At 40.2% G+C, this 70,274-nt stretch overlaps 1 protein-coding gene across 2 annotated transcripts; it reads left to right on the forward strand.

Moving 5' to 3' along the window:
* The first annotated feature begins 623 nt into the window (after positions 1-623).
* PHF6 (PHD finger protein 6) lies at positions 624-47,745 on the forward strand. 2 transcript variants are annotated; one of them, XM_049644839.1, is made up of 11 exons: positions 624-783; positions 4,737-4,920; positions 5,145-5,246; positions 19,209-19,342; positions 19,610-19,653; positions 32,441-32,610; positions 32,788-32,931; positions 34,291-34,395; positions 36,961-37,094; positions 44,097-44,226; positions 44,553-47,745. In XM_049644839.1, the coding sequence occupies exons 2-10, from the start codon at positions 4,783-4,785 to the stop codon at positions 44,224-44,226; spliced, it is 1,101 nt and encodes a 366-aa protein (XP_049500796.1). In that variant the 5' UTR covers positions 624-783; positions 4,737-4,782; the 3' UTR covers positions 44,553-47,745. The 2 variants fall into 2 exon arrangements, with proteins under 2 accessions (XP_049500796.1, XP_049500797.1); XM_049644840.1 differs by having other exon boundaries at positions 625-783; positions 32,444-32,610; positions 44,097-47,745.
* The last annotated feature ends 22,529 nt before the right edge of the window (positions 47,746-70,274 follow it).

The raw sequence follows: 70,274 nt of genomic DNA on the forward strand, positions 1-70,274 counted from the left end.
CTTCTTCACAATAAACCCGTGAGATAGTATTTTTAATCCCCATCTTAAAGACAAAACAAAAACAAAAACAAAAACAAAAAAACAACTCTCAGATACAGAGACGAAAATGCTTTGCCCAAGGATTGAAATCCAGGCCGACCTACTCCACTACGAGCTTCTCAGTCTTTCGTGGCAGTAAAATGAGAGAACGGAGGACCTCAAAGGGATGTCACGAGAGTACAATGAAATAATGGATGTGAAAAGGCCTCGGTGAACAAGTGCAAGGGATCAGGCCTACCCACTTGAATCCCTGTTGAAAACTGGTTACCCAGGGCTCCCGCCCAACGGTTTCTAGTCCCAACCCTGCCCCTTCTCCCCCCGACCCACGGCGATATCTTCGAATGTCTTTCTCTATCTGCTCGGAGCCTGCCCCCAAACACTTGGCTGAGCGGCGGACCGGAGAATAGAAGGTACGCGCGCGAGCAGGAGGCGGAGCTTGCCGCCCCGATCCGTACTGGGGGCGGCCTCGGCACATGCGCCGTGGTTCTGCGGCTTCAGTTGCCCCGGCCGTGCAGCCAACCGGGGCTCGCGGCGCGCTGGAGACGTATTAACGCTGTGTTGAGTCGTTGCGTGCGAGGGGGGCGACGTAAGGGCGCTCCGCGAGCCCGTCTCTCCTCGAATGAAAGGAAACAACCTCCGGCGACAGAGCCCCGCTCCCAGGCGCTGCCGGAGAACCGACACCGACTTCTTTCTCTTTCCCCTCATTGGCGCTTCTCCCCTGCCGTTCGCCTCTGGGCCCCGCCGGTGAGTCCCCACGGTAGCTCGGGGGCCCCCCATTCTCTGCCCGGCGGGAGAAGACAAGGAGGATGGCGGTGGCCAGGCCGCCGCCCCTGCCCGTTGTTAAGGGGGACTCTCGGTGGTCTCGCTTTATTGTCAAGGACCCCAGAAGCGCCGCTCGTTGAAGGCGCTTGGCAGAGAGGTGGCTGAGAAAAGTGCTTCGGAGGAGCTAAGGGAGCGGTTAGGCTCCAGCGTAGACTTCGGGGGAAGGGGCGCAGCATTTAGGGAGGAAAAAATACTGGGAATTTTTAGTCTTTGCCATCGCTTAGGACATATTTGGGAAGGAGGGAGACTCCCAGTTTGGGAAGCGTAAGAGGAGGAATGGTCAGGATGGCAAGAGGGTTGGCTTTGCGGAATGAGGAAAAACTCTGGGGTGGGGGGAATGAGGGGTGAAACTGAGATCTGAAACGAAGACTATTTGAGAGCGAACTCCTGGGGAAGGACGGTTAAAGAAAGTGGTGGGATATCTTCCTGGATTCGGGAGGACTGGAAAAGGACGATTAGGGGACCCTGACTTGACGACCGAAAGGACCTGCTAAAGTGTTTTAGAGGAAGATAGTTTTGCGAGTTTATCTAGCGCTTGATTAGAGGGAGGTCTCGGAGTCTAGTGTGTATTGAGGAATAAATAACGGAGAGAGGATCCGGTACGTTATGTGTACCATCCTTTTATTATATGGACGAACAGCACGGCATTCTTTTGAAATTTGTTCGTTTCGATATTCTGCGTGGAAGTTGAAAAATCCTTTCTTTTTGAAAACCCCTTTTCTTTTCATCGGCTTACTACGTAATATCGGGTCTTATTCAGACAGTTCAAATTCTTTCTTACCCTTGGGTTTGAAACAACTGGAAAATTCCTTCAGTTTCCTTTTGAATAACCGCAAAAAGCAGTGCGAAGCATGTAATAATATCGTGCAACCAAATTCAGGTGCCCTTCCGGTTCATCTCGATCGTTTATTTCTCTTCACTGTAACTTTCCTGACCGAAATACTGCTTGTTTGGGGATCACGTTTATGTATTTTCAACTGTATGTTTCAGCTTGATTGCGTGTGGGATTGTTTGATCTTCCGGAACGGCAGTTTTTGTTTTGTTTTGTTTTGTTTTGTTTTTCTGTGGAAATGGTCTTTCAGATACGAGACGTTGAATGAGCTCTCGACTTGGTTCTTGAATGCTCTCCTTGATGTTTCAGGTTATTTCCACCTTGGTGCTTTACAGCATCTTGTAAAATCAGGAACGAATTGATTGCCTCAGCCTAACTAATCGAGCTTTTATATTTTTTCAGACATTTCAATTATGTTTCTCACGCTGTTATCTTTGCCTCTTTTTTTCTGCTTTATAACATGATCCATAATGTTATGTTTCTTTTAAGGAAAAGGTTTCATTGTTGGGCAAAAGCATCAAAGTTTGATCTCTGCGTGCCCTGAAAAACCTTTTACGCTGAAATTAAAATGCCACATAGCTGCGTGGATCGTTATGAACCCCTTAATATTGGTCCTTGGAATGCCCTTATTCTCCTTAACGAGAGACCACAAGTGAGACAGCATTAGATAAAAATCTGTATTTTTATGATAAAGACATTTTTGTGAGGAGTCATTGTTTCCATGATGTTCCCCACTTCATGTTTCACAAGGAGGCTGTAAAAAATTAGCAAGATATGCACAGATACATTATTTTAATTTTAGTGGAAAAATCCATTTAGTCATTGCACATTGGGGAAAGTTTTTAATTGGTTTGGTGCACTTTGTTGTGTTTTCTGTTCACTTTACCAATTTAAACTGATGAAAACACTAGAATATTTTTGAATGCAAAATAAAGCGTACCTTTTTTCTCTCTTAGATTTTTGGGTATTTGATATCTTAGAAAAGGGAATTCTCAAAATTAGGATGACAAATTTACCTGTTTATAAATTCAAAACAGGCAGAATTCTGTACGGATACAATTTGAGGGACACCATTTTCAGAATCAATTTCAAGAGTAAAAAGTGCTTTTTTACTCTAGGACTTTTTAGAACCTTACAACCCGGTTTTATAGCCTATGCTAGGGTTGTGCAGAAATTACACATTAAAGATGACTGTACAGATTAGATTCATAATGTGCTATCCTTTGAACTGGCCAAGGATGACCGGGGAGAAATGCTGAACATGTTACAGTGGTTTCAGAGTGTCTACTATTCATTGCATAGTCGTAAAGAAAGCTAATTTAGAACTCAAATAGCAGATTTTGGTGCTGTTTGAATTTTGCTGTTTTGCATGGTTAATTCTAAAGATTTTGGCAGCTATATTCTTGATAAAGCAACTGAACACATATTTGCCTGTACAAATGCAAACACACTTCCCCTTTTGTTTCTTTTGTTTCTCTGTTATGTCCTTTTTTTTCTTTAATCCTAAAAGTATTTGCTGCCTGTTTTCAATCAGTTTCATGGTTTATAGGCAGTGCTGTGAATACAGTACTGTTGTAAAGTATCCGATGGCGTTTGGAAGACTAAGGTATTTAAAATTGTAGATAGCATTAAGGGTTTGTTAAACCCATCAACACACAGACTGCCAAGGCCTTTGAAGTTTTGTTTAAAAAACAAAACAAAACAACCCTAGGTATAAATTGATAAAAAGACCTGTTTCTTTGTGGCTTCACGTTAAATTTTGATTAAGTATCTGCAGTTTTATATTATAAAGCACTGAGTGGTTTGCAGCTAACACCTTCCTGGCACCAGCTGCTACTGTTCTTGCTGGTGAATGAAGTGCTTCTCACAAAGCTACAATGTGGTGTCAGTGAGTCCATTTTTCAACATAGTATTATGAAAATACTCAAGTATATAGAACAATGGGAAGAATTTTAGTAAATTTTAAGATGAACATTGCAGATTTTATTTATTGTGACTTCTGTTGTGGCAGCCTGGATCCTGGACCACTTAGTTCGGTTGCTTTGGGAAAACTACACAAATCACATAACTGATTTTACACTTGTTTAGGTTCTTCTTAAGAATCCATGTTGAGATTGATGATCTAAATCTGAAACCTTCTATCTTAGAGCTTTTCTTCCCTTTCTTTGTGTTTGACTTTACTACCTAAAATTATAATTTGACTAGATTTAAGGGTCACACAGAAAAATTATCCTTCCTTTATACAATATTGCTAATTTAATGTGAACGTTACTGCATTTAGAACACCACTCTCTGTTTGTAACTTTAACCTGCAGACTTTTGGAATAAGCCTCAGAGTCAGATAATATAGTTGTTTTTTATAAATAATCGGTTCCTAAAGTATGGTTTTTATAAATAGACTTATAAGCTTAATTTTTTCTTTACTCTAAAGAGGGATACAATAGCAAAAATTTATTAAAGATGTATACGTGATTTTTTTCTAAACTTGAAAATAATTCACATTTTAAAAATAAGTGTTCCAGAGTCACGGTTAAGTGCATTCATTTCTCCTTTGTTGGTTTATGAATATGTGAACTTGAACAAGTTGTGCAATTCTAGAATTCTGTTCACTCTGGATATTGTGTAGTTCTCTTACAAGTTTCTGCTCTGTTCTCAGATATATAATTCTTGGTCTCCTTGAAGGGGAATCTAGCTATACATGAAAAATATTTTTCATTAATATTGTGAGCAGATGACTGTTTTAGTGTCACACATTGCACATTTTTAATTTATCCACACAGAAATCGTTTTAGTTATTTCACATATCCTCTAATTTGGGAGCCGTTTGATTTTTCCGAATTATTTCAGTAACTTATCTTTATGCATACATTTGGTTTTTTCATTATGGAGGCATTTCAGGTTTTAATGTTCATTTGTCTATTCTAAATACCCGCTTAAAAATGCATATATTAAAACTTAGGTTAAATATTAAACAACTACATGACTGTGTAAATGGATATTAAAGCGCAATTAACCATTTTGTTGCCCTTCTCATTCTCTGTAGCATTTCTTGAGGCTTAAAGTGGCATTCTAAAAGCAATTTAAAAATCATGTCAAGCTCAGTTGAACAGAAAAAAGGGCCCACAAGACAGCGCAAATGTGGCTTTTGTAAGTCAAATAGAGACAAGGAATGCGGACAGTTACTAATATCTGCAAACCAGAAGGTGGCAGCGCACCATAAGTGCATGGTAAGTAGAGGCCGGCAGCCGAGAGACCCGAAACCGGGAGGACCCGACAGTGACTGACTGTTCCCGAACAGGATGAAAGTCAGTTAAATTTTTAAGATCTGGTTTCTCACTAATGCTATGCCATTTGTACTAGAAAAGTTCCTTTTAAAGTTAACATCTTGTTGACTGTTTCACTGTAATGTCTTTAAATATGAATCTTAATTGTTTTTAAATGTAATTTATAGCTCTTTTCATCTGCTTTGGTATCATCACACTCTGATAACGAAAGTCTCGGTGGATTTTCTATTGAAGATGTCCAAAAGGAAATTAAAAGAGGCACGAAGCTGGTAAGTTGGTATTTCTGCCTCTTGAGAATAAAACTGACTTTAAGTTCATTAAAGAGGAAATTGCTTATTTTAGAGTGTATTGCATTATTATTAACAGTATAATTTTAAATTGCAGTCTTCCCCCCCCCCCCCCCCCCCACCCCCGAACCAGAATTCCAAGGCTGGGTTTAACCTATTTATCACTTGACAAAAAAGGAGGGAATCAATATTTATATTGTTCCGATTTTTTTTTCTTTTCAAAAAGAATTAAAATCTTCTTGGAGGCTGTGTTGACTTAGAAAACAAGCAGTTTGCTTAATTTGAATAGATCACGTGTTAAAGCATTCATTCAAGGGAATTTTCATAACTCAGATGTGTTTTCCTCTTCCGTCATCAAGTAATTGTGGTGATCATAAATGAAGGTGACAGTACCCTTTCGGCAAAACAATGTTACCACTTGCTGCATTTTATTGTCGTTCAGCCATGTAACAGCATTTATGACTTTGTGTAACTTTTGATGAATTTTTCTGTTTTTTCTGAAGGTATGTATGCTACAGTAACTTCCTGTAGTTGTCTTCACTACTGGTAACCAGATTGACAAGATACTATATTGCTGTTTTGGAAAAGTAATATTGTCTCCCCTCGGGACTTAGAAAAGTGCTCTCTGTACTTATGATGCAGTAGGGTTTACATTGAAACAATTTTCCCTCTTTGGCTATTATATTTCTCCTTTGAGCCCTTTATTGAAATTACATCTGTAAATGTACCTTCGGTAGCTTCACTCTCAAGTGTGCCGTTATTTTATTTTTTTAATGTTTATTTATTTTTGAGAGAGAAAGAACATGCACCTGAGTACACATGCGGGCACAGGAGAGGGGCAGAGAGAGAGGGAGACAGAGGCTCTGTGCTGACAGCAGCGAGCCCGACGTGGCGCTCAAACTCACGAACTGTGAGATCAGGACCTGAGCCGAAAGTCAGACGCTTAACCGACTGAGCCACCCAGGCACCCCTCAGATGTTTCATTATTTTAAAGATGGGTTTGGCAGAACATATATGTATGTTCTTGGGCACTGGATAATCTCCTATTTCGCAAAGAATAGGATGAGCAGAGGTAGGAACTGTCATTTTGATGATCAGGAATAATCCATTTTTTGTAAGTTGTCAGTCTTGTAGTATTAGGGAAAAAAGCAATATGAAGAAATTGAAGGATTTGAGACTTGCTTTAGGATAAATAATCTCAAACCCTAGAATCATTATTGGCGCAGGTGGGAATTCAGAGGTCAGTTTTTGTGGTAGTGAGGCCTTAACTGTGAAAGCATTTGTATTCCCCCATCCCCAAAACTGCTGTAGTAATAGAATGCTTCGTGGTTTTTTTTTAATATATTTTTTAAATGTTTATTCACTTTTCGAGAGACAGAGACAGAGCGTGAGCAGGGCAGGAGCAGAGAGAAAGGGAGACGCAAAATCCGAAGCAGGCTCCGGGCTCTGAACTGTCAGCACAGAGCCCGATGCGGGGCTTGAACTCACGAACTGTGAGATCATGACCTGAACCGAAGTCGGATGCTTAACTCACTGAGCCACCCAGGCGCCCCTCGTGTTTTTTTTTTTATCGTGATTTTTATTTGCTGGTTTTAGATTTCTTCATGTTTTTTTTTTTTTTTTTAACGTTTATTTATTTTTGAGACAGAGAGAGACAGAGCATGAACAGGGGAGGGGCAGAGAGAGAGGGAGACACAGAATCTGAAGCAGGCTCCAGGCTCTGTGCTGTCAGCACAGAGCCCGACGCGGGGCTCGAACTCACGGACCGTGAGATCATGACCTGAGCCGAAGTCGGACGCTTAACCGACCAAGCCACCCAGGCGCCACAGATTTCTTCATGTTTTTATGGCTTGCTGATTTTTGAGAACCAGAGCAGTATGTTTTTATTTCCTAGTCCTTAAAAACAAATTCAGATGCACAGAAAGAATACTATTTACTTGCAAGTGGTTGTGCTGTAAACCTTATTACCCCATTATTTATTCCTTGGCATTATGAATATGTCTGGAAAATGCTCTACATCCTGACTCGTGAGCATTTTGCTCCCTTGACGTGGCTGCTCTAGTCAGAACGGGAGCAGTTTTGGTCTCAGTGTTACTGATTATTAACAAATGCAGTGCCTCGTTTTACATGAAGCAGTATGGCTAAATCCAGTGGAGATTTCATTTATTTGGACGTGTTTGTGAAGAGAGCATCTGAACTTTGTACACGTTTCACTAATATAAATTATTTTGATTACTTTTTAATGGTATAGTATAGGGAGTTAATTTTTTCTCAAGTGTAGTGCGTTGTAAAGAACGGCATTTGTCCCTTGAACTAGGGATGGAAGAGCATCGGAGGTTAAGACCACAAACTATGGTAACAGACTTGGATTTGAATCGCAGCCCTGTCGCTGGCTGGCTGGGTGACCCTGGACAAGTTATTTACTTGTGTACACCACGTTTTCCTCACCTGCCAAAAGGAGACAGTGGCAGTGCTTGTCTCCCAGGGATACTGTGAGAATTCAAAGAGAGACTATCTGGGACTTAGCGTGGTGCCTGGCACGTGGCTAGGACTTGGTAAATGGTAGCCACCCTGGTAGCTAGTGTTTACAAATAATAATAACCCGCTCATGTCATTGTAGGCTAATGAAAAGCATGCTGGGCTGGGAAGTCATGAGGCTTGTTTTTTTAATAACTCTGTCACTGACACATTATGTAACTTTAGACAGGTCGTTAACTTATTTGTCTTTTTGCCAGTGGTAAACAGATAATGCTGCATCACTGCTTACTAGACGGTGATGTTACATGACTAAAAAGTTCTATAAAAGATCGAAAGAGTTGCCTTAGGAAAGGTGTTTCAAAAACTATTTTGAGGCCCTGGGCATCTATTAGTGAGGAATAGGGGCAAAAGGAAAGAATTTGAGCCTATAGTTGTGTTCCTTTTCCTCCTCCCAAATGTCAGAATTTAAATACGTTACATGGGGGATAGGACTCGAGTGGCATTCGTATGTTTAACTTTGATCTGTGCAGGGAAGGTAGGTCGTGAATACCCACTGAAAATAGGTGCTTCCAAGTGAGGTTCCAGCCTGTACCTGGTGTTGGCTTAACAGGTGCTCCCTGGCACCAAAGAGAAGTTTCGAGAGAAGAGGCTGGGACCTGCGATGAAAGTGTATAGGTGACCAAATGGGGTCAGAGTCTGAGAGAATGGGAGGTCACAGAGCAGGAGTTACAGGAATGTGGTTTTTATGTTCTTGCTGCCATAGGCAGTTTTCCAAGGTTTTCATGTCAGTCACAAAGATGAGGGGAGGAGAGCTATTCTGTATAAACAAATTCATCTCTTTTTCATCACCTTTGAGCGCCCAGATGGACCAGGAATGGCCAGAGTACTAAGAATTTTATCATTTGAGTCTCTGTTTTTGCAGTTGAGACAGATACATATTTTTCCAGAATGGTTTCCCAGTTCCTATTGAAGCCATATGAAGACACCACATCTGTACCATCTACTCTTACCCTCCAGCCATCTAGCACAGAAATGCATTCTTCCAAGTAAAATTATGAATCATCATGACTGTTTTCATTCTCTTTGAGGAGATACTTGAGTATATTTGAAGAACATACTCTTTCTGGAGGAAGATAGGTGGTGAAATCCTTAAGAGTTCTACGTTGGATAGTTAACTGTTACAATTGGTAACTGTGTCAGATATATCACTCTAAGGACAGGAGTTCAGAAGGCCCTTTAGTTCCTCTTCCCTCACCCCCATGCAAGATTGCCTACAAGCCATCCAACATAAGATTTTTCTCCGCTGTTTTTTTTAATGTTTTATTTATTATTTAGAGAGCACAAGTGGGGGGAGGGACAGAGAGAGAAGGGGACAGAGGATCCAAATTAGGCTCCGTGCTGACAGCAGCGAGCTTGATGTGGGGCTCAAACTCACGAACTATGAGATCGTGACCTGAGCCGGACCCTCATCTGACCGAGCCACCCGGGCACCCCTTGTCTCTGCTATTAAATATATCAAGAAGTTGTGATTCTACCCAAGCGACGTGAATCATGACCGTCATTATATTACACTCTTCAGAATTGAGGAATCCATCCTTCTTTGTAATTTAATTATCTCACTTAATTTAAAACCATTTATTTTAGGTCTCTCTCCTTCCATTAAAGGAAGTATTTGGGTTTTGTCTTTACTAAAAATGGACAGTCTTTCATATAGTTGATGACTATCCTCAGGTCACTCCTGAACTTTCCCCTTTACAAACTAAATTTTACTCCCATGTCTAAAGAAATCCTCTGAACGTTTTTCCTGCTTTTTCCAGTAGTAGAAATAGATAACATTTATTGAACACTTAAGATGTGGGCAAAGTACCTTAAATACATGATTCTTTTTAATCCTGACAGTCATAATGTGAGATAGGAGGTTAAATCTCACTTTATGGATGAGGAAACTGAGGCTCAGTGCAGGAATCTGACTAAGGTCCTGTAGCTAGTAAGCGGCAGAGCTGGTGCTTGACTTTAGGGCCAGGCGACTCCAGAGCCGGAACTCTTCATCACCCTAGGTTATACTAGACTGCCTTTTACGCTACTCAATCCCAAATCATATTTTAAGAAATGTAATTATTAGGGCTTAGGAGTTTTCTAATAAATATGGAAATACTTCTGAATTTAGGACATAATCTAACTCCTGTTAATATATTCTCTTCATAGCATTGTTAGTTTGGGGGACAAAAATCTTACATACATACTAGGTGAGAATATTCTGATTCTGTTACCCTCAAGATATCTTTTGTGGCCTCTGAAAATGAAAAGACCAATTTTAGGTGGTCTTTACTTTGTTATTTCCTCAGTACCAGTGGAATGTTTGGCGCCCTAGAGAAATGGGGTATCTGATTTTGAGTTTATGATCTAGATATCGGGCATGCCATGAATCTGCATATATGACAATTTATACATCTTTTTATTGTGTGTGGGAGGAGCCTTGCCTATTCAGGTAAGTAAGACTGCTGCCTAGAGATGGTAAGGTTTAAAAGAGGGAACGGGGGGATGAGTCCAGGAAAGAGGTTAACTACCAGAACAGGTCATTGAGACCGGCAGTAATGGTTCAGTTGAGTAAGGTGGGATAGTTGCTGGGTCTTTAAACCTTAGACAGGAATTTCAACTTGGATAGTAAGGGGATGGGGATGGGGAAAGCAGGATTTTTCAGGAGAAAAGGGATATACAGTGGTCACTACGGAGAATGAAACCTAATAACGGCAGCATTTTTGTCTGCTATACATAGATGTTCTGCAAGGGCATCTTAAAATGCATCCTGTCTAAAGCATTATTCATCATCTCCCTGCACTGAACCTTGATTCTCTTTCTAAATCCTTTACCTTCAAGTCTTCCTTCTTCCACATCTGTCACATTGACTCTCCTTCTGGGATGTCTCTGCTTCCTTTTCTTTCTTAATGCTCCCCTGCATCCAGTCTTCCTCTTCCCATCCTTCCAACATAACTGCTGGTAATCACTTGATCTCTGCTTCCCTGCCTCCGAACCTTTACTGGTGCCTTACTGTGTATGAAATAATACCCAGAGGCCTCAGCCTGCCCCTCAGAAGTCATAATCCACCTTTCCCATTCTTGATCTCCTTCTCTCTCCTCTTGGTTTCCCATACATCCTGTTTGTCCCCAATGTTGTGCAGGCACTGACATTATCCTAGCTGTCAGTTCTGTTTTTGAGTTCAGCTCAACCTTACCTCTGCCACTGAGTTTAACATGCTGTGCACTGTAATTGTTACACCTGTGCAAGTTTCTTCCCTGCTATATCGTGAACTCTGGGAGGGTAGAGACGATTCTCTTTGCCTAGCGCAGGATTCAGTGGGGACAGTGCATGGAAGGCACTTAGCAGGGTACTTGATGTCTCATTTGTGCTCAATGGCATTTTAATAAATGGGCACTCATTCATTGTTGAATTGGAAGGAGAGAAGAGCTTCAATTGGATAATAGTGTGAAACCTTAATGGCTAAGTATAAATTGGCTAGGGAGGTAATGGTGTAGCATAAAATTCCTCTTTTTTGGTTAATCAAAATTTTAGTGTTGTTTGCAGCTCTAGCAGTTGGAAAAGGAAGGAGCGAAATCTAAAGGGAAGACTCAGGTTGGTTACTTGTTCAGGATGGTAGAGCGCTACGTATTCATCACACCGGAGGGTTTTCGTGTTTCTTCAACATTCCCTGGCCTGGTATGGTGTTATTTTTGTTGTTTCCTTAGGCATTGTATTTGTCAAGTCCTCCGTCTGGAGTCTAGAATTCATCTGTCTGTCCATTTATCAGTTACTTAATTTAGTGCCTACTTTGTACCAAAGCAGGATGCTTAGACACTTTGGGTACAACCATGAATGCGTCTAGTTTAGCCTTAGGAGTATGTAAATAATGCCACAAGAGAGGTGGGATACGGGACCATCATGAATTCTATTTGAGAAGTCAGAAGGCTTCACAGAGAGCGACATTTGAAATGTGTTCCACTGGGAAAGTGATGCTGTAGAAGTCAAAGGGGGAAGAGTTTCAAGGAGGAGGAAGTGGTCAAAAGTATTAGGTAAGTATTAAATGGCAGTGCTATTTAGAGTCAGTGGCTCGTTTAGCATTCGGTAAGGGCAAAATGGGGTGCCCACAGAGCACAGAATGCTACTGCTGCTTGCTTGCTTGCTGCATACAAAGAAGCAGAAGATGCCAGGTGATTAGTGGTGCTACGAAATCCTTAGAGCAGTGGTCCTTAGCCAACTTTTACATCAGAAGAGGAGTGGGCAGGGCATTACAGGCATGTATCTTTTGAAAAAGATTCCTAGATGATTTTGGATGAACACTCCTGGCTGTGGACCAGTGCCTTAGAAGATGGGTTGACCAACTTTGATTATAGGACCAGGTAATAAATATTTAAGGATTTGCCAGCCTTATTGTCTCCATGGTAGTCACAGACAACACACAAAGAAATGAGCATGTCTATGTTCCAATAAAACTTTATTTACTAAAATGGCTGGTGGGCTGGGTCAGGCTTGCAGGACCCCTGCCTTAGGGTATTTTTGTGGAAAAACAGGTAAATTCTTCCTGAGTCACTGGCCTCGTGGTCATCTGTGTAACTGAGTGTACGTGCATCACGAGTATATTCATCTTAATGTGTACTTTTTTAAAAAGCTCAGGTGATGGCATGCAGATTAATGTGTGTAGGTATTTTACCTGTCATTTGTATTGAAATGAATTTTGCTTTACTTTGGAGATGATTAAGGAGAAAGAATGTAAGGTAAAAGAGAAACTTCAAGTCCACTGCTGGAGAAAATCAGCTCTTTGACTATTACTGAATAAATTATTTTTCTCTTTTGCCTTCACATACTACTTCTTTGCAATTGAGAATAATGTAAATTTATGTCATTACGTAACTACCTCTTATCTATTTGTGCTAATGGAGGAGCACCCAAACCAGTAATGTAAAATAATCTATGTTTGGTTTTGGGGGATGTGTTGGTACTCACTTGAGTACGGATATGTGTTTGACATTTCCCACTGAGTGAGTATATATAGTGGGCAACACGGCAGTTTAAAGTACCCTCAGCCTGAACTACAGAGCTGAGCTCAGAAAAACTATCTGAATGTTTCAGATGAAAAAAAAAAACAACCTTCAAAAGCTACAGTGAGAATTTATATTCCTCATCAGTGATGACTCACAAAGTCTGATAGAGTTGGAGTTTGTGATATTCAGACCAAGGTCAGGAGACCAGGTTAAGTAAGAACTTGATAGGCTTAATTAGTTCATGGCCCTCCAATTTCAAAAAGCTTTCTGAACTCATTTATTCAGTAACTGCTTAGATTTAGTCTGTTACTCTAATGAAAACAAGTACTTTTCAATGGCTCTGTTTTTTAGAAGCACTTGGAATTTTAAAGTCCTAACCTATCAGTTTTGTCCTTTTTTAATAACTTTGATGGTTTTCAGATTTCTTTTTTGCTTTCCAGCTTTCCATTTAGACCTAATTATTACATAAAGTTGATTATTAATAATATTCTATTGTTAACTTTGTGTTTTTGTGAGACCCTCTTCAAAATGCTGAACTGTTTTTTGTTTTTTTTTTTTTTAACTGTAGCTGTAGTATAAACCAGATACAGTTATGTGTTCATGTTTCACCCGACCACACAGTGGTATTCTTCTTAGGAATTTTTAACAGGTAAATTGGATAGCTGTCATTTAAACAGATAAGTCAGAGGTCACTCTTGTTTTCTAACAGTGTTGGATATGTAAGGTATTACTGTAAATAAAGCCGTGAACCTGGAGTTTAGGAGCATGTTTTAGGCAGCTCTGAAAACTTACCCTAACTGCCTTGTCCCGCATTCATTTTTATTGAAGGCAGTGTTATCCGTTATTAAAAACAACACAAAAAACCAGACACCAGTGTAAGGTGAACTGCCCTCACTTTATTTTTGTCTCCTGTCTCTTGTGCAGATATCCCTGGTACCCTGTCCCCAACTCCAGTGCTTTTTATGTTTCCCTTGCCTGCAGACTCAAGAATATGGCCTCATTTTGGAACCTCTTTTGCATTCTCATACCTTTGTAGCCCTTTTCTTAGAGCAGGTGTCTTGAGAGTAGTTAACTACTTGGCTGTGAGGATTTATATCTCTACGGTGGTGGTCGGTGATAGATACTGGTAGATACACAGCAGTTAAACTGGGCAAAGCGAAGTCTTAGCAAGTGAGCCCTTTGTCACTTGGTTCCATATGGCTCTGTCTAGCCATCAGATTCCAGCTTTCCTTTCTGCCTGTCCTAGAAGTTGGCAGTCTTATTTTAGTTTTACTTTGTGTCTCTCTGTGGTCTTCGTTGAGTTTTCCCTGAGCTTCGCCCATAGCTCCCGAGAAAGCAGTATTTCGCCTTTTATTCCTTAGGATTTCTTCCTTTTACAAACTGAATTTCAGCGCTTGCCTGGTTTAATTGACTGAGGAGCAGGTACATCCCAGCTTCTGGCTCCCGCAGGACTTTAGCTAAGTCATAGCCCTTTCGGTTCCCTTTATCGGCACTCGTGTGATTTAGTTCCTCTTTAGTCTAGGTCAGCTCGTTGAGACTAAGCTTGTGGGGTACAGCTTAACCTTAACATAGTAGAGCTTCACTGATAGTAGAAGAGTGGTTACCACAGGCAGGACGGTGGGGAGGTGTTGGTTAACGAGTAAGAAGTTGCAATTGGGAGGGTGAAGAAGTCTAGAAGCCTGGTGTACGGCATGATGACTAGAGTTAATGCTACGTCGTATACTGGAAATTTGTTTGAGAGTAGATTTCGGGTGCTTTCACCACACACACATGCACACACACACACAAAATGGTAAGCGTATGAATACGTGGCTATGCTAATCAGCTCAACTGTAGTAACCACTAATATTAAAATATCATGCCATGCATTCTAAATATGCATAACTTGTATTTTAAAAATTTAGGAGCTAGTGTAGCTTCTAACCACACTGTAAAGATGATGTGCAAATATCTGTAATAGGATAGGGCCTTTTTTTCCAGTCTCCCCATGTCAGAAGAGGTGTTTGAGTTTTGAGGCGTACTAGGTGTACTAGGGAGCAAACTGAAGAGGGGAGTAGAAGTAAAAGAAAAATGATTCTTACCAAATTTTCACCTCTACATAAAGAACTTGAAATCAGGGTATGAACAGGATAAGGTGACAGTTAACATTTATACTTCTTTGGGGGCCGAAAATGAGCCCTCAACTGAATATTTGATACGTGGGACAGACAGACATTTTTGCAGGGGGAAGGGGTCCACAGTTGACCATGTTCCTGTCAGATTCTCTTTCATTTTCCCACGTTGGAAAGAGTCACAGGTAGTACAAACTTGATGTTCAATGGCAGCTGGCATTCTGCTAAGAGCCCAGGAGGGACTGACAAGTTTGAGGGCAAATGTTTTATGTCAAGAGGAATACAGGATAACATTACCCGGGTCTGGCCAACTGGTGCCAGCTGTGTTGGGGTCCCATTTTCCTATTACTCCACTTTTTCCAGAGAGGTCATCATCTTTTGTCTTCTTTTGCATAGCTTTTCTTAAGGAAAGTGTACCAGCCATCTATCTAGTTTCCCATCTTCTTTCATTTTGTCTTTTTATCTCTTTTTGATTCTCCACCTTGTATCTAACAGGGCGAATCTTTTCCTCCCAAATATTCTTGCCTCTGTTCATTCTGTGCCCCTTCAACTACAATGTTCTCCTCAATTTTACCTCTCCAAATTCGAGATCAGACTGTTTAAATTTTTAGGCATGCTTGAAGATTATTATGTTAAATCTGCAGGTATTAGAACCATGAGTGAGAAAAAAAATACACCAGAAGATATTAAAATCTTCAGTAACAGAGTAAGCTTAAAGTCAATACATTTATCGAACACTACTTTGTAAAGCAGTGTTTATCTTCCCAAAAACTCAGTCTAGAAACAATTGATGGATAAAATCTATACATTTATAAATATAACTAGCCAGACAAAGAAGTCAAATGGTAAGAGCCAAAATGAATGCTATATCTTAAGTCCCATAGGAGTTCAGGGCAGAAAGGATTATTTAGGGGCTGGGGTGTAGTAGTCTGCTACACTTCAAGGTAACAGTTACGTTTCTGTTTTGTGCTCATAGGTACACAAACACATTTGAATTTTATATTTAGTCTTATGGATAATTTTTGCTATTTTGTTAGCACCTTGCCAAAACTTCATATACAAGCGGGTATTTCTGCTTTTATATGAATGCTGCTTAAAATAGATCCAGTAAATTCTAATTGAGAAAAATTCCTACTCCTAACCTTGAAAAGAATTTTCCACTCTTTGAAACCATTTTTATTGGTATATCTTTTTTCTTCCTTGAGAGGAAATAACAAAAGTGAGAATAAGCATTTCCTCACTTAAAAATTTTATCTGTCCTAAATTGCTGTAGTTAACTGGTTATACTTTGGGTGGATTTAAATTGAGAACAAGTTAAGACAAATTTTGATATATTTTGGACATTTGGTTTCCTTCTTATTCTCAATAAACTGAGAGATGGATATTAAAAGCATTTGCTGGAGTATTCCCAATACTGTTGATTTTTTAGTTTATTTTAATTTTTTTTTTTTAATGTTTATTTTAGAGAGAGAGAGCACAAATGCGGAAGAGGCAGAAAGAGAGGGAGACACAGAGTCTGAAGCAGGCCCCAGGCTTCGAGCTATCAGCACAGAACCTGATCTGGGGCTTGAACTCACGAATCGTGAGATCATGACCTGAGCCGAAGTTGGATGCTTAACTGACTGAGTCACACAGGCGCCTGTATTTATTTTTAAGTTTGTTTGTTTATTTTGAGAGAGACAGAGGCAGCGTGAGTAGGGGAGGGGCAGAGACAGGGAGAGAGAGAATCCCAAGCAGGCTGTGCACTGCCAGCTGCGGAGCCCAACGTTGTGCTCGAACCCACGAACCATGAAATCATGACCTGAGCCAAAACCAAGAGTCAGATGCTTAACCGACTGAGCCACCCATGCGCCCCATTTTATCTCTTTATTTTGAGAGAGTGAGAGAGAGGGACAAGATCTTAAGCAGGCTCCATGCTCAGTGTGGAATCTGAGGCGGGCCTCAATCCCATGACCCTGGGATCATGACCTGAGCCAAAATCAAGAGTCAGGTGTCCAACCAACTGAGCCACCCAGGTGCCCCTAAAATAATTTTTTGTGTATGAAAGTATTTTTGTCCATTGTAGAAAAATCAGAAAATATGGGAAAGTATAAACAAAACCATCCAGCCAGTGACACAGAATCTGAAGCAGGCTCTAGGCTCCGAGCGGTCAGCACAGAGCCTGATGTGGGGCTCGAACTCACAGACTGCGAGATCATGACCTGAGCTGAAGTCAGACGCTCAAGTGACTGAGCCACCCAGGTGCCCCTGAATCTCATTTTTTTAAGACTAGAGTAATAGAAGTAAAATTAGTGGATCAGGAAATAAGAACTTTTTAAAAGCTCTTTGATAAATAAGGCAAGCTGCTGTCCAGAGTATAGTGATTTCTAGCAGGATATGAGCACACCCATCTCACTATTTTTGCCAGTGTTGAGCCAAGTACAGCATTTTTAACAACACCTCCCCTCCTTTCACTTTTACTTGCTAATTGAATTCAATAATGTTTTTCAAAATGTGCCTGTAAACCCATTTTTGATGAAATTTCAAGATGAACTACTTACAGTAGAGTTCTAATGAGATGGGGTATGTTTGACTTGTTAAGAAAAACTGGTTGTAAAGTAGTACGTGTGGAATTATGTAGAGAAATACTGCCATGCAAACACTGTAACGCACCATCGGGGCACCTCTACTTGGTAAGCATGAGTGATTTTTAAATTTCCTTTGTGCCCTTGTCTTTTCCAAAATTTCTCTAATTGTGTTTTTTGATGAAAGATACAATTTGCTAAAATAATAAAACTTCATAATTAAGCTGCACTACAAATGCTGCACTTCCTCAAGAATTTATAAGCCACCCCAAAGTATTTAACAGCTTTTCCTGCTTGATAACTTGGCACAGTATTTCTTTTTAACAGTAATACTCTGAAGTTTCTGTATTTAAGGAAATGGAGTATTTCTCTAGTATTAGTAATGGGCACTGGCCCTCCTGCTTTCTGGGGTGTACCTGCCTTGAGAACGTTTCTACTTCTGACTTAGTAGGAGTATTTCTTAAATGATAGCTTGATTGAGAGGTTGACGCTCTGACTTGCTTAAAGAAGTATAAGGAATTTTATTGGAATTTATATTAGCCTCCCCGTATACCAAAAATGCTTAGGGGCCAAGTGATCCCAAAGTTAGGATGGTAAGTGTTCTTTATGTTAAAATCAATAGAGGAGTGAGAACAGTTCCAAATCTAGAAACCAGCAGTTTTTAAGATTTACCTTCTAGTGAATTTGTTTTGGCATGGCATTTGTAGCTTCGGAGATAGCCTCATTGAAAGTCCACTCAGTCCAGTATACTGTGATACGTTAATCAAAACCACTAGCAATCATTGTTATGTACTTTAAAAAAAAAATTCTTTTTTAATGTTTATTTCTGAGACAGAGAGAAACTGAGCATGAGTGGGGGAGGGGCAGAGAGAGAGAGAGAGGGAACCGCAGAATCTGAAGCAGGCTCCAGGCTCTCAGCTGGCAGCACAGAGCCCGACACGGGGCCTGAACTCGCAAACCGTGAGATCATGACCTGAGCTGAAGTCTGTCGCTCAACCAACTGAGCCACCTCGGTGCCCCAATTCTTATGTACTTTTTTAAAAAAGAGCTTTTTCCTAAATTGAGAGCACGAGCTAGTTCAACAGTAGGAATTATCCAATAAAGTTAGAAGGTAAATACATTAAAATCTGTTTAAGAATATGTTCTTTTATCTATTTGCCTGAATTCATAATGCAGGAGGTAAGTAACAGATTAAATTAAAATAGATGAGCATGTTTTCAGAATCAACATCACAAATTATTTTTAGAGCTTGAGATATTTAAAAATCTACTTTAATTCTTTTATCCTTCTTCCCTCACTTGAAATTGATTTTACCAAGTTCCCCAATAGTATGTGAGGTTTTTCTCCCCAGAGATTCTCATTAAGTGGAGATGTGAAGGACAAATTGTTTTTGGTAGGAGACATTTTCTGCAGTTACTCATTTCCAGGAAAATCTGGATTGTGGAAAGGGCTAAGTTATACACAGCTTACATTCCTGCTATGCAACATTTCAAGTTTTCTCTTGGCCACAGTGAAACAATAGACATTAATAATATTCCATTAATTTTGTCAATGTTTAACATGGGGGAAAATACCCCTGGTAGAATTTTATTCAAATTATTTCTAGGCGAGAACACAAGAAAAATGGCATTATTAGTTACAAAACTTCAATAACCAGTTTGTTTTCCTTGACAGAGATTGATATGCCTCTAACCTGACATCACGGCCTTAGGAGAATCGCACGCTAGTAATAATTATTTTATTGTTTTGCTGTAGATGTGTTCTTTGTGCCATTGTCCTGGAGCCACAATTGGTTGTGATGTGAAAACCTGTCACAGGACGTACCACTACCACTGTGCATTGCATGATAAAGCTCAAATACGAGAGAAACCTTCACAAGGAATTTACATGTAATTATTTAACTTCTTTAAGCGTTTTTTTCACAGTCCTACTTTAGGCTTTTGTAAAAGTTTTTCCCGTTTCAAAGCATTTCATCATCATTGTAAAGGGTGTTTTTGGTAAGGAATTTAATGGTTAGAGAAATGGCATAGGACTTTTAATAAGATTTGTGGAATCCAGCTTATGAATGGGGTGAAGTGTACTGCTCATTTTCTTAATTTGAAAAACGAATTTCGTTTGTTTACTTCATAATTTTTGATGTCTTCATTTTTTTGTAGGGTGTATTGCCGAAAACACAAGAAAACCGCACATAACTCTGAAGGTAAGTCATTCAGCCCCTTTTCAGTATCAGGAAGAAATTTGAGTGAATTCTGTACGGACTTTTGCCATAAGATGTATCTCAGTATTGAATACATTTCAAAGAATTAAGAAAAGTGTTAGGACAAACTAATATACATAGTGGAAATGATCTGAAGTTTTAAGGAAAATTTTACCCCTAAATTTAGTTCTTGTAAAGAGTACGTTGAGAATGTATTTATCTTTAGGAAACACATGACGGTGGGGGTTTGGGATTTCTGTGATCATGAAAGTGGTAGTAGATTGCAAAGGTCATAATTGGGATCTGTGCTACTGTCAGATACGCAAAGTGTGAACGAAGGACACTGGTACTACATTTTGTGATCACCAGGCTTTCTGTTAGATTTTCATGTTGTAGTACTGTTTTAAAAATACAGACATGTGCATAAGAAGTAATTAACTTTAAAATATATTAACTTTTGAAATTATAGTTTATTTCTCCTTAAATTTAGATAAAACAAGGTCAGGGATGTTTATATATAGTTAGCCAAGTTGTACCTGGTCTTTAAAAGGTATGGAAAAGTTCTTAAATTGAATTCTTATTTCGTACCTTTACAAACAGATGGTTTTGATACTGTCACTAGCAATATAAAAAGGCTTAGATTTAATCTGAGATTGTTCTGTCCTTCTATTTAGATTAGAGATCTTTAGTTTTTGTTAGCCTCCGAGAATGCGTTGCTTAGCAGTAGAATGGTTTCAGCCTGTTGATTTAGGAAGTGGTTTCTTTTATAAAGACTTACCTAGTTATCAGTGTTAGCATATTAAAGTTTGTGGCCCTTTTTGATATCTTAGATCTTGGCTGTATCCTACCCTTTGGGACTCCAGATTGGTTCCATTACTTTAGGATAGTGCTGGTTATATAATCTTCAGCAAAAACTTGTCTTTAAGGTAAACAGATTCCATAGCTGTTAACAACAGAACATTTCGGAGGTGATCAAGTACAACTGAAAAAAACCTTTATGTTTTCCTTGGTTTTTTCCTCATTTAGTTCTAGAATTCAGTTCAAAAACCTTTTGTTCAAAGGTTAAGAGGAAACTTTCCCACCTTTCATTGCTTCAGATTTTAACAGTGTGTTTTTTAAAATTTTTATTGTTTATTTTTGAGAGAGAGAGAGAGAGAGACAGGAGAGAGTGGGGGAGGGGCAGAAAGAGAGGGAGACACGGAATCTGACGCAGGCTCCAGGCTCTGAGCTGCCAGCACAGAGCCTGACGCGGGGCTCAAACTCACAGGCTGCAAGATCATGACCTGAGCCACAGTCGGATGCTTAACCTACTGAGCCACCCAGGTGCCCTGGATTCTCTTTAAAATTGTAGTGACCATATATTTATGGTAAACCAAGGATTAAGAGCTGGGATCTGATGAAGATGAGTATATGAACACCCTGGGGCAGAATACTTGAGGGTGGCAACAGTGATTAATGTAGGCAGCTCCCCTTTTATTCGGTAGATTTCTGAAGCTGATAGTACCATCTAGTGGTAGAGAAAAGTCACTGCAGACTGTAAAGTAAATTTTGGCCACCTTTTTGCTTTGAGAAATTTATTGAGAAAGATCTAAATTACTGCTTTTCAAGATGACTTTTTTCATGTAACTGGAAGGATTCCTAAATTCCTAAATTATTCAAATTTGTAATACAATTGTCTTGAATTTGGGGTTCGTTGTATATTTTTGTAGCACTTTGGGGCCCCTTGTATTATTGATATATACGTAGTGTGTATATACTCATATTGTAGAACTTGAAATATAATTTTACAATTTGTCACTTTTATCTAGCTTGTATTTGACATTGAGTGCTTTGTCAGAAACAGAACTTCCAATTACTTCATTGTTCTAATGGGAAACATATGTTCTACTTTATGATTGTAACTTATGATTGGGGTTTATAGGATTGTATTTCAGGGACTATCTTTGAGAATTATACCGCAGTAGTTTGTATAGCAAAGAGGAATTGATTACCTGTGGCAGTGTCTTGATTATTTGCCATCGGTGGCTCAATAACCTAGTTTGCTAATACTTAAAATGATAAATACGCCATAATTCAGTCTGTTCATGTTAGTTTGATCTAATATGAACTGTTTTGAAATATTAAATTCAAAAATCTCTTTAACGTCTCCATAGTTTTGCCTTTTCCAGAATGTCATATAGTTGGAATCACATAGTATGTAGCCTTTTCAGTTTGGCTTCTTTCACTTATTGGCCTTTTTTTTTTTTTTTTTGGAGGCGGCAGGGGTGGGGGTGGGGTGGGGGGTGGAGGTGGGGGGGTGGATTAGTTGATAAATACATGCTTATGAGAAAGATCTGTTAGGCAAAAGGAGATTGAAGCTCCAGGAAGGAGGGAGACTCAGTGCACAACCAGAATTGCCCTGTGATGGGAGGACACTTCCATTGTAATAGAGAAGGAAGAAGATAGGTAGTTCCTCTCTCGTCTGTTTGCTCTGTGAGGGACAACGTAGGGGAGGCAGGAGGGCTGGAAGTTGAAGGAGAGAGGAGAAAGCTTGCAGGAATAGTTGTGAAGATGGGAAAGGAAGTTTGGAGAAATGTAAGGGCTCCAGACCAGGTAAAGGGTTCAGTTAAGGTTGCTAACCATTTATGTAGTGATACCCTCAGTTTGTGTGACTTCTGGCAATTCAGGATTCTGTGTGTAGCACAGAGAAAGTGGCTAGTTAGAAATCTAAGTTAGATAGGGAAGTGAAGGCAGGAAAATAAGAAACAGGAAGGAAGTAATAGATGGGAGGGGCGTGATTGAAGATAAGTGAGAAGGAAAGTGCTTGGGAAAGCGGTCATTTTGTGGTCCCAAAGTATGTGTGATTTATAGTGAGTTCAGAGGTTAGAACCCTTCTTAGGTGATTATAAAGGTGTCCGGGTGTGATTATAGGGATTGGGTAGTTGATGGAGGACATCACTGAAGGTCAGGGAACTTGCTTGGATTGTCCCATGGGCCTTTGAAATCACCCAGGATGCAGCAGGGGCTGGAAAGAGGAAAGTGCAGTAAGCTATGTGCTAAGGAGAATCTGATGCATGGGGTGGAATGATTGGGAGCTGGTAATTGTTAGCAACAAGGAGGGGAGGAAAGTAGCATAATCAGTGTACCAGCAAAATTGGCATCATCTGGGAGTTGGTTAGAAACGCCTAATCTCGAGCCCCACCCCTGACCTACTAAATAAGAATCGCCACTTTAACTAGATCCCAGGTGACTTGTTTGCACATGAAAGTTTGAGAAGCAGTGGTTTTAGCTGGATGACGTGGACCTCAGGTGCAGGGCTTTTTACAAGTGGCTATAGAACAAATGGTTCAGCAAGGCTGTCTAGTAGGACTTATTGTGACAATGAAGTGTTCTATATTTGCACCGTCTATTATGATAGCCACCAGCCACATGTGGTCGTTGAGCACTTAAAATGGTATAGTGCCCTTCTACTCTTTTTTTTTAATGTTTATTTTTGAGAGAGACAGAGCATGAGTTGGGGAAGAGCAGAGAGAGAGAGAGAGAGAGAGAGAGAGAGAGAAGGAGACACAGAATCCGAAGCAGGCTCCAGACTCCGAGCTGTCAGCACAGAGCCTGACTCGGGGCTCAAACCCATGAACTGCGAGATCATGAGCCAAAGTCAGACGTTTAACCAACTGAGCCACCCAGGCACCCCTGCCCTTACTCTTAATAGGAATTTATACATTAAAAATGGACAGGAAAAGCCTAGAATTAAATCCCGCAACTTACGTGCCCCATCCTTTGGCCCATGTGTTTAGATAATAGATATATTCTTCACCTTTTTTTTTAAAGCAGTATTTTTTAAATACCCAACATTGGCAATAACAGATAGGTCTAGTTTGTAGCTGATGCTAGCTTCTGTATTATAGACGTACCTTAACATGATAGGTTGTCATTGGTAAACAGTTGAGTACCTACAAGGAACTGTGATTATGTCTTGTGGTTCTTTTAAAATCATTTTCATTAAGAGGTTAAGGCTTTTCTGTTTAATAATGTATATGGAGCAAAGTAATCTGTGATGAGATAGAGAACAGTATTTAGAGTAGATGCTGAGTGTTAGCTATTTGCGGCAAGAATGTGTAGATTGTAAATCGTGATTACAAACATAACCTCAGCTCAGTTTAGGTTCTTGAAATTGTAAGTAGCCAAACTTGTGGCTTATTATTTTTGTTAAGCTACCCAGTATAGAATGTTTTGCATGGTATGGGTGCTCAAGAAATGTTTGTAATGTCTTTTCTTTGTCTTGAAACAGAGCATGGTTTTGAATGTATCCCTTATTTGGGTGTGACCTTTCTGTGTCCTGTGGCTTGTCTTGCACCGGGTGTTAGTAGAGCATGATGAGTTAATAGAACGGGATTTTTTATAAGTCTGAAATTTCTTAAAAATAGCTTAGTGAGAAGTGCCACAATTACGGTGACTGTAAAAGACAGTATATAAAGGAATCTTTTGTGCCTAACCTTGGAAGACCTACTCTTGATTTTATTCAGGGACCTGGTGGGTCCCCTAACAGACTTTCTGGAAACTTTATATTAGAGATTGCTTATCAAATCATACAACTCCATTTGTGTTTCAAGAACTAAAGTCACTATAGTTCTATTAGAGGTGTGTTGAAAGTGTGCTGTCCTCTGTGTGCATTCTGCTTTAATATTACCTTAGTATTCTCATTCCCTTTGTTTCTCTACAATGTGTTACACCTTCGGTCTTCGTTACTTTTGTTAAGTGGAAGATGGGGAGATTTTTATGTGACATCAGTGTCCTCGAAACCCTTTTAAGTTTTGTGGCATTGAATAGATTTATGAAGTACTGGAAAGGCACTTTTGTGCACTGGTTGAACATGGGCTCTGAAATCAGATCCGTATTTGAATCTTAGCTCTGCTACTTACTCGTACATGGTCTTGGGCAAGCCGTTTAGTATCTCTGGAGCCTTGGATGCTGCATTTGTAAAATGGGAATTAAAATAAAACCCCACCTAGGGGTGAGGGTGGCTCAGTCGGTTGACTGGCCGACTTCGGCTCAGGTCACGATCTCGTGGCTTGTGAGTGCGAGCCCCGCGTCGGGCTCTGTGCTGCCGGCTCAGAGCCTGGAGCCTGCTTCGGATTCTGGGTCTCCCTCTCTCTCTGCCCCTCCCCTGCTTGTGTGCTGTCTCTTTCTCTTAAAAACAAATAAACATTAAAAAAAATTAAAAGAAATCTCTCCCTCATGGAATTATTGTAAGGATCAAATGGAATAATGTCTGTAAGGGTCTCAGCAACATTCCGGGCACATAGTTCAGTGCTCACTAAATACTACATTCATGTGGTCTTCCTCGGAAGATAATAGAACTTAAATTGTATTTGTGATTTAACTTGGGAAATTTGAGTAACGTGTTCACGTTGTGCCCTTTGCTAGAACTGACTCCTTATTTTTTCTTTGATTCAGCAGATTTGTTGACTACCCATGTGCAAAAAGTACTGCGCTAGGCACTGTTTACGTTCATCTTTCATTTAGCACACTTTTCAAACTGACTACAGGAAGTACCGAACATACATGAAAATATGTTTGAAAAAAAGCCCCATCACCTGGGTTAACAATCCTCAGCTCCTGGCCAGTCTTGTTTCATCTGCACCCCTCACCTGCTTCCTCCACCTGGATTATTTTGAACTGAATCCCAGCCACATTTCATTTTAGCACACTTGCTTAAGAATTAGTATTTTGGGGGCACCTAGGTGGCTCATTCGGTTGAGTGTCAGACTTCAGCTCGGGTCATGGTCTCGCGGTTTGTGGGTTCGAGCCCCACATCAGGCTCGCTGCCATCGGCCTGTCAGTGCAGAGCCCGCTTTGGATCCTCTGTCCCCGTCTCTGTGCCCCTCTCCCGCTTGTGCTCTCTCAAAAATAAATACATATTTTGGAAAAAAAAGACTATTTTTGAGGCAGGTTGTGTTGTTTATATGTGCATACACATATAAATATGCATAAAATAAATCATTTATCTGATACCTTTACCGAAAAAGAAAGCAGGTTTGTGTGTGACATGGAGCGTGCAAGGCAAACGCACATCGCGCTTCCGTTGGAGGAGGCGGGGCGAAGGGCGTCCAATCTTCCTTTCGTTGCAGCACTCCAGGCGCCCAGCAGAGGCAGTGACGCTCACTGCAACCTTGATGCTTGTCATTTTGCTTCTGTTTTAAAAATAATCCTAACACACATTTATTGAGTGCCTCCTCGGTGTGGGCATGTGGGAGAATTGCCAATTCCCCAATAAAAAAAAGCCCCTTGACAGAGAGCTTACCATCTACACAAGGTATGACAAGAGGAATAACTAACAAGTGAATAGAATTTTCTAGTTTACAAAGCATTTTTCACGTTTTCTTAAGGCTTCCTTTTCAGGAAGGTGTTCTCCTCAGTTCCATTTGATACACCAGGAGACTTTGCCTTGTGAGTGTTAACTAGCTTTACCAAGTTTTAAGACCTAGTAGGTGGCAGTTTTGAAACTTTCTGTCCAGGGGTCCTTTCTACTTCATACTGTTAACTGATGTGAGACTTTGGGGAGGAAAGGAAATGGAGCTTAACCCAGGAAGGTGGAAGATGAGAAAAATAGTGATTAGAAAGAAGAGAATTGGTAACGGAACAGATAGGGCTTTCCAATACTAGGAGGAGGAGAGTTGGCGTGCTGGTAAGGTGGTCACTCCTGTGCCTCATAGTGGCAATCAGAAGGGTGACAGAAGGACCTGGCCTTTCTAAGGTGACATAGACATCCAGGGGGCGGTGCTCATAAGGGTTGGGAATGCTTGGTGGCACTTTGTCACCTTATCAGCCTGGATTTGTAGAAATAAGAGCTGTGAGTACGAAGGTAAGGTTTTGTTTTCTTATCGCATTCATTTGTTTGATTAGGTGTGTGAACGTTGTACAGAAATCGGCAGTACCGATGAGTGTACGTTGTTCGTGAGCTTTCCTCCCACCCTTATGTCTGTTTCCAGATTCCTTCGCTGAAAGCAGCCACTACTGTCAGTTTCTTAAGTTTCCTTTCAGAGCATTTCTCTGCAGACATGAGCAAACGTGAAACTGTCCTTTTTCTGACTTCCAGGAGCACTTGACATTGTGTATTTCCATGACAGTGGGTATTGCCACTTTAAAAGCATATGGTTTCTCACTAGCATAGGTTGGTCCCAGCTCTGCCACTTCTTAGCTTGGTGACCTTGGCTAAACTTATTTAACCTTTCTGAACTTTTCCTTATCTGTAAAATGAGGGATGGGGATGCTGACAGATACAAGCTCGTGTGGTGGTCGTGAGGCTCAAGTGAGATCGTGCGTATAAATCGCATGGCCCATCTGGCATAGTCAGAACTCCAAAAGTCAGATGTTAGCTCTGAGATTTGGCGTGTTTCCAATTTATAAATTAAGTAGAAAAGGGCAAGATGCAGAATAGTGTGCTCAGAATGCCATTTGTTTGTGTATCCTTTTAAAAACCACGTTTGCATGCGCAGAGGAAGTAACAGCTGACATTTATTGAGAGGGTCTTAGGTGCCAGGCGCTGTTCTAAATTAAGTAACTTTACACTAATTCATTTAGTTCATTCATGGACCCTGGGGGGTAGGTCTCAGGTAAGAAGACACACAGGGACACACAGTCTATGGCAGTTCCAGGGTTCAAAACCAGGCTCTCAACCCTTGAGGTTGAGAAGAAAAGCCCTTAATGGTGGTTACTTGAGAGAGGGAAGGAGGGAGGCAGAAGGAGAGAGAGGGAAGGAGGGAGGAAGAAGGAAGGGAAGCAGGAAAGCTAGGGCAGGTGCCAGCTGGGAGCGCTGCGCAGGCAGAATTAAAAGGTGGGAAGGAAGATTTTTACTTCTTTGATGCAGAGTTCTTTTATAATTATCATTGAAGGAGAAAAAAACACTTTTTTTTCTTTTTCAACGTTTTTTTAATTTATTTATTTATTTTTGGGACAGAGAGAGACAGAGCATGAACGGGGGAGGGGCAGAGAGAGAGGGAGACACAGAATCAGAAACAGGCTCCAGGCTCCGAGCCATCAGCCCAGAGCCTGACGCGGGGCTCGAACTCACAGACCGCGAGATCGTGACCTGGCTGAAGTCGGACGCTTAACCGACTGCGCCACCCAGGCGCCCCAGAGAAAAAAACACTTTTTATGTTAAAATGTTAAAACATCTTCACAGTTTTGAATTGGGGAAGAAAACCCTACTGTAACCATGTAGCCATGAAAAATTTAAACGAAGGTGCCGTGACTAGCCTCATACTCATTTTTTTCATGTGCATTTTCAGTTATCTTTTTGGGTAAATTCCACAAAGTATGATCACCGGGTCAAAGGGTTCAGTCTTTTTGAGGTTCCTGACACATGTTGCCATGTTACTTTCTGGAAAGATTTTGCTAGATTATATTCCCATCAGGGGTGGATGAGTTTACCCCTCTTTTCACCACATTGGATGTGAGACGTTCTTTTAATTACAAAAGTAGTATATTATCCATTGCTTAAAAATTAAAGTAGTACAATAATGGGTGATGGGCATTGAGGAGGGCACCTGCTGGGATGAGCACTGGGTGTTGTATGGAAACCAATTTGACAATAAATTATATAAAAAAATAAAATGAAATAAAATAGTACAATAATACTGTTGCATTAAAGCAGTTCAAAAAGGCCGCAAAAAGGTTACATTCTCTAGGAGTAACTAGTAATAACAGTTTGATGTATATCTTCCCAGAGCCTTGTTTACCTACATACAAATATTTAGTGTATATGCACACTTATTAAATACAGTGGCATCATAGTATATATAGATACTATTATGCTACTCGCTTTTTTTATTCTGTGATTTATCACAGACCTCCTTCACTGTTGTTTACAGATTGACATCATTCTTTTTATTTTCATCCACTGAAGCATTTTATTTGTCTTTTTTCCCATTGATTTTTTTTATGTTTATTTATTTATTTTGAGAGAGCACAAGTGAGGAGGCAAGGAAGGAGGGAGGGAGGGAGGGAGGGGAGAGAGAGAGAGAGAGAGAGAGAGAGAGAGAGAGAGAGAGAGAGAATGAGAGAGAATATCCCAAGCAGGCTCTATACTGTCAGTGCAGAGCCTGACGCGGGGCTTGAACTCATGAGCCGTGAGACCATGACCTGAGCTGAAATCAAGAGTCGGACACTTAACCGACTGAGCCACCCAAGTGCCCCATTTGACCTCTTTCTTTTTAACTGTTCCGTTATATCCCATAGAATAAATAGAACCATAGTTTATTTAAGGATTTCTCTATCAAAAATCATTTACGTCTATTTGTTTCATGGATAAAACTGTATTTATCTTCCTTGTACGTATATGCTTGTATACTTATGCAAGTGATTCCGTAGTGTAAAGTTTTAAAATTTGGTTTGCTTTTAACATTGGGGAAAGTACTGTCTCATGTACCCAGTTTATGGTCCCACCAACAGTGTATGAGGGTGTCCAGTTTTCTGCCTCTGTGCTGGGACATTACCAGTTTTTAATTTTTGCAAATCTGATTATCACATTAAATTTCCATTTCTCTCATCTCTAGGAAGATTGGGCTTCTGTTCTTTTTTTTTTTTTTTTTTTTTTTTTTTCTTTTTTTTTTTTATTGGGCTTTTGTTTTTTTTTTTTTTTTTTTTTTTTTAGTCATGTATCTTTTTTCTGTGAATTGCCAGCTATCCTTTGTGCATTTTTCTCTTGAGGTTTGTCCTTTTGAAATTGATTTGTAGCGAGTGATTTCTGTAATGGAAGTATTAATTCTCCGTCACTAAATGCAAATGATTTCCCAGTTTATCATTTGTCTTCTAACTTGGATTATGGTGCATGTGCCATGCAAAGGTTTCTAATTTTTAGTCAGATCTCAGTCTTTCCCTTTATGACTTCTTAGGTGTTTGACCCAACATTATAAAAGCTACTCTCCTCCATTTTCTTCTATTACATTTATAGTTTGTTACTTTATGATTAGAATTTTTTTATATGGTATGAGGAAAGGAATCTCAGTTTTAAAAAAATGGATAAGCAATTATGCCATCATGTCTTTTCCCCACTCAATTTGAAATGCTACCATTATACTCGGAATTCCCATATGCTTATGGGTCTATTTTCAACCTTGCTTTCTCTTCTGCTGATAAAAGTCTCTTCCTGTGCCAGTATTTTAACTGCTGTCTCTTTACTGTATATTTTGATGTCTTTTTTAAAAAAATCTTGTTGTATATCATAAATTTACTCTTCCAGAAAACCGTGGAATCAACCATTTTATCAGAGTTGCATTAAATTAAGTTAGTGAGAGCTGACATTCCAAAGTTGACCCTCTTCCTCCAGAAGCTCAATATTTTTGTGAGGCTTCTTTTTGATGTTTATTTCTAACACATCTTGTGTTCAGTTATTCTAGCTTTTTATAACTAAACTCTGCTATTATGATACATGAAAATGATATATCACTTAATTTACACTTGGATTGTAGAAAAGTCGTATTTTCTATAAGTGTGTTTAACTACTTATACTCTGAATTATTTGGTCATTTGCTTGGTCCATTTTTCAGTTGGGGCCTTAATCTCTTATGAGCTTATATCATAAGGATACTAATCCTTTTTCACAATTACAACAGAGTTTCTTCTAATTTGTTTACTTTTTTATTTTATCACTTTTTTTTGCTGTATAAATCTGAAAATTTAGTATAGTTAAAACTGTCAGTCTTTTATGATTTTTACCATTGCTGTTAAAGTCCCCTAAAATTTTACACCAAGTGGTTCCATATTTAGTGCAAAAAAAAAAAAAAAAAAGCCATGTAGAAAACTAGTCATGTTGGCCTGATAATGGAATTAGTTAAGTAATTTCTTTAAAGGTGTTTAATAATGTAATCTTATAGTGTTAATGATTATTTGTTTTCATTGTAAGTAACAGAATATTCTGTATATCATATGTATTGTATAGCATGTACCAGAATGATGGACAGATTTGCTTATGATTTTTCATTTTTTAAAGAATTTTTAATTTGGGGCAAGTGCAAGTAATTCTAACAGCTTTAATGAAATTCTGTGTCTTAAAAATTGTCAGTTTCAATGTTTAAAGTAGGTGATGTGTTTTGATATGAAATTTGCTATAATGTTAAGATCAGAAGATATCTTTGACTTCTCGGTCTTCACAGGAAGTTATTCATATGAATTTACCTTATTGCTGGTAAAACTTTTACTTTTCCCCCCTTTTTCCTCCCTCATATCCTACTGTAGTTATGTGAAGTTGCATTGATATAAATTTTTATGAACTGTTTTGCAAACAATCTAATGCCTTCAGTTCCTTGAATTTGTATATTCAAATATACTAATTGAATTACCCTTTTCTTGTCATAATGATTATGCTTTTATTTCTAAAACAATAAAATTTTAAGTATTTATTGGGAAACATTGATATCTATGAATAGAAGTTGATATGCTTTCTCATTGAGAAATTAATCCCTGGAATTGAAAACTTAATGTTAAAAGAAAAAACAAAGGCCTTAGAACTGTGCCTAAAACTGTCTTTAGTTTGACCCTAAGAGAAGTGAACATTTGGTTTTTATACCTTTTTAACACTAAATACTTTGTCTCATGTACAGTAGGCCCTCAATAAAGGAAGTGTTTGTAGTGAGTAACTGGATGAAACACCGTTCCATTAATCATAGAAATTCTTTTCAAATTGCTGGGAAATGCAGTTCTAAAACTTATACATAAATGTTATTTAATCCATTAAAGTATATACCTCACTTGCAACATAGCTTTGTTACCATTTGTGTTAGAAATTCCTTGCATACTTAATATTTGTTTAAGTACTCGATCTGTTGTTCATTTATAGATGACTTCCTTGTGGAATATGACCCATTTGATTTTCATGATAGTTTAAGGAGCTATCCTAGAAGAGTGATGCCTGATAGAACTTTTTTGTGATGGTGGAAACGTTCTGTATCTGCGATGGCCAGTATAGATGCAGCTCACCATCTGCGACTTATAAGCCCTTGAAATGTGGTCAGTGTGAATGAGAAACTGAAGTTTTAATTGTGTTTAATTACAAGCGACTAAAATTGTGAAAAACCACCTGTTTGTTGCTCGTGGCTGCTATATTGGACAGCACAGATACACCTACTTTATTTTCATTTAGTTTTCCAAGTTATAGTAAGATTATTTTCTTAGGTAAGTGTTCTGATTTCACTCACAGTGTTTGGTAAAACTCTTTGAAATCTATGGTAAAAACAATAATACAAGAGCTAATTCTAAAAATGGACTTTAATTAGAGTTTGAAAATGTTTACTGGCTTGTGTGCACAGTCAAGATCACAAAACTCATTTTTATAGAATTATAAATCCAAAAGAAATCATTATTACAAGGATTATAATAAAACTTTTGAAGTCTTCTGTTTTTTTTTTTTAAGTTTATTTAATTTTTTGAGAGAGAGAAAGAAAGAGCAAACAGGGGAGGGGCAGAGAGAGAAGGAGATGAGAATCTCATGCAGGCTTTGCACTGTCAATGTGGAGCCTGATGTGGGGCTTGAACTCATGAACCATGAGATCATGATGTGAGCTGAGACCAAGAGTCGGACGCTTAATCGACTGAGCCACCCAGGTGCCCCTAAAACTGTTTCTTTTTTTGGTATTTGATTTTGGTTGCATTTATATGAAACATTAAGGTTCCTATATTGAGCATTCCACACACCGTTTCTCCTCATTTCTGGAGGGGATTTCATTCTAAGGAGAAAGGTGTATTCTAAGGACCCATGAACTAATGCCCATTTTAAGATTGGTCCACGTAAAGCTTTTTGTTCATTTTTAAGCAGCTGATTTAGAAGAAAGTTTTAATGAACATGAACTGGAGCCCTCATCACCTAAAAGTAAAAAGAAAAGTCGCAAAGGAAGGCCACGAAAAACCAATTTTAAAGGGCTGTCGGAAGATACCAGGTCTACATCCTCCCATGGAACAGATGAAATGGAAAGTAGTTCCTATGTAAGTAGGAAAATGTGAGATTTTTTACTTTTTGTTGCACCATGAATATTTCATTTAAACTGTGTTTATAGGTAAAGCTCATCATTTGAAATGTTAACTAAGCTTGAGGGTACTGATGGCATATTTTGATGGATCTTTTTTTTTAAGTGTTTTTTTTTTTTCCTTTTACATTTGCAGAGAGATAGGTCTCCACATAGAAGCAGCCCTAGTGACACCAGGCCTAAATGTGGATTTTGTCATGTAGGGGAGGAAGAAAATGAAGCCAGAGGAAAACTGCATATATTCAATGCCAAGAAGGCAGCTGCACATTATAAGTGCATGGTAAGCGTGGTTCTTTTTATGTGCTTTTAAACCCAAGTTTTTTTTTTGAAAGGCATTTAGCTAGTAACCAAATATGGCACTTTTCTCTCCAGCGTTAGTGGTTTTGAATTATGAATAGTATATCCTGTAGTCCCAAATCTTCATTAACTTTAGGGTTTTAAAAATACAGCCTTTATGACTTAGTAGGATTTCAGGTGGTCCTAATTATAGTTACCATCTTCTGGATAATTGGTAGTTAACTATGTCGTAACTGTACAAATTCCGGCTTATAAACCTGTCGTGAGGGGGGTGTCCGGTGTCCACTACAACCTTGGAAATATCCGTGGTGTTGTGCTTCACACATTGTATTGCACTTACTCATTTGTCAGCCTCTCTCCCTTAATAATAGACTCTTAATTCTTTGAAGAGAAGAACTATATCTTTGCATCCTTAGATCCAGGTCGCACATACAGTGTACATAAACATTTTTGAGTTTGATTGTATTATTCATCCCATTTATGATTAGGTTTTAAAAATTATTGGGATGCCCGGGTGGCTCAGTCGGTTAAGCGTCTGACTCTTGATTTCGGCTCAGGTCGTGATCTCGAGGTTTGTGAGTTCAAGCCCCATTTCGGGCTCTGTGCTGACAGTGTGGAGCCTGCTTGGGATTCTCTCTCTCCCTCTCTCTGCCCTTCCCCTGCTTGCTTGTTCTCTCTCTCTGTCAAAATAAAGAATTAAAATAAACATTTTAAAAATTAGATTATTTATATCAGAGGTTCTTGACCAGAGAGGTGTATCAGATTTACCTTGGGAGCTTTTTCCAAAATACTGAACCCTACAGTATATCCCAAACATGTCTAGTTAAAAAAAAAAAATTCCCCAGGTAATTTTGATCTACATCTATGGTTGAAATTTGCCAGTTTAAACTATTTTTTAAAACTTTGTGGAAACAGGGTACTGGGTGGCTCAGTTGGCTAAGCATCCAACTCTTGATCTCAGGGTTGTGACCTCAAGCCCTCGGTTGAGCTTCGTGCTGTGCCTGAAGCCCACTGAAGAACACAAAGCCAAAAAACTTTGTGGAAACGTAATAAAACAATTGAGATGACAGGGTAACATTGTGGAAATCTGCATTGTGGAATAAAGTATCTAATCTTGACTTCACGCTGGCAGCATTAGTTTCATTTCATTGTCCTTATTTTGGGTTATATTTTAGTCTGACAGATGAATGTATTAAAAGTATTTGAGTCAGTACTTGATTATTATGGAAAAGTCCTCTCTCTCAGGATATTGAAGTAACATAACACATTTGTTATTACGTTGTTTAATCTTTTTCTCACAAGAATTCTGAACGTTAAATGTTCCTGCGTTTTTCTTTTCTAGCTGTTTTCTTCTGGCACAGTCCAGCTCACAACGACATCAAGGGCAGAATTTGGAGATTTTGATATTAAAACTGTACTTCAGGAGATTAAGCGAGGAAAAAGAATGGTCTGTGGTTTTATATTTATGCTATGCAACGTTACTCTTCTGACTCTCTCCTTTAAACTTAGAACACATCTCAAATTTATCCAGTCATCAAAAAATTTAATATAAAGTAGTTCATATGTTAAAGCAAGTATCTATTGGACTTATTTGTAATATAATAAAGGACGCCGATGTTACTGAAACTTATTCCTCTTTCTATGTAACTTCATTACTTCAGAGAATTACACTGAGATTTATATTTCAGGGTATCTGAGGGTCTTTTAATAAAATAAATGAAGATGTGAATGTGACACACCTAATTAAGTTTAAAATGTTATATTATTTAAGCTTGCTTACAGAACAACTCCATAACCCTAATAGAGCATTGGGAACTTCCCTGTGTTGTTATTCATTCTTTTTTTTTTTTTTTTTTTTTTTTTTTTTTTTAATGAAAGGAAAAGATTTTTTTCAGAGCCTTCTGTTTAGTTAAAGTTCACATAAGCAGTTATGTCTCTTAAAATGTTTATCATAGCTTTAAAGTTTTCTTTATAAAATGTGCCTAAGTCTCCTGTTCTTAAACACACTGAATTACTAATAAATAGCTTTAAGAAATATTGGCATCTTTATTGATCACTTACTCCTTTACAGTTGGTGAATATCATAAAATGTCAATGGAATGCAAAATCTTTTCTTTAAGACAGCAACTGTCTCTAGAGATGACTTTAAGCATTTTTTAATTGTGAAAATTTTCGAACCTATCAAAATTAGAAACACTAGTAACACACATCTGTCCATCACCTTGACTCATCAGTTATCAAGAATTTGCGGCACTCGTTTCATCTATGCCTTTTATTCTTGTTGCTTGAAGTGTTTTAAAGCAGAGATGAGACTTCATATCATTTCACCTCTACATATTTCAGTATGTATCTCTTAAAAGTCGGACATTCTCTTAGCTAACCACAGTGTCATTACCCCTTATAGATTAACAATGAGTTCTCAGTGTCATTTAATACCCAGTTCGTATTTGTATTTCCCCAGTTGTCTCAAAACTATCTTTTTAACGTCGAGTTGTGTGAATCAGAATCCAAAGGAAGATGACACATTCATTGCATTTGATTGTTCTCTATACGTAACCTAGGGCACTTCCCCGCCCCTTGTCTTAGTTGTTTCTTTTTCTGTTTTGTCGTGTGCCATTGGCCTGTTGAAGAAAATGAATTAACTGTCCTGTAGAATACCCCATATGTTTTATTTGTTGGTTTGCTTATTTGTGATGCCATTTAACTTGTCCCTCTGCTCGCCAGATTGTCTTTAAAGTGGAGGTTAGATGTAAAGGCTTGATTAGGTTCGGTATCAAGATTTTTGGGGGTAAGAATACTTCACAGGTGGGACTGTATCATCCACATTTTATAATATCAGACTAGTCCTAATGTCTGGTCCTTGGATTCGGGTGGCGAGTGTAATCCGTGCCCCTCCGTCGTGAGTCCGCCTTCAGCCTTTCATCCAGTGGTTTCAGGCTTTGCTGAGCTTTATCTGAATCCATTAGAAATGACCCTTTCTTTGTGCAACTGCAGCTTTGAAGGTGTGAAGATTGTTGATGTGAGCTATTCTGTTTAAATCCAGTTCAGTTTATTGATACTTTGATTAGTCTTTTATAAGCAAAACTCCTTGGAATCAGAATGTATAATACTACAAAAATATGTAAGGGAAAAATCTCTTCCACGTATCACACCGAGCAGTGTTGTTGTACAGCTATAAATAGGTGACCAGGATAACAGTTCCGTTCTGGTCAACTTATTTGTTTACCTCTGCACAGTGAAATGTTGGTGTACTCACTAACCTAACATTTTCCCAAGTGTGCTCCAAAGGAAATTAGTCCATCGAGATGCTCCCCAACCCCTCCAAAAATAAAAGGGCACCTGGAGTTCAATACTTCGGGAGCTATTTCCTATACCCTCCTTCTTGCCGAAAGGCTGTGAGAAGTTCTGCAATCAAGCAATCTGTTGCATTCCTCCAACTTACTCGACTATGAAACTCTTTTGTCAACAATCACCCTTTTAATCTCAGAACATTCTTGAGGCAAGGCAGATCTAGGGCAACTTGTGATGTCTTGAAAAGATTTCAGCCCCATTAGACTCCCTCTGCCCTTTTACCTACTTGGTAGCAGTCCCTCCGTGGGGAATCGCTTTCCTGTCTTCTCATTCTTTAGTCATAATAGCCAAGGACCTAGTCCCGTGAGGAGGAGAAGCCAACCACTAAAATCTAGAGTATCATTTTTTGGTGTGCTTGGCAGCATTCAGGAATATCTTGTTTATGTTTAGATGTCAGACCTTGGAAGGTTAGTATAGGTAAATAATGGAAACATCAGGGAGTGACTTAATATCAGAAAGTCTATCAGAGTGTGGTTTAAATTGCAGCGTGATTTAATCTAGATGCTCAACAGTAAGTTTGGTGTATTTTTTTTCCATAGAAAACTGGCTGTTTTCTTTGTAAACTGGAATGTTTGGCTGAAATATGGGTAAAATAGAATAAATAAGGTTGCAAAAACTTTGAAATACTGCTTATGATTATTCTTTCTCTTCCCTTAAACAGAAATGTACACTTTGCAGTCAGCCCGGTGCTACTATTGGATGTGAAATAAAAGCCTGTGTTAAGACTTACCATTACCACTGTGGAGTACAAGACAAAGCCAAATACATTGAAAATATGTCACGAGGAATTTACAAGTAAGAGAACAACAATTGTCCATTTTCCTTAACTTGTCAGTAAGTAACTGCCCGTGAGTAGATGACATCAGTTTACTTGGTCACTGTCCCTAGATGGTATTTAGCCAAGTATAGAAGACTTAGGACTCCATATAAAGAAACAAGTACTATGATTGGCATTTTCCTCTTTCAATACATCCCTGGATTAGCAGTCACTCAGCCAGTGTGTGTTATGCTTACTAAGTGCCAGGTGTCGTGATAGGAGCTGGGCATACAGTAGTGATCAGTACACATATGGACTAAGTCCTCACGAAGCTTATAGTCTAGTGGGAGAGACGTGTTAATTAAATGGCCACGTAAATGTACAATTACAAACTACATTAAGTGCTAGAAAGGATATGTTACAAAGCACCATGAGAACATGTAACGAGAAGGAGCTGACTTAATCTGTAGTGAGTGAATATTTAGGAATTTCCTTAAGGAAATAGAGCTTGAGCTGAGATAGGAAGGGCGTAGATCGATGTGGGTGTTGGGACCGTGTTCTAGGCAGAAGGAACAGCATGTGCAAGACCCTGAGGTGGAACCGAAGCAAGGGTGCGAATGGGAAGGTGAGTCAGGAGGCTGCTGCTCAGGGTCCAGGTGGGAATTCTTGGCAGCTTAGAATAGGATGTGGTTGTGAAGATAGAAGCCCAGAGACGCTCTTGGGGGAATGAGGAAAGCATAAGGTTTGGAGATTTGGAATTACTATCCTCTGCTTTATCGGTCTTCCATATCCATGTACGTGTATAACGGTTCCATTCGTTTAACTGAATGGAGACTACGTTGGTGGGGGTCCGTGGATTTTTGACTTGCCTTCGCGAGTTGTAAAGCACTTCCTTCCATTCCCAGGATGCAATAAGCCAGTGACTAAACACCCTACTATTTTGCGTACGAAGCAGTTTATTGTAAGCAGTCACCACGTATTTGGGTGATTGGATGAGGTGCTAATGCTCTATTATAAAGTTTGCCAAACTTTGTTTAATAAGGAAGGCAGGAGATGTTTTTCAAGTGAATTCTGTCAAGTCTTTAAGAAACAGGAATTCTAATATTTAAAGAGGTCCAGCACATGGCGAAAGATGGAAAACTTCATTCATTCTGTGAAACTTACATTAACTGTGACACTAAACCTGACAGAGATGGCATGTAAAACAAAAACAAGAAAACCGCAGACCAAATCTGGCTTTTATAAACAATATACCAAATTCCTAAATGTTAGAAAATCAAATCCAGATCTGTATTCTAACGATTTAAAGACTGTTCAAAATTAGGAAATTTATTAGTGTGAACCATTATAACTAATAGAGCAAGAAAGATCCTATCGCCTTCCTGGTGGATGGTGAAAAGGCATTAGATGGCATTCAGCGTCCACCTCTGAATTTTAAAGGAAGGAACCAAGAGTGCGCTCGGGCAGCGAGGGGTCCTAATGGAGCATTTATGAGAAAACGGCAGCAAAGAGCCTTATTAAAGGAAAGGGACTGCAGTTCGTAACCAGGGCTGAGCCTCACAACCCCCCGAGGATGGATCAGGCCCGCTTTAGAAACGTTCATGCCTGGGCTCCACCATCAGAGATTTAAAATTCACTAGGTAGAAGCCCAAGCCGTGTTTTTTAATGACGCCCCAGGTTATTGTCATGTTCATCTGGAATTGAGAACCACTCGACCAGTACGCTTTCAACTACCGGTGTTACTCTGCAGCGCTCTTCGGGAGGGTGAAGCCAGTGCAACACGAGAAAGAAGAAAAATGTATAATAGATATTGTGAGGGAGCAGAATAAAATTGTCAATATTTGTTATGAGTGTCATCGTCTACCGAGAAAATCCCAAGGAATAAACCCAATTTATTAAAATCAGTAAGAGCTCAGTGGGGTTGCTGAATACTAGATGAATTTTTAGAAACAATCCCAGTAATAACTAGCTAGAAATCATAAATGAAAAATGTCACCCTCCGCCCCTTTCCCCATACGCCTACACACACCACAGGTGAACCTTTTTTTTTTTTTTTTTTAAAGTGTTTTTACACAGGACCCAAACGAAAAGTAAAATATATTATGTTTTTTGATGAAGAGACTCGACCTTGAAAGATACCTGTCTTCCTCAAATTAATCTAGACGATAAATACAATTGTAATGAAATAAAGAGTTTTGACTTTTATCTAGAAGAGTAAATGGGGTACTGTTGGTAATGGTTGAGTTACTTTATATAATAGGAAACAACTGAAAGCTTAAACCAGATAGAAATTTGGTTTTCCCCCGAAATATGTCCCAAGGAGAGCAGTCCAGATGTGGTAGGCTGTTCTGCGTGTCCTCGGGGACCCAGATGACCATCTTCCGGCTCTCTCCTCCTCGGAGCGTCCCTTCCACAGGCAGTTAGGAGGGAGTGGGAGCAAAGGAAAGTGTTTGGGTGAGGTGGCCATTCCTCCAGCCGAGTGGCTTTTTAGTCCACCTTCCTGGAAGTTCCACAGGCTCTTCTGCTTACCATCCCATTAGGCAGAATTGAGTCACCATGTCCCAGGGAGACAGGGGAACATACCCCTGGTGGGCATATTGCTACCCAAATCTGGTTCAGTACTACGAAGGGAAGGGGAGAAAGTAGGTACGGGGGTAGTCAACACGTCTTGATCACAGCAGCCAAGAAGAAATTGAAATGAGATCAAGAGGGAAAATCCCCTATTAGATCTCAAAACCAGTGACATAGTAATTAAACCTGGTACTGGCACAGTGACAACGGCCACAAGAAATCCATGTCTCTGTTAGGGTAATTTCAGTAGTACTAGATCTGTGGAGACAGGATGGATTATTCAATACTTGGTATCTCTACAGTTTATACAACTGGCTCTCCCTCCATTTAGAAAACGGGTTGGATCCTTACCTCAGACTGCACCCCAGAATATATCCTTCATGGGTTAAAAACCTAATCGTATGTAAAACTGAGTAGAGAAGGTAGGAGAAATTTTCTAGAATCTGTTGAGTACAGATGACCTTTCTAAGCATGATAGGAAACTCAGAATTTTTGACTGTATTGAAATTAGACTAAAGAGAACTTCAAATCCCTAAGAAAAACAGCCCAGGTTTTGTTTTTTGTTTTTTGGGTTTTTTTAATGGGCAAAGGACATGAAAAGGGAATTTATAAGAGGACTGGCCGTGGATTATAAGCACGTGAAAAGCTATTCTCCCTTATTTGTAATGAAAAAAACATACATTAAAACAAGATGTTACCAGTTTTTGCCTATCTGATGGCCAAAGATTAGTAGGATTCACATGGCAGCTGGGTTCTGGAGACCTGGGCATTCATGTTTGATACTGAGTTAGGCTATAAATTGGTACAATTTGGGAGAACAATATAGCATTGGAGACCAAAACCTTTAACGAAATGGTGTGTATATTTTGCCACTAGTCTGCTTTGTAGAGATTTATGCCAGGGAAGTGAGCAGAAAACAGTACAAAAACGTACATGCGAGAAGTTTCGTTGCATTACTGTTCGTGCTCACTGCGATACCCGCTAAGGCATCTTACTCACCTGTTCTTCGGATTGGTGAGATGACCACAGATGGCATCAGTCAGCGTAACGGTGTGGCTCAGGTCCAGTAAGATTGGATTCACATTGGGTAGGTCCACAGGGGAGCCACCCGAGCTTAAAAGCCTCGTACCGCATTTGGAGGCAGCACCTGGTCCACTGTAGTTCTATAGGCACAGGTCATTGTCAGGTTACACCACACAGGAACAGAGATACAGCTTCTTCTCAGAGTATAATTCTCCCGCTCCAGCTACCGTCCACCAACCGAGGGGTAGCAGCTCAGTGCAGAAGCGGGCACGCCATGCCAAGTTTTGCTAAGTTGCCAGGGGAATAGCTAGAGTTAACTGAAGGTAAATCGGAAAAGATTTTTAGCCTTTCACCCATTGCAGCAAAAATCAACCCCCCAAAAACCAGAATGTCTATCAAAAGACTTAAGTTTTAGCACGTGCGTTTAGTGGAATACTCTGCAGCAATTAAAGAATGAAGTAGCTCCGTATGGAGAGTCGTGGAGAGGTATTATACCTGTGAGCAAGTAAGGTGAAAAACCCAAGTTGCATGATCTACTTTAGCATGTAACAAGTACACGTATGCACATGTATGTGCAGATGCACACCTGTATACATAAAAGATTTCTGAGGGGCATATTCAGCAGCTGGACAGTTGTTACCTCATCCATAATTTTACCAGCAGAGAGAATTTGAAATCTTTTGGAATATTTTCTAGACATGTGATCGTGTATGTACATATTTATAAAAAGATTTTCTTATGTATACTCTTATAATATCTGGGGTATTTTTCTGTGACATTAAACAGTTCTACATCACCATTTTAATGGTGGCATAATCACTTCCTTTTCTAGACATTCAGATGGTTTTTACTCTCTAGCTGTCAGAGAACCATGTTGCCAGTGACCATCTCTAAACGAAAGTATTTATACCGGGGTCCACAGTGATTTGAATTACTCTTTCTATTTTTTTCACATTGCAATTTGTTTCTAAAATCTGCATATGGTGTGGATTCCAGATTTTTTCAGAGACTATTGAGCTCAAATCAGAGTCCGTATGCAAGTAGTTTGGGGATAGAAGAATGGAAAATGGGAGGAATACCTCTGAATGAAGGGGTTTCCCTCTCCTGTATGTGCTTTCCTTCTTCATTGGCTCTGGATCCTGAATATACTCATTAGATTATTTAAGTAATCTATTCATTAAATGAAATGTGTTCATTAAGAAGGCAAGAGAAGATTACATAGTGATTCTGCTTATCCTGTTTTATTGTCTTTATTGTATTACTAAACTTTGAAATATGAATGTCTCTAAAAAGTCAGTCACCCACCATAAAATAAATTCTGTGACAGTAGAGATCTTGTTTGACTGGTTCACACCCGTGATCTCGGTGTCTAGATTGGTGAAGGACATATAATGGGCCTGTGGGGGTGAAAAATAATCCCATAAAAAGATGAAAATCTGTTTTAACAAAAAAGGGCTTGTCCCTTTAGGAAAAAACTCTTACGGGGAAAAAAAAAGAAAAAACTTAGGAAAAATTTCAGAAGTATACAAAAATAGAATAGGATAACAGCTCCCCATCTCAGCAGCTACCAAGTTACTGCCACACTTGTTTTCATCTATTGTTTTTCCTTCTGATGTATTTAGTTAAAGCAGAACCCGACATCTCTTTTGTCATTTTATCCCTACATCGGTATCACGGTGCCATTATCACACTTTGTAAGATCAACAGTAAGTTCTTAGTATGCTGTCCTACCAAGTCTACGTTTACATTTCCCCAGTTGTCTTGGAAATGTCTTTTTAGACTTGCTTTGTTCGAATCTCAATACTTACAAGGTCCCTACGTTGCATTTAATGGCTATATCTCATAAGTCTCTCTTGATATAGAGCAATCCCTACTCCACCCCGCCCGATAAGTCTTGTAGAGTCCCACATTCTAGATTTAGCTACTTGCTTTTTCATGATGCCATTTGCTTTGTTTCTCTACACCTCCATACTTCCCATAATTTATAAGTGATTCCCAGTGGGCAGCGTTTGAAGAGTACAAATTCTCCATAGTTCTTTGGAAGTAACTGAAAATATTTTAAGAATAAAAAAATAAGCAAAACTAGGTCAGAAGTCCGTTGCTTTTGTTGCTCCCCACCCTCCCCTCTGCCTTTAATTCTACTCACATGTTAGACACTCCTCATGTTAAACCAAGTTTTAGATCCTTTGTGTCAGAAGGATTCCTGTAGGAATGTCTTATCTGTTGCTGACCACAAGAGGGCACTCACTGAACATTTTTAAAGCATTGTTCCATCTTGTCATCTTGTATATGTAATTGACTTAAAACTGAGCTCATATCAGCTCACCCACTGATTACAGTGGGGTGGTTACCTATAAAACACAGATTTGGTACTTATATGTTAGTTGGCCTCCCTAAACCCTTGTCCTAAGTAACTCACATTGCTATTTATTAAAAGCAATGAATGTCAAGTATACGGTGTATATTACCCACATAAAAGGTTGTCAGAACGGCCTAATGTCAAAGTATCACTCCAGAGGTACAAATCCTCTGGTTTGAAAGGGGAAAACCTACCATCCCAGTGGAGAAATTTGGCCATCACCACCACTTAAACCAAGTGATCGAAAAGCATCACTGATAGTGGGGCATTCTGAAATTAACATTCCTCTTGAAGTACACAGGGTCACCTAGCAAATATCCTGGACTAACGAAGAAAAAAGTTGAACCTAGAGCTAAGCAAGCCCGTGGACCTTATTTCCAGTTTTATAGGAATCTGGAGTAAGAGAGAACCAACTGAAGCAGTGCCACAGTTAGACAAGTCCAGAGTGGTGTAGTTGAAAAGGTAGCTGGTGTAACTTTTTCCAAAAAGTGAGTGTCATGGGAAAGAGAGGTTGGAAGAGCCAGTCTAGATCAGGAGAGACCTAGCCAAACACAGGGCCTGGAAAACTGTTAGGGGGCTCATAAAGGTGTTCTAATGAAAGCCAGGACACGAGTGCTGGGAAGACGTTTTGAGGAATTTGAATAAAAGTGTTTCATGAAACACGAGCAAAAAGCAACAGTATGTATAGAGTTTATATTGTTTCCTAAAATGTACTCTTATTATCTTTCTGAAACCTCGAGTTTGATTATTTCATCTGTATACCTGCAAGTTTGTATTTTCAAGTTGGCTGGAAGATTTATTTTTAATCTCAGTGGGCAGAATGAGGACTTGACTCATCTTTGGGCATGTGTGACAACATTTACCCTAAACCAGAGGTTTTATTTCCGATGAACTTGTGTTATCTCATTAATAGAGTGCTTTCCTATCTTTCAGATAGAAATGGACCTGTAACTAATTGTAGAGTTTTTAGAAAGCATGGATGAGGAAACCTTTATTTTAAACAGGCACCAACCTCATCTGCTAATGGTGTAAATGTATTATCAGCAGTGACAAAACGTTTTGAGATTTTTATCTTTCATCATTGTAGACTATATTGTAAAAATCATAGTGGAAATGATGAGAGAGATGAAGAAGATGAGGAACGAGAGAGTAAAAGCCGGGGAAAAGTAGAAATTGACCAGCAGCAACTAACTCAGCAGCAACTTAATGGAAACTAGGTATGAACGTTACTTCTCTCGGATCTGTTGTCAGGATACAATACTCACTGATAAATAACATGTTGGAGTAATGGTATATGCAGTATGATTTTTTTAATGCTATTATGTTTAGTTAAGCATGTTCCTAGAATGCTAAAGGATTGTGTAGGCTTGCATAGTTTTTTTAACTAGCTGATTTTGTACCAGTAAAACCAAGCTCTCCACTTTATCCATAAGTATAGTTGTAATGTCAAACCGATAAGATGTTCTCGCTCCTCAATAACATTATATTTATTGTGTTCCCCTCAAGCATCATATTTTACAATTTTTTATCATCTTTTGAACAGGTTCATGGGACAGAGTTAGAAAACTGGGAATTGAATAAGACATCCATAACTACTATGCTTTTTTCACTGTTTTCTAAAATCAAAAAGGGTTTGTAACTTTTTACTGCCCAACTCTTAGATCCTTCATTGAACCGCCTAAAAACGTCTTTTGTTTGTTTTATGAGCCTTCACTAGATGGCAGAATTTGACATGTTGCTATTACGTAGCTGTAGTTTGCAGTTTCTGGGAAGCAATTGAAACACTATTAACCCTGTGTTTAGTGTCGACAGTTAAAGCAGACATTGAAATGAAGTAAGCTATATTTCTGGACTGAACAAAGTTCTACTGTTTAGAGTGTCTAAGTTTGTTTAGTGGATTCATACTCAAGGGAGAGCATAAGCAAATTTCACTTTACAGTGCAAACACGCCTCTGGTGGCGACACATGGGAATTTGTGCTTTTTTTTTTTTTGCTTTTTTTTTTTTTTTCCACACTCAAGTAATGGATACTAGAAATGAAGAGAACCTTCTTTTTCTCTTGGCTTTGACAGCACATGCTAAAAATCTCTTCCAAGAAGTGTGCTAAAGCTTTTCATTTCGTCCCTGTTAAAGTTGTTCTCACTGACCAGCATGCACTCGGGCAACTGGTGATAAGTTATGAGCTCCGGTGCGCCTCTGCCAAACTTCTCTTGACAGTAAACCTCTTCTCTTATCATGTCATACAAAGAACTTCTAGCAAAATTATTGGATCCTCTCAAGTTGAAACTAACGTTTGGCAACAGCAAATTGAACCTCTTTAAGATGTAAAGGGTTACCACTCACTAAGGACTTCAGCCACCATGTCGGAAATCGGTTCCTCTCAAGTGCCGTGTGGTGTGGAACACTTCATATATTGGCCCAGAGTATGTAAGGAGGTCTCATGTGCTGTAGGAGTCAAAAAACAGCCTGCAGAAAACAGTATTTATTTTTAATTTTGTGACCACTATTTTAAAAAAAAAATTATTTAATATTTTTAATGTTTTCGTTCATTGCTTTGCTTATCTATCAAATAGGCTTTCGTGCCCTCCTTTTCTTCTGGTAGGGCCTGGTGTTGTTTTTTCGATCATCGAAATTGTTTTTCGAAGCCTAAGAACCCAGCTGTTTAGAAAGGATTTTCACACTGGCATTCCCAGCTCGTGATATTTTCTCCCACTTACCTGCTGAAGCACATTTATATATTTCTTTATGGCAAAACCAAAAAACTTTAGTTGTGGTCTGCCTAATATTACCATAGCACCTCAATATTCAAAGGTAGGGCTTCTGATTTCTGAATTATTAGTTAACCTACCACATTAAAGCAAATTAGCAAACAAGAAATACCGTGTTAACTTGACTGTGCATCGAGATATTCTGCAGCTTATGGAAAAGCATTTTTAAAATGTAACAGGTGGAAAATTACACTGTGCTTAATGACTGATTTTTTTTTTTAACCGCTAGTCCCTGAAGGTCACATTTGTCGAGTGTGTATTCACTTAAGTCAAGGGACTTGATGATTGCTTTATTTTAACCATCTTTTATTATTTTTAGAAGGAAACTAGCTTTAGTGGGGTTGCCCTATATGTTTTTCTCCTTTTGCTCTAAATATGCCATTGGGTGTTGTTGTTGTTTTTTTTTTTTTTTTTTTAATGTTGTGTGTATGTGATGAATTTTCAAAATTCACCATGACTTGAAGTGCAACGACAGATCTAGATGTTTGTTTACCAAGCTATGTGACTTTTCCCAAAGGATCTGTACTTTATTTCCTTACAACAGCTTGAAACCTGTTATTTTAAATCTTTGAATCACTGTGTCTTGATCATTTTTACATGGTGTGCCATACACTTACCCACGGAACAATAGAGCACCTTCATTTTTGGACAACTACTGTAATGATGTTCTTAGGAAAAATGGAAGGTGCCGGGGTAAAAATGGCCAGTCGATGATCATATCATGGACTTCAAATACTTAGCTGTCAGTCGATGGATTTGCTATGTAATCAAGTGTATACCTTTGTATGGGTGTCTTCAACCCCTTCTCTGCCACTAGCAACCAGAATAGCACTTTACCTTTTGGTTGGCTAGAATAAGTGGCTGGCTACCTATCTTTCTCACTGTGGTGTGATTGGCTAAACAGTCTTTCATTAAAAGTTGAAATGAAATGTAAATTGAAGTCACATGAAAAATCACCTTTGGTTGTAAACCTCCGATACTTTGATTCTCCATCCATGTCTTCGTCACATGCTGAGTAAAAAGTGCCTTACAATGTAAAAATTGTACAGTACTTATGTTCCCAAGTAGCAGCATCATCTTCTGGGTAGTAATTACATTGTGGTATGAATATTTAGAAAAATGGACCTCAGCAGTGTATTTACTGTTCATCTCTTGAGTCCTTAACCGTAGTTTTAATAAGCATGACATTATTTGATAAGTATATAACACGTACGTCATTTCCAAAAATACTGCCATGACTGTCTTTTACGCATATTTTAGCTTGAAATTTTGAAGCGTCTTTTCTTTCCTTTTTTTTCCCCTCTGTTTTGTTTTGTTTTCGTTATTGATATTCAACAGTGTAATCTTTGCAAGCGTATATTGAAGATTATTCTGGAGCATTTATTGCCTTACCAGAACTGTTAGTAAGAAATGTTCTTTAGAGTAGAAAGATAGACTTGAGTTTCTATACTTTAATAAGAGCTCTTTGTTCCTGGGGGGAGGGGGAGGGGGTGTGAATTTTACTTTTCATCTCAATTTATTAAAAACCCACAGCTGAAATACATTTTATTTCAAAGATCAGCAATTTTAGAATTTCAGACAGTACTTGCTCAGGAGTACGTGCTACTCAAGATATTAAGAGAATAACAAGATATGTAGATCTACTGTTGAATCAGAATCTATGTACTTGAACAAATGTGTGAATCTTAAATATCTCAAAGAAAAAGAAAAGTGTTCTAGAATGTTGCTGCTTTTTTGAAAAGCACTAAAGGTTAGACCAAGGTATACAGTTTTGTTCTAACAGACATTTAGGTTAACTGTAAAGATAAGGAATGCATTATGGGTCAAAATCAAACATTCCTCTCATGTTATGTATATTTTGTTCCTGTTATATTGGCTTTATTTTCAAAATTGTAGTTTGTAGTATTAGTTTCCTTTTATTGGTATTCTTGCATATACTATTCATTCAATAAATGAGTTATGACTTTCATGTTTGTATGTATGTCTTTTTTGTCAAAGGGTATAATGAAGGGTATCATTTGTAGCAGCAGCAAGATTGTGTTCCCTTTAGTCTTCCTTCAAGACGAAATGCCCAGCTTGTTTAGTAACTTGTCAATAAAGAGAATGAGAGAGAACAAAAAGTGCATTTGAGTCCAGTTCAAGATTTCACAACATCAGAGTCTCATCATGGAGCGAGACATCCGTCTTTTGAGTACAACAGAACTGTGTTACACCTTGGTTCTTTTCTTATTAACAGGATTCGGGTACCTTTGGCTTGAATTGGGTCCTCTGGAAGCTAGTTCAAAGGGGATTTTGAAAAGAAGCCAAAACTCCTAGTGCGGTTTATCTGTTTGGTCATACGGAGGAGGATTAATATTTTTTATAAAGGCATTCCACCTTACAGATTTCAATTGACTCCCTCTATCGTGGACAGCTTACTTCTCGTACAGTGCTTGGAGATTGAGGTAGTCGTGTCCAGGGCAGAAATGAAAGTTTTAATTAGTGGAATGTGCTCATTCCATACACACAACTCCTAACCTGCATTCCTACTCTAGAGGAAAAATAAATTAGGGGCACCTGGGTGGATCAGTCGGTTAAGCGTCCGACTTCAGCTCAGGTCATGATCTCATGTTTCCTGAGTTCGACTCCCGCATCGGGCTGTCTGCGGTCAGCGTGGCGTCTGCTTTGGATCCTCTGTCTCTGTCTCTGTCTCTGTCTCTGTCTCTGTCTCTGCTCCTCCCCCCCCTCTCTGTCTTTCTCTCTCAAAAATAAATAAATAACTTTTACACATTATGTAACAGGTCTGGTTAATGCTGGAACTATGGGATAGTGTACCTCACTGCAAATGTTACCTGGCATTACTCGTCACACATGCATCCATGTGCCAGCGTGTGTGTGTTTAAAATCCATTCTTTACTCTCATTTTGTTTTTTTAATTTTTTAACAAAAGATTTTATCTTTTTTACCACCATAAAAATATGGAGAAGGGGGTTATGTGGTTTTCTTTAGCTAACTAAAACTATTGACAGCTGGGGACTTTGGTGGGGGGAGTTCTGGTTTCTTTTTCCAGCTGCAGTCATCAGCAATTGCTCAGGTCATTCCAAAGTGTAAACCTGGTAGAATTTTCTAGGAAAATTCTATGGCCAGCAAAATTCTATGGCCGGTCCATATTTTTAAGGGAAAACCGTCTATGTTTGTATATTAGAGTCTTCGGTTGCAGAGACAATGCTGCTTTATATATAAACCAATGTTACATAATTTTGCAATGTTGAGATAATGAAGTATCTGGGCAATTACCCAGTATATATAGATATCTATCTATCTAGATATCTATCTATATCTATCTAGATATCTATCTGTATCTATCTATATATACATCTATCTATATATCTATATAGATATCTATATAGATCTAGATCTATATCTTATATAGATATATCTATAGATATCTATATAGATATGTATCTATATATATACATACGTACATACTTTATATATATAAGGATATAAGGCAAAAATTTACTCTTGATTTTTATTCAGAAGATGAAAAACCTAAAATGCCAGTTACTTATGAAAGTTAATGACAGCATTTAAAGTGTGACTCTGTAGCAGACACGTTCTGCAACATGGTTAGTGGACCGAAGTCATTCAGACCTGGATCTTTGTCAAAAGATAGGGGGTCCATATACATCCAAATTATGCCTTCGTCTCTACCTCTCTGGCTATAAATGTGTTTTTATGCTGTGGGTGGAGGCAGTGCCAGGGAGATCGGGAAGGTGCAGCTGGGCAAAGAGCTAACTAGATCTGCTGTGTGAATGATAATGATCTAGTAAACAGACTTAACATGGAAACGAAAATACTGTTTGAAGGGACAAACCTTTGAAATGGGACCCGAGAGAGAGAGAGAGAGAGAGAGAGCGCGCGAGCGAGCGCATATTCAAGGACGTGTGGGTGCGGGAAGGTAGAAGTAAACTTTAATATGGACATTGGATTTAGAGGTACTGAGTTTTTCTGTAAAGTGATTTGTACAAAAGGATGAGGCTTTTCCTCTTCTGAGTTTTTTTTTTTTAATCAGCTATTTACAAATTTTTTTTATTTATTAAAATCACACATCACCTTAAAAAGAAAGTACTGACCCTTGCTACAGTGTAGATGAACCTTGGAAACATAATGCTAACAAGCCCGGCACAAAGGATCACATATTGTATGATGACATTTACATGAAATGTCCAGAAGAGGCATATCCACAGAGACAGAATGCAGATTTGTGGGTACGGGGGAGATGCGGAGAGGGGGCCCTAGGAAGTGACTGTTACCAGGTGCTACAGGGTTTCTTTTGGGGGGATGCAAATGGCTGGATTAAGCAGCAGTGGTGGTTACACAATTTTGTGAATATACTAAAAACCATGAGTTCTACCCTTTGAAAGGGTGAGTTATATTTTATGAATTTTACTTCCATTTAAAAATAATACATAGTCATCGTACAAAATTAAAACCTACAAAGATCTCTAGGGCAAAACGGGAAAATCCCCGTTCTCCACAAGCCTACTTCCCAGTATTTGACGTGTATCCCTCTAAATGCTTGTGTACATATATAACTTATGTACTTCTTAGAGTAAATAGGATCATGCAATACACGCAGTTCTGCACCTGTCCTTTTCCTTTGAACAACTAGATTTCTCATGTTCTGTTTAGAGGCTCCGCTCCATTGCAGTGTGTGGCTGGACTGAAATTGTTCCGTCAGGTCTCACATACTTCTTCATGCCCTTATGAGGGGGGCATTTATTAGGCCAAATTTCCAGCAGTGGAACTGCAACATAAAATATATATACATTTAAAGTTTTAATAAAAATTGCCATCCAAAAAATTTGCACCAATTAAAAAGGTCATCTATAGGGATTAAGCTTCCCTGCTTTTCCACTCCAAAAGGAATGCCTTTTATTTTTATATTTTTTAACGTTTATTCATTTTTGAGAGAGAAAGAGACAGAGACAGAGACAGAGCGTGAGTGGGGGAGGGGCAGAGAGAGAGGGAGACAGAATCCGAAGCAGGCTCCAGGCTCCGAGCTGTCAGCACAGGGCCTGACGCGGGGCTCAAACTCACGAACTACGAAATTGTGACCTGAGCCGAGGTGGGTCACTCAACCGACTGAGCCACTCAGGTGCCCCGAGGAATGCATTTTAATGGAAAGCGTTCTGGTACCTTCTTTTAAAAAACATAATACATGCCTTATAGAAAACTCTGTAGGGTCTTGATTTTGTGGTAAAGCCCATAGAGACTGTATTTCAAAGTAGAATATGGATTATTTGGGGGAAACAATCGATTAAGTCAAAAGGTTTTGTTTCATATGTATTAGTAACAGTAGTAATTGGTGAATCTTCTCCCTTCCTCCCACTTTCTGAAAAGTAACAGATTGTTCATAGCTGTTCATTTTTGGCCAGATGGATCTGCTTCTCTGTCTGTCCGGGGTCATGGGTGTCTTGCTTCAGTGCACTTGAAGGGGTCGTGCAGTGTTTCGTTGAAGAATTCCTATGACCTTTACGTGTCGTGATGGTTCTTACTCCCCAAATCATGAATGTGTCTAACGACTGGTCAATTATGTAGAAACAAGATGAAACCATTTGAACTTTTCACTTTTCAACTAGTTGTTTTGTCCTTGGATGAATAAACTGTAAGACAAACCAGAAAAATTGACTTGATATATCTATAGATACATATATAGATGTATCTATAGATATCTATATATAGATATCTATATCATGCTTTCAGCTCATTTGCAAAAAAAAAAAAAAAAAAAAGAAGATTGTTCTCACTTAAGAATTTCAAGCAAGTTACCTGCACGTCTGAAAATAAATTGTTGGTAAAAATAGCACAAGTATTCAGTTATGCCGGTCAGTCAACATGCCAGTTTCTAAGTAAAGAATAAATTGAATGTAGTCAAGGATGATTGATACCACACGAAAACTAGTTTTTCCTAATTCTCAAAATCACCTTTTGTGCTAATTGGGTATTTATGATATTAGCCAAACAATCATTTTATTTAAAAGGATTTAATCCTGTGTGTAACCTTACAAAAATAGTTTTTCAATATTTTACCAATAACCTTTGATCATGTTTCCTTCCACCCTTTTATTCATATATGTATGAAGTAATGAAGTCTTTAAAGAGGGGTAGCATTAGAGAGTTCTTCTTGTAACTTTGAACTTCGGTGGTCATGGAGACTGCTATTATTTTCATTTCAGAGGTTAGCCAGACAATTTAACACAAAGGCTTATTTTCAAACATTCCTGATCCTTAAGCCCAAATAGGCTTATGTTCTATATTTAGTATTGATTTAGTATTACCAGGAAGCAATCATTCTCGGGACCCTGGTTTCATATGTTCTCGGTTAGAGAGCAAGCACAAAAGATAAGCAGTTTCTGGAAAGTTTGCACATCACAGGGCTGGAATTTTGGCATTATCCTCAAATAGGACAGTCTTTCCCGACCTCCCTTAGAAGAGTTGTTCTTAAGCATTTCAGCCTATCCGTGTGCCCAGACCGCTCAGGGCGGCTATCCAGTATGCGGGGGTTGGGGGTGGGGACACAGGGAGAGGGGTTAAAGAAAACATATGTTGCTTAAGGGAAAGGCTTGGCAGCCTTCACGGCATTTCATAACCGGGGTCACTTCATTCCATGAAACTTGGAAATGCAGCTAGCCGTGGGCCACTTCCTAGAAAGATCGACACAGAACTTGGAACATTTCACTTCCTTATTTTCTTCCTTTGATGCCCTCCTGGAAACTCTCTTACCTTAATTCCCGTGATCTTCGCCCCCCCCCCCCCGCCCCCGCCCCATGAACGCTGCTCCTTTCCTGACTATTCTCCCTAGCCTGATGTGAGTGTTCCACACTGTTCCAGTCTTTGCCCTCTCGTATTGTTCTCACTTATCACCGTGATCTGCTACAGCTGTCCGCCGTGTGTTCTGCCGATGAGGCCCCATCCCGGAGCACAGTCGGCTCCACCCGCTGAATAGTGTCCCGGACACGTCTCCCGGACGTGTTCTCCCGGACACGTCTACCCGATCTGCTGGCTGCTCGGCGCGAGTCCCCCCCTGAGTTGTCCTCGCCTGAGTTTTCTCTCTTTGTCAACAACGCCCTCAGTCGATAGGGCTACGGTTGGTCCACGTCAGCTTGCCAAGTTCGTCGCGATCTGTCGTTCTGCCTTTTGGATCCGTCCTCTCCATTCTTGCTGCTGACACACCAGTTTGGATTTTACTCGGCGTTCGCTTGTCGGTTTTTCTCTTTCCCCTTTTGCCCAGAATCCTAACTTCTGTTTCCGCGGTGCACCCATGTTAGTCAGACTCTTCGTTCCTTCGTTTTCTTGGGGGGGCAGTTCTTGGCCTCGCTCCCTTAGCTACTCAGGCTGCGTGAGGTGGTTAATCACCTCCGCTGCCTCTAGATATCACTGGCCTCAGCGTCCTGCTTCTCTCAGTTCTCGGCCATCCTTTCGCCTCCCCCGTGCCTGGAGTTCAGTCTACTGTTCCATCTGGGAAAGGTGACCCACTAGAGGTGGTGGCAACAGCGTGGCCCGGTGCCACGACAGATACTGGTGTTTCATCTCAGGTTCTCCACATTGGTCTTCAGTCCTTTTTACTTACCTGTCTTTCCTTTTATACTTAGAAAACTGTGACACACATAAGCGTAGGGACTCTCGGTTCTGGTGGCCTTGGCGCGGATCCTGCGTGACCTTGATTAAGTTAACGGAATCTCCGCCTCCGTGATCCCGTGTCTAAAATGCAGGTAAAGATAGTAGCCCGTGCACGGTCTCGTGGCGATGAAAGGAGAGAACAGAGACTCGAGACTCTCCCGTCCCCTGACACGCCGGCCCTCGTTCCTGTGTTCCCTTCTAGTTTGACCTGTTCCTCTCCTCTTCTCATATGATGTTCTTGAAAGTCAAGTCCCCATGTGGCGTCTCCGCCTCCATATTGTTCCGACCCGTTCCCCCAGCTTCGCCACACTCACTTCTGTTCACACCCCTCCGCTTTCTCAGCTACCCTGGAACTGCCCCAGCAAAGCCCGCCCGTGGCCGCTGCCAAAGCCTGCGGCTACCCTTCGGTTCTTATTTCCTCGACCCCTTGACTGTAACGTCCCCGAGTGGCCAAAGCCCTGTCACGTGGTCCTCTGCTAGTCTGCTTTTGCGGCTAACCCGGGAATAAGAGTAACACATTAGATGACAGGGACCAAGACGGAAACGCCTAGTCCCCTTTCCACACGTGATCCTTCAGATACGAAAGTAAAGCTATCCTGTCACTTGGAACATTTTAGATTTTCACTATTCACACCTGACTTGACGCTCATTATACCAGAATGAGAAAATACACACAAGCAGACATAAAAATTTCAAAGCTCCCATAATCTTACGAAGCATCAAGTCACCATTCTCTCTCCCGTAAAACCTTCAAACATTTCTGCGCGTATGTGTAGTTATATCAAATGGGCGCATGTTATACCTGCTAAGTTGTATCCTGCTGTCTCCATTTAAAAGTTGGAAATATCTTCACAGTTCAGTAAATGCACTCTACCATTCTTATTGTTTGCATGAGACTCCCTTTTGTGGATGTATGATAGGCTAGCCATTTCCCTATCATTAGATAGTTCCGTTTCCAGGTTTCGTGGTTGCTATTATTTTGCTCTTGCAAAAACGGTGCTGATGCAATGGTGAAGAAACAGCAGAGAAGAATATTCTACAGAACAACTGGCCGGTACTCTTCAAAGAAGTGAATGTCTCGAAGGTCGAAGACACACTGAGCAAAGGTGACAAAGAGACGTGACAACTAAAAGTAATGTGTGATCCTGAATCGGGGACTGGTTCGGGAAAACAGAATTCTTGCTGGGCAGGACATTTGGGGAACTATTGAGTAAATGTAAATATGGATTGAAGATCAGATATTACTATGTCAATGTTAATTTTGATAATGGTGGTTATGTAAGAGAATATTCTTGTTAGAAAATATACACTGAAGTGTTTAGGAGTAAAGGGTCATGTCTACCTTTTAACTGGTTCAGGAAAAGAATGTGTGCGTGTGTGTGCGTGCGTGTGTGTGCGTGCGTGTGTGTGTGTAAAGAGATAAAGCAAGAACTCTTTGTACTATTTTTGCAACTTTTCTATAATTTTGAAAAAAAACTTCAAGTACACCAACAGAAATAGCAGCAATTATTAAGGGAGCCTGAAGAAGGTCCAAACTCGGAACAACGATCTGGGGAGGGGAGAGGAACCACATTCTGGAGGAAAGAGCATGAACTATATTTAGATCAAGTGGCCTAGAGAGAACTCTCTCCCTCCCCATGACTCAGGGTGATTCCCAATGTTTTCTGCTGACGTACACCCAAAATACAGGAAATTGACCTTTCAAGCTGTTTTCACCCTTCAGATACCACCGCTTTGTTTATATTTCAATGTCCTCGTCTATCTTAGGTTCCTTTTTCATTTTGTTGAAGTAACATTTCCTTTCTTCTTATAGGAAGCATGGGTAACAAATATTTAAAAATAAATAATGCTGAGCTGAACATTCCTATACATATAGCTTTCTGCCCTTGTCTGATTGTATCCTTAAGATACATTTCTAAACAGAGATTCCCAAGTTAAAGTTTTGGGCACATTTTTCGAAAAGTCCATTAATTCATACTGTGAAATGCCCTGCAGAAAGATTTTACCATGAACACATGACCCAGCTTCAACGGTTGTCAACCAATTTCCAGACTTGTTTCATATATACCCTTACCTGTTCCCCTCCCATACACCATAATTGATTTTAAAGCAAATCACAGACATAGCATTTTTATGTATTTATTTACAATTATATATCTCTAAAATACAATCCTGATTTCAGCACTCACTTTATATATTATTAGTGTCTCTATATTATATGTGATACAGGCATACATTCCGGGCAATCCTAGTAGACTGTATAAAATTAGATGCTTATTAATGTAGTTTTATACTGATTTGAACTCCCCGAAGACACTTAAGAATATTAAGAGATATAAAATAGAGGTAAAATACTGTTGCTAAATGATCTTTACAAACATGCAGCAGATAGTATGCCTTTAAAAGTCCTCACACAAAGTCGAGTGGAAACATTTCTAGATACTCATGTAAATTTCAGAATGTTACCTGGATTCAGCTAAACAAATTATTACTAACTAGCTACCAGAGAAAATTCAATTAATTTGTTGCCTGATCAATTGCTTTTTAAATTTCTAACAAATGGGATCGCCTGGGTGGCTTGGTGGGTTAAAGCATCCGACTTTGGCTCATGAGCTCACGGTTTGTGAGTTCGAGCCCCGCATCAGGCTCTCTGCTGTCAGTGCAGAGCCTGCTCTGGGTTCTCTGTCTCTGCCCCTCCTGCATGCGCCTATGCTCTCTCCTTCTCTCTCAAATAAACAAACAAACAAAAAAACAAACATTAAAAATAAAATAGGGGCACCTGGGTGGTTCAGTCGGTTAAGCACCTGACTCTTGATTTTGGCTCAGGCCATGATCTCACAATTTGTGGGTTCCAGCCTCGCATCAGGGTGCACGCTCGCAGTGCAGTCTGCTTTGGATTCTTTCTGTCCCTCCCCTGCTTCTCAAAATAAATAAACGTAAAAAAATAAATTTTTTCACAAATGGTGGAAATTAGACATAGTCTTAATTCTGTAGCACACAAGGTCATTATTAAAGTTATTTATATTCATGATAATGTAATATTCCTTGAAACTTGATTCCTAGGTTAGGAAAATGTTTCCAACAAATTTCATGAGAACTCCTTTTCACTGGTAGCTATTTCGTGTAGCCTGTGGACATGGGTGTGGTAGATGTGTTGGTGCCCTCTCTGGGTCCCTTTACCAGCTAGTGCCCTCATCCCACATCTGCTTGCTGTATGGTTGACGCCTGCGATCTCTGGTTACTCGCCCTTGTCTTATGGGAGCCTGGGAGGCTACACTCTCCCCCTTCCCAGGGAACCAATGGTACTAGGATACCAAGTCCCTGTCCCCTAGCTCAAGAGGAGACCAACGTGAGTAGGCCCTGGGAGTTGGCCAGGGCTAGACCTCACCTGAGGCCCTACCCTTGCTCTGCTCTCTCCCTGTCCCTATCCTGCTTTGATTCCTCCCTTGCAAGGTTTTCCTTAAAAGCACCCCTCCACAAATCAGATCATTGAAATAACCTACCAGTCAAGGAAAGAGGTATGCTCTTGGTTTAGAAGTTTAGGTCGGGAGTCCACTGGTAATGAACTTTGAGCAAATGTATGCACCCCAATGGCATCAATACAGCTTGCTAAACAGGGTTAGAGGAGAGAGAAGAGGAAGGGGACTTTGCCCATGTCTGCCAGAAACGGAACATTCAAAACAATTCCGATAAGATTCTAAGACAAACCGCGACTAGATTTCTCATCAACTTCACTCAGTCCTACTCCGTTTTCTACGCAGAGTAGCAGTCTACTCTCATGAAGTCATCTGCCTCCGGGCTAAGATAATCCTGGAAATCCTAAGAGTTAGGAGTACTGGAACAGTCTGACAGTTTTATGCACAGTATCAGCTTACAGAGAAGCCGGCTTCGGTTACTAGAGCCCTTCCCACCGATGCTCTGAGACTGTTCTTTGTCATTCCTTCTAGAAGTCTCACTCTCTAGCCCAGAGCTAATCTACGGAACTTTCTACAGTGTTGCAAATGTTCTTTGTGCTCATACAGTAGCCACCAGCTGCAAGTGGCTATTGAGCATTTGAAATGTGGCTAGTAGGACTGAGGCACCCAAGTTTTAATTCATTTCAACTTAGATTTACATAGCCACGTGTGGTTGGTGGCTACTATATTGGATGGCACATCTCTATCTAAACTACAGCAGGGACCTTGGGGCGCCCGGGGGGTGGCTCAGTCAGTTAAGCGTCTGACTCTAGATTTCGGCTCGCGTTATGATCTCACAGTTCATGAGTTTGAGCCCCGTCTCGAGCTCTGCACTGACAGCATGGAGCCTGCTTGGGATTCTCTCCCTCTCTCTCTGCCCCTCCCCTGCACATGCTCTCTCTTTTTCTCTCTCCCTCTCCCCCCAAAATAGATACACTAAAAGAAAATTTTCAACGATAGCAGGGACCTTTAGGCAAGCCTGAAGGGAGAGCAGAGACCACAGGTTGAAAGACCAAATTGTTCTGTTGGTTTCTTACAGTAACCAAAAGTGTCAGAATGGAGGAAAGCGGAATATCTTATTAGGGAGCTGTACACGAGGGAACGGACCAGCTTGTAACTATTAGTGTACGATAACCCTGAGGCGAGAACACTTTATGAAGAGGAGGCGTTGGGTAAATGTTCAGGGTGTTACAATCTGTCCAGTACGTCGTGTGCTACAATCGCTATGGAACAATAGAGCTATTTTAAACTGGGCAGTAAAACCTTTGTTACAAGGCAACTTGTTAACAGTCCCTTCATTAGCCCTTACACACGTGAATGGGAACCTGTCACTACTCTGCTTGAAAAGATGCACAATTCCCTATACTAATAAAAAGTAACCTAAAGTCACTTGAGCTGCTTTGTACTTGACAACTTTGCCTATACCGTGAGCCTCAACTATAAGATAGTTTACTGTTGATCTCATTAAAAATATAGGAAGCATACCTATTATACCTAATTATTTCTAACATACCCCTCCCCACCTTTGCTTGTGAGACCACGTGGTGTGTGTTAACTAACTGGAGTGTAAATAAAAACTTGAGGGGAAAAAAAGAAAGAGATGTCAGCATACGGCCACGGCCAGTAGCCACGGCCTTAGCTATATTAAGAACCAGAGTAACAGTGCTTCCTTAAAGCCCTGACAGGAGGTGACCTCACCTTAGGGACTTCTAGCTTCTTTAGAAGCAAAGAACCCTTATAAAATCCTGTTTTATTTGCTGATTTTTCTACCGTTGGCTCTAGCAGAAACACTCAAATGCAGCACAGAAGCATGAAAGTCAGCAGGCCTTTTTATTTTAATTTTCTTAATGTTTATTGACTTTTGAGAGAGAGAGAGAGCGTGAGCGGGCCAGGGGCAGAGAGAGAAGGAGACACAGAATCCGAAGCAGGCTCCAGGCTCTGAACTGTCAGCACAGAGCCCGATGTGGGGCTTGAACTCACGAACCGGGAGATCATGACCTGATCAGAACATGAGGTTCTGTTTCCAAAAAAGAATTCAATATATACATATTTGAATATATGAATTTAAACATACATACACATAGTAAATAATGATAGGTGGCATTACTTAAGCTTTAAACCTTAGTTTTTATATTTTTTAATTCTTTCCCCTCTTTTGTAAGTAATCTCTACTCCCAACTTGGGGTTTAAACTCCCAACCCCGAGATCAAGAGTCCCATGCTCGGGACACCTGGGTGGCTCAGTCGGTTGAATGTCAGACTCTTGATTTTGGCTCAGGGCATGATCTCACAGTTGGTGAGTTTGAGCCCCACGTCGGACTTCTCTGTCTCCCTCTCTCTCTCTCTGCTCCTCCCTGCTCGCTATCTCTCTCTCTCTCTCAAAATAAATAAACATTTAAAAAAAAGAGTTGCATGTTCTGACTGAGCCAGCCAGGCACCCCTAAACCTTAGTTTTTAAAATATAATTACTCTTAAGACATTGTTGATTTTTACCATCATGATTTAAATGTTATAACCCAATGCCCAGAGCTTGGTTTCTTTTTCTTTTTTTTTTTTTTTTACATTTTTTTAATGTTTACTTTTGAAAGAGACGGAGTGTGAGTGGGTAAGGGGCAGAGAGAAGGAGACACAGGATCCGAAGCAGGCCCGAGGCTCTGAGCTGTCAGCCCAGAGCCCGACGCTGGGCTCAAACTCACGAACCGGGAGATCATGACCTGAGCCGAAGTCAGACGCTTAACTGACTGAGCCACCCAGATGCCCCTCTACTTCTTTTTTTTTTTTTCCCTCTACTTCTTTTAACACTACTTTCCAATGGAAGGAACCAGGGCTCTTTGGAAAAACAGCAGATTCCAAGGCTAGGACAGGAAAGGTACAAGATGAGCCTTGGAGTATCTTGTGGTGCCAGAAATTAAGGAAGTGCTCAAAGAACGATGGGGAAATAACCACAAAGATACAGGAACCAACATGGAGGGACTCCCAACAGCCAGATGTGAAGCAATTTGGGCAACAGAGTAATTAATGCTACTAGTGGATCATTATGTATAGGATAGAATTCCTGAGTCCGTCGTGATTTAAATAATTTAAAAAACAATGGATAGGGAGAAAGAAAAGCTCTTTATTATAGTAGCATTCCAACTAATATGTGAAGAAGGAATGATGTTCGTGGAAAAAAAATCAACATTCGAGAAACACCCCAGTAATAATTGTTTCAGTGAACAATCACCAATGCACGTTAGAATTAGTCAGTGAAAGTTTGATGAGGAACAGAATATTTACATAGTCTCAAAGTATGTGGAGTTTCTGGCCCCAAATGGAACACCTGAAATTCAGACAAACCCAGATCGTGGGAGATTCTGCAGAATAACTAGCCAGTGTCCTTCAAAAATGTGGTCATAACAGACTGAGGAACAGTTCTGGAGTAAAGGAGATTAAGGAGATTTAAGGAAATGCATGTGTGCTCCTGGATCAGATCTTGGCCCAGAAAAGAACATTAATGGGACAATTGGTGACGTTTAAATAAGGATTCCAGATTAGTTAAAAATGTTACGTCAGTGTTAATTTCCTGATTTTGATCATTGTACCAGATGTGGTTATGTTGAATGTTAACACTGGGGAAGGGTATATACATCTTGCTCTACTTACAATGGGCAATTGTAAGTTGAAAATATTGGATATAAAAAAATGCATTTACTACACCTAACCTATCAAACATCACAGCTTAGCCTAGCCTAGCCTACCTTAACCGTGCTCCAAACGCTTACGTGAGCCTACAGTTGGGCAAAATCATCTAACGCAAAGCCTGTTTTATAATAAAGTGTTGAATATCTCGTGTAATGTGTTGAATACTGTACTGAAAGTGAAAGAAAGATGGTTATATGGGTGCAGAATGGTTGTCAGTGTATGGGTTGTTTACCCTCGTGATCGCGTGGCTCACTGGGAGCTGTGGCTCACTGCCACTGTGTCCAGCATCACGAGAGAGGGCCATACAGTACGTCACTAGCCTGGGAAAAGATTGAAATCCAAAATTCCAAGTATAGTTTCTACTGAATGTGTATCACTTTTTCACCATCATAAACTTGAAAATTTGTAAGTTGAACCATTGTAAGTCAGGAACCATCTGGACTGAGAAGTTTGAGAGAGAAAACTAGAGAGGTAGGACAATCAGGAGGGTGTTGTCCCAGAAGCCAAAGGAATAGAGTCAAAAAGAACACAGTGATAGGGGCACCTGGGTGGCTCAGTGGGTTAAGCATCCAACTCTTGATTTCAGCTCAGGTCATGATCTCACAGTTCGTGGGTACAAGCCCCGCGTTGGGCTCTGTGCTGACAGCTCAGAGCCTGCTTGGGATTCTCTCCCTCTCTCAACGCCCCTCCCCCACTTGCTCTCTCCCTCTCTCTCTCAAAATAAATAAATAAACATTAAAGAATAAGAGAACACAGTGGTAAATACATCAAATGCAACAGGGAGAACAATTATAGAAGGTCAAAAATAGTGTCCATCGGGAGCCTGGGTGGCTCAATCAGTTAAGTTTCCGACTCTTGATCTCAGCTCAGGTCTTGATCTCAGGGTCGTGAGTTCAAGCCCTGTGTTGGGCTCCGCACTGGGCATGAAGCCTACTTAAAAAATGAAAGAAACCTTTGGGGCACCTGGGTGGCTCAGTAGGTTAAACGTCAGACTTGAGCTCAGGTCATGATCTCACGGATCATAAAAATAAATAAATAAACTTAAAAAAAATAAGCTAGGGCTGTAACCAAACAATATTTATTTATTTATTTTTATTTTTATTTTTAATTATTTTTAATTATTTTATTTTTTATTTTCTTTAATTTTATTTTTTATTTTTTAAAATTTACATCCAGGGGCGCCTGGGTGGCTCAGTCGGTTAAGCGGCCGACTTCAGCTCAGGTCATGATCTCGCGGTCCGTGGGTTCGAGCCCCGCGTCGGGCTCTGTGCTGACAGCTCAGAGCCTGGAGCCTGTTTCAGATTCTGTGTCTCCCTCTCTCTGACCCTCCCCCATTCATGCTCTGTCTCTCTCTGTCTCAAAAATAAATAAACATTAAAAAAATTTAAAAAAAAATAAAATTTACATCCAAATTAGTTAGCATATAGTGCAACAATGATTTCAGGAGTAGACTCCTTAGTGCCCCTTACCCATTTAGCCCATCCCCCCTCCCACAACCCCTCCAGTAACCCTCAGTTTGTTCTCCATACTTATGAGTCTCTTCTGTTTTGTCCCTCTATCTGTTTTTATATTATTTTTGTTTCCCTTCCCTTATGTTCATCTGTTTTGTCTCTTCAAGTCCTCATATGAATGAAGTCATATGATTTTTGTCTTTCTCTGACTGACTAATTTCCCTTAGCATAATACCCTCCAGTTCCATCCACGTGGTTGCAAATGGCAAGATTTCATTCTTTTTGATTGCCGAGTAATACTCCATTATACATACATACCGCATCTTCTTTATCCATTCATCCATACATGGACATTTGGGCTCTTTCTATACTTTGGCTGTTGTTGATAGTGCTGCTGTAAACATGGGGGCGCATGTGTCCCTTCGAAACAGCACACCTGTATCCCGTGGATAAATGCCTAGTAGTGCAATTGCTGGGTCGTAGGGTAGTTCTATTTTTAGTTTTTTGAGGAACCTCCATCCTGTTTTCCAGAGCGGCTGCACCAGCTTGCATTCCCACCAACAGTGCAAAAGAGATCCTCTTTCTCCCCATCCTTGCCAACATCTGTGGTTGCCTGAGTTGTGAATGTTAGCCATTCTGACAGGTGTAAGGTGGTATCTCATTGTGGTTTTGATTTGTATTTCCCTGATGATGAGTGATGTTGAGTATTTTTTCATGTGTCGGTTGGCCATCTGGATGTCTTCCTTGGAGAAGTGTCTATTCATGTCTTTTGCCCATTTCTTCACTAGATTATTTTTTGGGCGTTGAGTTTGATAAGTTCTTTATAGATTTTGGACACTAACCCTTTATCTGATATGTCATTTGCAAATATCTTCTCCCATTCTGTCACTTGCCTTTTAGTTTAGCTGATTGTTTCCTTCGCTGTGCAGTTTTTTTATTTTGATGAGGTCCCAGTAGCTCATTTTTGCTTTTGTTTCCCTTGCCTCTGGAGACATGTTGAGTAAGAAGTTGCTGCAGCCAAGATGAAAGAGGTTTTTGCCTGCTTTCTCCTCGGGAATTTTGATGGCTTCCTGTCTTTACATTTAGGTCTTTCCTCCATTTTGAGTTTATTTTTGTGTCTGGTGTAAGAAAGTGGTCCAGGTTCATTCTTCTGCATGTCACTGTCCAGTCTTCCCCGCACCACTTGCTGAAGAGACTGTCTTTATTCCATTGGATATTCTTTCCTGCTTTGTCAAAGATGAGTTGGCCATACATTTGTGGGTCCACTTCTGGGTTCTCTATTCTGTTCCATTGATCTGAGTGTCTGTTCTTGTGCCAGTACCGTACTGTCTTGATGATTACTGCTTTGTAGTATAGCTTGAAGTCTGGGATTGTGATGCCTCCTGCTTTGGTTTTCTTTTTCAAGATTGCTTTGGCTATTTGGGGTCTTTTCTGGTTCCATACAAATTTATTTATTTATGTATTTATTTATTTATAGTTTTATTTTTAATTTTTTAAAAATATAATTTATTGCCGAATTGGTTTCCATACAACATCCAGTGCTCATCCCAACAAGTGCCTTCCTCCATGCCCATCATGCACTTTCCCCTCTCCCTCCACCCCCCCCATCAACCCTCAGTTTGTTCTCAGTCCTTAAGAGTCTCTTATGGTTTGGCTCCCTCCCTCTCGTAACTTTTTTTCCCCCTTCCCCTTTCCCATGGTCTTCTGTTAAGTTTCTCATATTTATTTATTTTTGAGAAAGAGATAGCAAGTAGGGGTAGGGTAGAGAGAGAGAGGGAGACAGGGGATCCAGAGCGGGTTTTGTCACCCAGGTGCCCCCCAAAAACTTTTTTTAATTAAAGTTTATTTTTAAAAACCATAAGGAAGCAGAAAGCAACTTCCATTAGCCGTGTGGGATTTTGAAAGCTCTAGAAATTAGTCTTATATAAAAAACTATTTGCAGTAATATCAGAAGGCTATAAAAGGTGTAAGACAAGGGCAGACGGCCTTATGCCCTGAAAATATTTTGTCATTAAGAAAACCCTGATATAGACATAGAACATTAGAATGGCGATTTAATGGGGGAAACTCTGGGTGATTGGTGGCTGACAATTTTCAGATGAATAGATACAGCATTTTAAAAGAACTCAGGAAGAATACGTTGGTCTTATAATAGCATCTGGCCTTACTTGTTATAAACTCATTTCTGTGTTCCACCTAAAGCCAGCATACATGACTTACAATAGCACTTAACTTGCTGTAGACATTCCTGTCGTAAAATGTATTAAAACAAACATTTTTTGGGTGACTGGGTGGCTCAGTTAGTTAAGTGTCTGACTCTCGATTTCGGCTCAGGTCACGATCTTGTGGTTCATGAGTTCGAGCCAGCTGATGATGTGGAGCCTGTTTGGGATTCTCTCTCTCTCTCTCTCTCTCTCTCTCTCCCTCTCTCTCTCTGGCTCTCCCCCATTCGCTCTTTCTCTCTCTCTCAAAATAAAAAAATCAACTTTTGGGGCGCCTGGGTGGCTCAGTCGGTTAAGTGTCCGACTACAGCTCAGGTCACGATCTCGCAGTCTGTGAGTTCGAGCCCCGCGTCGGTCTCTGGGCTGATGGCTCAGAGCCTGGAGCCTGTTTCAGAGTCTGTGTCTCCCTCTCTCTCTGCCCCTCCCCTGTTCATGCTCTGTCTCTCTCTGTCCCAAAAATAAATAAACGTTAAAAAAAATAAAAATAAAAAAATAAACTTTAAAAAAACCACAAATTTTTCTAAGAACCTCATGGACATTTTTCTGAGAACCTGAGATGTGGCATTAAGAGAGGACTTTAGGGGCGCCTGGGTTGCTCAGTTGGTTGAGTGTTGGACTCCTGATTTTGGCTCGGGCCATGATCTCAAGGGCTGTGGGACTGAGCCCCGCATCGGGCTCTGCTCTGATTGTGGAGCCTGCTTGGGATTCTCTCTCTCTCTCCTTCTGCCGCTCCCCTGGGCTCACCCTCTCCCTCTTTAAAAAATAATAAATACTAAATAAAAAAGAGAGGGCTTTAAACATGTTCATTCGCTCATTCATTGATTGATTCAGTTATGCATTTACTTATTTATTTTTAGGATGGGAGAAACTTGAGTCTGTGTACAGGCCCACGGGGAAAGACTAGAAGGAAGGACAAGAGGTATGGGAGAATAAAAGTAGCTATCTGACAGAGACAGGTACCAGAGGCGATGGATCGCAGGGTGTACCTGGATCTGCCAGTCAGAGGAGGGACTCCTCACCTCTGGGCCCGGAGGAGAGAGAGGACACAGCATAGACGTGGGTGGACGGGACTGACGTGTTGCATCCTTGTTTCATTCACTCTCTTCGTAAGTTAATGGGTTGAGTCTATCCTTTGAGAATGAGGATGATGAAGTTGAATGGGGACAGACGTACAGAACATGACTGAGGGGGGACATGATGGGGGGCAGACCAAGGTCTTGGAAAGGATTGTGGAGGGGTGTTTAGGGCCTAGTTGAGACCCGGGCCCACGAATGTATAGAGGAACCAATCTCCGTGGTTGTGGGATTTTCTCCAGCCGCACTCTGCAGCCTAGCGGGGGTAGATCAGACAGGCTGGGGGGTGGAGCCAAGATGTGGCTTTGCCGTCCTGGCAGAGCAGAATTAGGAGGGTGCAAAGGACTCCACACTGAAGGTGGGATCCACACGGAAGCGGGAAGTAAGGGAAGGCGGGAGCGGAGTGGTAGACGGGGGACTTGGAGGTCTCCCGATGACTCTGAAGCACAATTATGCCAGGCAGGGTGGCCAGGGACAACTAGGGACGAAGAAAATTGTGGTCGAAGATTGGGATACTGTAGTGAAGAGCCGCCAGCAACAGCGTTGGAAGGCGTCCCCCCTGCCTGGCCCTGCACCGCTGCAGGGGGCTCTATGCTCCCATGTGCCGGGGACCGCTAACCCAGCATCTTGTCCAATGTAAAGTTTTGAAAAATGTTTATTTATTTTGAGAGAGAGAGAGACAGAGAGTGAGCGAGCACGAGCAGGGGAGGGGGAGAGGGAGAGCATGCCAAGCAGGCTCCGTGCTCAGCGTGGAGCCCTACGTGGGGCTCGATCCCACGACCCTGGGATCACAACCTGAGCCAAAATCAAGAGTCGGACACTCAATGGACCGAGCCACCCAGCTGCCCCGTGTCTTGTCCGATTTAGCGGTTGTCCCGGAGTTTTCATTTTCCCACCAGGAGGAAGTGTTAACAACTAAATTGATATAAGCAAGCCAGATGGGTCTGTGGGACCACCACTGTTTAATTCCAGCTTCTGCCTTGGTCTCGTCTGCTGGCTTGTGCGAGGCCTGTACAGAGAAGCAAATTCTCACTTTGACACAGAGTTAAACGTAAACGGCAACCGATGATAACCTTTCTCCCTTTTTCTTTTTCTTTTAAATTCTTTTTCTTTTATTTATTTTGAGAGAGAGAGAGAGAGAGAGAGAGAGAGAGAGAAAGTGCAAGCGGGGGAGGGGTAGAGAGAGAGGGAGAGGGAGAGAATCCCAAGCAGGCACATGTTCAGCGCAGAGCCCAAAGCGGGGCTCAAACCCAAACTGTGACATCATGACCTGAGCCGAAGTTGGACGCTTAACCAGCCGGGCCACCCGGGCGCCCCCCTTCTCCCTCTTTCTAATCTTTTCCAAATACAACATAACCCTGTCAAGGACAGTGTGCTGGGTATTCACTGATAACAAAGCAAGTGCACTCAGATATTAGACAACCGACTCATTCTTGTCCCAGGCAGGGATGGGGAGGGGGGAGTATTCACCATTGTGCCCCTTGCTGGACACACACAGCAGGGTGTGCCGGCCAGCTGTGCCCATGCCAAAGCCTACGAGACACAGGAAGCTGCCAGGCCACGAGTTGGTAGGCCCGTGGATGTAGGAAATTACACCTTCACGTGTACATAAAATATGTTTAGGAAACGGAGGCTGAGGAGTCCTGCCGTACGAGTAGTCTGAATGGTCTTCGTACAATGGTTATGTCATTCGTTACGTGGTGCAAATCTACAACCCATTATGTTTTTAAATTTTGCAATCCACCCTTTCAGCATGAGTTCAGAAACTAAAGTGCTTAGTTAATGTGCAATTAAATACCATATTTGTTACTCAAGAAAATTGATCATGAACGTGTAACACGAACAAAACACTTGTCCACGTTTATCACCTACATCGATGTCACTGACCCCTTGAAAACCAGAAGACATAAATCTGCAGAGACGGCGTCAGCATCTACCTCAAAAGTTTGTACTTATTTTAAGAAGACTGTGCTCAAAGATGAGGATTTCAGGGGATGCAGCTGCCGAGAGGGTATTTATCTATTGCTCTGTGAACGACTTGTTTTGATCCAATGACTTCTCTTCAAAATGCATTTGCTCGTTTTGATTTCAAGTTTCCTTGTACATGACAAAGAGTGAAGCAATAAATAGCTTTAAATGAGGAGCTCTGTTAGCAGAAGGACTTCACAGTTAAATGATGCCACTTATGTGATGTCATCTATATCATTAGATGCTTCAAATAGAAAATGAGTTGAATTAGGGTTCTCCAGAGAAAGAGAACTAATGGGACGGGTGTGTGTATGAGAGAGAGAGAGAAAGAAAGAGAGAGAGAGAGAGAGAGAGAGATATTTATTTTAAGCAATTGGCTCACACGATTGTGGAGGCTTCTTCCCAAGTCCAAATTCTGATGGGGTAGGCCAGCAGGCCGGACAACTCAGGGAGGAGTTGCTGTTCCAGTCCAAATGCAGTCTGCTGGCAGAATTCCTTCTCGATTAGGGTCAGCATTTGCTCTGTTCAGGCCTTCAAATGATTGCATGAGGCCCACCCACATCGTGGAAGGTAATCTGCTCTACTCATTTAAAATGATTTAAATGTTAATCTTCTCCAAAAACCACCTTCCCCGAAACTTCCAGAATAATGTTTGTCCAGCTATCTGGGCACCGTGGCCCAGCCAAGTTGACACATAAAATTAACCGTCACGTTAATAAATTCCAATACTTCTTCACTGTTGCATCCAGCTCATGGAATCAAAGCAAAGCTTACAGAAATTTATTCTGATGAGGGGGAAATATACAAGATTATTGAGAAAGCTACTGTAAATTCAGTTTAAACATTCAACATTTATGGGGCACCTGGGTGGCTCAGTTGGTTAAGCATCAGATTTCAGCTCAGGTCATGATCTCACGGTTCATGGGTTCAAGCCCTGCGTCGGGCTCTGTGCTGATAGCTCAGAGCCTGGAGCCCACTTTAGATTCTGTGTCTCCCTCTCTCTCTCTGACCCTTTCCTGCTCACACTCTGTGTGTGTGTCTCTCTCTCAAAAATAAATAAATAAATAAATAAAATAAACATCAAAAAAATAAAAAAAAAAATTCAACATTTAGGGTGAGTATTTTGGTGGTGATTATTTTTTTCATAGAAATACAAATTTGGTGGAGAAAAAAAGACAAAATTATTTTGTCTCTATGAAAGTTTTATTTTCTGTAATAATGAGTAACAATTATTATTTTCTTGACTTCTTTTTTGCTTTCAAGACTATTATAATTTTATTTTATTTTTTATTTTTGAAGACAATTATAATTTTAAAATAACACATTTTGATTTTAAATATATTGTCCAAATTCAGCAAAATATTTCACATGTGAACCAGATTTTCACTTACCAAATAAAAGTATCACATCTTACAAATGGCACTGTTTGCTGTTTTAAATTTTTCTTAAGTTTTTTTAATTCATTTTGAGAGAGAGATAGAGAGAGAGAGCACGGGCAGGGGAGGGACAGAGAGAGGGAGACAGGATCTGAAGCGGGCTCTGCACTGACAGCACAGGGCCCGATGTGGGGCGCGAACCCACAAACCGTGAGATCGTGACCTGAGATGAAGTCAGATGTGCTTGACCAACTGAGCCGCCCAGCTGTCCCCGCTGTTTAAAATTTTAAACACAAATAAAAGCTCCAAGTCGTCCTAGAATGACAGGAATGAAATGATAGTACTGTTTCTTTGTCTTTAGAATCACCAGGCTATCACTGTTTAGTTCAAACCTCTGTGACAATACGGGGGTATGTGCTACCACGGGTGTTGCAGAAAGAAACTGCAAGCCACAAACAAACTGGAAGGGCTCTGAAGTGTTGGGACACCTAATTTAGACACAAATGTGGGTAGTCGAGTCCACATGTCAGGGGCCAAATGTATAACTAGAAGTGCTCTGAATTAACTCTCGGTGGAACGCAGTGTTTGGTAAAAGGATAAGTAATAAACATGTGCTGATATGAACTTCAAAGTCTATGTCCAAAGAAGTGCATTCATATGTTTACCAAAAGATATGTAAAGATACATACAAAATGTTCATAGCAGCACTATTTGTAACAAACCAAACCTGGAAACTGCCCACATGCCCATCAACAGGAGAATGGATGTCTTAGAGACTAGAAGGATAAATAGAGTGAAGACTTGTTTAAGGCAAGTTTAAGGCACTTGTTGTGGAAAGGGGGGGGGGGAATGGGGGGCAGAGAGAGAGGGAGACACCGAATCGGAAGCAGGCTCCAGGCTGTCCGCAGAGCCTGACACTGGGCTCGAACTCACAAACCATGAGATCATGACCTGAGCCGTGACCTGAGCGAAAGTCCGATGGTTAATGGACTGAGCTACCCAGGTGCCCCTGAACTTTTTTTGGAGCAAGGGCTATGCTATGCACTCTTGCGTTATTTTGTTTAATCCTCGCCATGCCCTGTGATGGAGATATTAGCCTCATTTGACATATAAGGAAACTGAGGCACACTGAGGTCAAGGATTCTGCCCAAGGTATAAACTTGGGATTTAAACTCAGATCTTTCTCAATCCAAAGGTCATATGTACCTTTTCCATTATAGTCTGTTTTCTTTCCATGATAGATAGGGGAGGCAGAGAAACTTGGACAGTATGGTGTTCACACACTCATACATTCTAAAATTATAACTGCTACTATTTCTTGAGCACCTACTATGAGGCAAGTACCATGCTTGGTACTTTACATAAATTATTTTTACAATTCTCATAACCCTTCATAGCAAGAATTATTATTCTCAGTTTTTAGATGAAGAGACTGAGGCTCAGAGAAATTCAATGATTTGACCAGTTTCACAAATCTCTTACCATCACCTATCTCTCGGCAGCCTTAACAGGGGCCACCAACTGTGTGCCAGGCACTATGGTGGGTTCTGGAGTCCTACCAATGCTAGGAACGAACAACTGTTGTTTGCTTACCTGACCTATTTGAGA

This window comes from Panthera uncia, chromosome X (assembly GCF_023721935.1).
Source record: "Panthera uncia isolate 11264 chromosome X, Puncia_PCG_1.0, whole genome shotgun sequence".
NCBI lineage: Eukaryota > Metazoa > Chordata > Mammalia > Carnivora > Felidae > Panthera > Panthera uncia.

Coding starts and splice junctions, on each gene's coding strand:
- PHF6 (XM_049644839.1), top strand. CDS start 4,783: ATGTCAAGCTCAGTTGAACAGAAAAAAGGGCCCACAAGACAGCGCAAA. Junction 5,247..19,208: donor TTAAAAGAGGCACGAAGCTG/GTAAGTTGGTAT, acceptor GTTTTGCTGTAG/ATGTGTTCTTTGTGCCATTG. Junction 37,095..44,096: donor ATGTCACGAGGAATTTACAA/GTAAGAGAACAA, acceptor TCATCATTGTAG/ACTATATTGTAAAAATCATA.